Source organism: Lissotriton helveticus, chromosome 11, assembly GCF_964261635.1.
Source record: "Lissotriton helveticus chromosome 11, aLisHel1.1, whole genome shotgun sequence".
Classification (NCBI taxonomy): Eukaryota; Metazoa; Chordata; class Amphibia; order Caudata; family Salamandridae; genus Lissotriton; species Lissotriton helveticus.
This window is the reverse complement of record NC_136072.1, coordinates 632198784-632270872: the sequence shown is the minus strand read 5'-3', so window position 1 is coordinate 632270872 and position 72089 is coordinate 632198784.

Sequence of the window (72089 nt, the reverse complement as noted above, 5' to 3'; positions counted from 1 at the left end):
CAGCATTGGAGCTTGAGGTCCCTAGGTGTGGTACCATTGGTCAAGATAATTCTCATCTTCCCACCCCATTGCGGATGGATTCTTGGGATTTTACTCTGGCTCACTAGGTGACTGCGGGCACTGCTTAATAAATGCTGACACATTTCTCCTGACACAGTCATGACTTTTCTTTGCAGTCACCATTGTACCATTCTTGTTGTCAACTCGGAGAGGGCTTGTGTAGAGAAGGATTCTAAACTTTCCTCCCAGCTGCAGGTTACGTACTAGAACCCAATGTCCTATATGAATTTCAGAGTCTCTGATTCTCCGTGGTGCTCTGGCATTTAGATTGTTCTGGGCCCACCTGTGTTGGGTGACTGCCCTATCTACGGGTTCTGCGGATTGAGATTCGACATGAGGAATGTTATCCCTCACGGCCCACCCAAACAAGATGTCAGGGCTGGTGTGACAGGTCAGTGTGTGGGTTGATTTTTTGGCTGTTTCTGGGCCTGTTCTATGGCTGGATGGGCCTCTTCCTGTTGTAGATTTCCATGTTATTACCACAAACAGTGCCTGTAGGAAACTTAAATCCATGCAATGTTCCATACTTTGAAAAACATTTATACAGAGTGTCTTCAAGCTGAAAACTTCCACAATTCGCAAACACAGTCCACTATTCACGAATGGGGGCCCTTTTATATAGGAGTCTGGGCCAATTTTCTGTCCCAGTCCGATGCTAACACGTGATTGTGAAAATTTCAAGTCTAATATTTCATTGAAGTGCCATGGAGTATATTTGCAAATTTTTCATGTGGGTGCTCACGTGGCGCAACACGATGCAAATTGTAGCATCTATTAGCTTTACATTCATGAAGTCCTGCAAGTGCAGTGCAAAATAGTGTTGCCCAGCACCAACCACTACACCCCCCATAAATTATGGTTGGTGAGGAACATCTTTGGAAGGAATGCACCAATTGAGATGCAGACTTGAAAGATTATAGACTCACTCCTTGTTTGATTGCCTTTGGTACCCAAGAAGACCACAGTAGTGCTTATTATTCAATTGTATTATTATTATATTTCTTGTCTTAGATCTAAATATTAAGGAGCATATTTAAGAGAGCTTCTTCCTGCTTGCACCATACAACATTGTACATGCATGACGCAAAACTCTAAGTCAGATTTATGAAGTCACGCAAAGTCACTCAAAAATCAGGAGTAAGGCATCACAGTGCAAATCGCTGCGTTGCCTTACTCTGCATAAGGGAGGTGTTCCATGGGCATTGCGTAGGTGTTTCCATGCAACTCCCATGATGTTTTTACTTATTTCCAGATTTAGAAGGACTTGTAAACTTGGGAATGCGCCCAAAAGATATGCCTCCCCATAGAGGCATAACGAGGAGAAATATCTTTATTTATCCTAATTATTTCCTCTTTCTATGTGGGCTGCATTCTGAAAGACTAAAAAGCCTTGTAGTATTGTTTTTGTGCAGGAAGGTGCCCCTTTCTGTACAAAAACAATCCTGGCCATAACACAGGCACTTTAAAACCATGAGGCAAGGGTGCCTGCTTTGGCACTAGGATGCCAAAATGGCGCCTGCGCAAGAGGAAAGGACAGGGATGCACCATATTGGATAATTATGCTCACTCCTGCCCTTTCCCTGTGACGCTGCGCAGCAAGGGGACTCGCTGACCTGCCCTGCGCCAATAATGTCATAAATATGGCCCTTAAAGTTTATTTTCCAATGCTGACCATTTAATTTTTTTGCTTTCTTAAAGCAAATTCCCAGTTCCTGCTTTGAATTATTTTAATTCTAAAAGAGACTTTTAAAGCACCAACTTAGCATACAATGATATATGAGCTTGAAAGCAGTATTTCTTTGCAGTACCATATCAATTTATCAAAGTAATAGGTTAGGTGCAGTATTGCATGTTTTCATCCTTGCATACAGAGGATTTATTTGTTTTTCCTCATTTAGATTAATCATTTAAATGAGTTTCAGCATTTATAGATCAGCAATGTAATAATTAAAGAGAAATCCTATATTTGCAGAAAGTGTGGCTGTCTCGCTGTAAAACAGAGCCTGGAGACGTAATTATACTGGGCCCGAGATAAATTCTACCTGCTAAAGCAAGCCGTTTACTTTTTAAAGATTGGAGGTTTATATCCTCAACAAGAGCTACTCATCGTTTTGTATTTCTAGGGTTTCTATAAGAAATGAAAGCAAAACTTTGCAAACACCCTAAATCACGGAGAAATAAAGGTGTGAGCGTGTGTCTGTGTCACAAGCCATTAGGAAGCTGTGTTTTTCACACAAACGGCCACATGCATCATTGCACCCGTTTGCGATTCCTAAATTGCGAAAATTAAGGAATCGCAATTTAGAAATCGCAAACTGCAATGCATGAAAAATTCGAATTTTTTTTGCAATTCGGTATTTTTCCTTAATTGCGATTCACAATTTGCGAATCGCAATTAAGGAAAACCCTTCCCATTGATTCCTATGGGCCAAAAGGCCCATAGGAATGAATGGGAAGGCATTCACATTTTGCGAATTTCAAATTGCGATTCGCAAAATGTGAATGCAATTTCAAGGGTGCAGGGGGGGTCCAAAGAACCTCTCCCTGCACCCCTGAAATGTAACTTTAAATGCAATTTACACACACACATGCCCCAAGGGCATGTGTGTGTGTAAATTAAAACTTTCAAAAATGCAATTTGTGCATATTTGAAAGTTTTCGGTAAATTAGCATGAAGGTCAACTTCATGCTAATTTACCACTTCCAAATTGCGAATTTGCAATTAAAAAATGATCATGCATTGCATTTAAGAAATCTGAAATTGCGATTTCTTAAATGCAATCGCAATTTTAGAAATCGCAACATGGTTGCGATTCCTAAAATTGCGAAATGCATGATGCATTCCAAATTAGTCAATTGCATTCGCAAACGGCCGAAAATTGCGATTCGCACCGTTTGCGAATGCAATTGACTTTGATGCATGTGGGCAGAAATAACATGATTGTTGAAAGCAGCAGCTGATTAGGAGACACCTGCGGTTTAACTTCACTGTCGAAGAGGGGTGAATTTAGGCTAAGCTTTTCAACTTGGTTCAACTTCCTCCATGTGAATGTTTCATGCTCGCCGTCCCATAGATTCGGATGGTTTCCTGGCCACAGGATGTCCCACCAAAGAAGAACAGGGCTTGGAAAAGGTTTCATGTAACGAATTTGCAGTCAGGCTGCGGACAAGTCTTGGTTGTGGGAAGTGCTCTTGTGTCCTGGGGATCATGAACAGAGGCAACAGAAATGGGGCTTTGCCCAAAAATGTTAGGAGGAATGGGAGTAAGATTTAGGGGGGTTGCAGGTGTGGAAGCAAATGCCACCACAAATTATTCTATGCATTCAAATAACTGTGGAGAGAGGCAACTGTAATTCTTGTACAGTATTAATATAACAACGTGTTTAAGTTGATGTGAGTAGGCCTGGTCGAGCTTCGATTGCACTTTCAAATCCGTATGATATGCAGGGCGCATTATTATATTTTCTCTTTGTCTGTCTGTGCACCGTGGAGCTGCAACTGTGACCTTTAGTGTTTCATAAAAATGTACAAAAATCAGCTCTACGGTTCTTCATGCGCTGTAACTTTTTAAATAGTATTATTTTCTGATCATGTTGTTCCTGAGGAATGCTCCATCCAAAACAAACCACATATCCCTAGCTGCCTGTGTTCCACCTTTATTGTAAATATACCTTGTGGCAATACTTCTATTTTTGACTTTCTTCCTAAGATAGGGGATAACTTTTGTTCCCATTTTTCCATTTGATAACACACAAATGACGGCTTAGTGAGCGCCCCACTCCTTCTCAATTGAGCATAAACGGTCTCACCCAACATTCACTGGACTATGATAGTTTTTAACATAGGAGTCTGAACCATGGAGACTACATTTAGTTGCAACACGGGCGATCGTAACCTCATAACTACATTTCCCATGATCCATGGAGCTCTACATGATCCATGCACCACTTGCTTCACACGCGTCTTAAACCATGATGTCTACATTTAATTTTTACACAGATACCTGTGACCATAAAAACTACAGGTCCCATTATCCTTTGGACATTTGATCACGTACTCTATACCTATGTCACATCACCGCTGCTAACATGGTCCAGCTAAGCTCACCTCTGGGCATAAAAATCCTTCCTTGAGCCGCACTCATTGTACCACAAGACGTTTGCGAGCAGACCAGAGTAGGCACATGGATGGTAGGGACCCTTGATGACATGAGTAATCCTGGGACTTTGTTGTCCAGGTCAGCACTCAATGACCCTGTTGCTCTGACCAATGTTTGCCATTTTCACAGCATTGAAAACAATTACTTTAACTTATTTGTGTATATTGTTTTGTGTTGCATTTTCGGTACTTTCTTCCTCCTTGGTTCACTTACCATTGAAGTCTTTAGTGTTTGACAACACCAAACTCATTCCACCCCCAGAGGGGTCTGAAAATACCTACTGTCAGGGTAAGTCCTCAAGCCCACTGCATGTCACAATCAATGTAGGCAAGCCACACCTAACAGCTCACTTAATCTTCATATGATTGCAGGATTGTTTTCTGGAACACAACCATCATTATTTGAGTGTGTATGTGTTCTGGTATGGTCTCAAAATCGAGATACTAATTCATGAAATGTTGCATGTGCCAAACAGGAATGCAACATTTGTGTGATACCTGCACCAAAATACCTATTGCAGGAGCTATTTTTCTTGCGTATGAGAGGTGATAGACACATGGCGCTGTTTTGTTACGTGTTACGCGAACCCACATTGGCACTGAAAATGTTGCTTTTTGTTTATATATCCTACTTATTGGTACAACTGGGCAAACAAGTATTTACTCACTTTGCATGCCTAAAATATAGCGTGCATGCCACCATAATAATTTTCTGATAACAAAAAGCTCACCCGGGGAGTATTAGCAGAACAAACCCGGCCTGATGAATGCCCTGGACCTTCTAAGGCCACCAGGGAAGGGCTGAAACATGTTAGCACCATTAGGGTCATAGGACTATTGCATCCTTCTTGACCCTTCCATCATTTATGTTAATCATTTTTTACATCCACCCCACTAATAAAGGGATACCTTGGGAGTGGAGGAGAATTTTTTTTTACATGTAGCTGTCCCCAACACATCAATTTACAAAGAGCTCCTTGGAACAGGGTTGAGCCCACCCTGACCTTCAGGGTTTGGGGTGGCCCGATGCTGAAGACTAGAGTGGGTGAGGGTTGTATATAAAAAAGGACACATTTTCCTTTTTTCCACTTCTCACAGGGGTGGTGTCTAGCTGTGGAACACACCCTTTCTCTCAAAATGGCAGAAGGATACTCTTATGTTTGTCGCATTCCTGAAGAATGCACAGATTTCAACTGTATACAACTGAAGGCCATTTTCTTTTTATGAGTTTATGATTTGAAAGTGCTTTTGTTTTCTCACGTAGGGCATTGTACAGGATTTTCCAATGGATGTAAAGCAAAGGCCGCTTTACCATATGATGAGTTTTCTGTTTTATTGCTGGTTAATGATATGTATCTTTTATGTCAAAGAACAATATCTCTGTCTAAAAACACATAAAAACTCTCCATTTGGGAGTTGAGCCAAGATTTGTCCTTGCTTTCCCTTAGAGGCACACTTTATGTCAAGCCTTATATTGATCTGTACTTTAAATATTCTTACATGTTCTTCTCACCTGCCTTTATTTGAGCAGTCTTTATGACAGAATGCACTTTGACTATTTATTTGTTTTGTGCTAGACCATGAACAGTTTCTGACCATTGAATAAATTAGGCATCAGCTTGCATTGCCTATGCTGAGTTACATTTATTTGCACTCTGAGTAATTTTGATCAATTGATTGCCTAACCATACCGTTCTGCCTTCTTTGATAATTCTTACATTTTAGTAAACCTTCATGGTTTGTGCTTTGAACCTTGTCTCATCATGTAGATTTTCTTTGTGAATTCTCCTATGTGAAATCTATAGGATGCATAAAATTGTGTTTGGGTTTTCATCTTTAAAGATTCACACATAGCCCTGATTCATTAATTGGCACTTTTAATCCAAAAAAGCACCAACACAGGTTATATTCTTGAACATATTGAGGACCCAGATATTGAGAAGGTAATTGCTTATAGGTAGTATAGATGCACTATTCTTAACTTCACATCTATGTACTTCAAAAATGTGCCTCTCGTCATGGTACGTAGATGTGACATTATGTAAACTAAACCTATGCTTAGCTATATATACTTACTTTGTTGATAATTCCATTATCAATATTTTGTCCACAATATTCAGGTAGCACAATATTATGGAGTTGGTATTGAAGGTAATTCCCTTGAGGTGAAGGCCCACAAAGAAACAGGTGCCAAGCATTGCTAGCCCACTTGAGCCCCTTGCAGCAGAGGGAATTATTTCCAGCTGCTTCTATGCTGATTAAGCTACCTTTAACTTTGTTTTGTTTTTTTAATTTCAAGAGTTTCACAATTAACGAACCTTGAAAAGTTTTAAAGCGTCTGTTCAATGTCAATGAATTTCCCAAATTCTCACACCCTATTAAATGGCATTTAAACACTTTTAAGCCAATAGCTTCAGAGACTCTTTTAAGCCAATAGCTTCACTGAATGTATATTATTATAATATTATTATTAGGGAGTTTTATAAAGCGCCTGGTTTACGCCCATAGGCGTGTCCCCGCGCTGTGGTAAGTAGGGTAAACAGTCTAAACAGCCATCACAGTTACTTAGCGTCTGAAGAGATGAGTCTTAAGTTTCCGCCTAAACAAGGATTCTGAATGCTCCACACGTAGTTCTGACGGCAGGTCATTCCACCGCTTCGCGGCCAGATATCTGAATGATCTGCCCCCCATGCGTGCTTTCTTTATTTTGGGGATTTTCAGAAGTCCTATACAGGAGGAGCGCAGACTCCTTGTAGGCTCGTACCAAGTAACCAGACTCTGTAGCGGGGCAGGGGCTTTGCCTCTCAGAATGCGGTGACATGTGGCAAGAGCCTTGAATTCCACCCTGCTCCTGACCCGAAGCCAGTGCAAAGCCTGGAGCGCTGCCCTGGAGGAAGATCTTCTAGGAAGCCTCAAGACAAGGCGAGCGGCAGCATTTTGCAGCACCTGGAGGCGGTTGAGAGCCTTTCCCGTGGCCCCCAGATACAACAAGTTGCTGTAATCCAGGCGTGAGGTGACTAAAGCATGCACCAGCGTCCGGCGAGCTGTGATGGGCAGGAGATCCAAGACCTTCCTCAGAGTTTTTAAAACTCCGAAGCATGTCCCCACCACTCGGCTAACCTGGGAGCCAAAGGCGAGATCAACATCCAGCCATACCCCCAGGTTCCTTACCTCCTGGCAGGGAATAGATACCTCTCCCAGGCACGATGGCCACCACGCCGACGACCAAGCAGATGGGCTTCCCCCCACCACGAGCACCTCGGTCTTACTGCCATTAAGTTTCAGACAGTTGGCGGACATCCAGGCTGCTAGTTCTTGCATGCAGGCTCTGAACTTGTCCGCCACTAGACCAGGTGCACGTGAGAGGGATATTACCAGCTGCGTGTCGTCGGCATGGGACACAAGACGTAGTCCATAGCTTTCAACAATGGCCGCCAGCGGGGAGACATATAGATTGAACAGGGTCGGACTCAGGGACGAGCCCTGCGGCACGCCCTGGCCCAACCCAATCTCCCTAGAATAGCAATCTCCCTGGCGGACTTGGAAGCATCTGCCTGACAGGAAAGACTGGATCCATCTAAGCGCAGCTCCTGACACCCCTCCGTCATTCAGACACTGTAGCAAGGTGGAATGATCTACAGTGTCAAATGCTGCGCTTAGGTCCAAGAGGATCAGGGCCATAGTTTGGCCCTCATCCACTCCCTGCCGTATAGACTCTACTGCCATGAGCAATGCTGAATCCGTAGAATGCCGTGGACGGAAGCCAAATTGAGAGTCATGGAGTAGGGAAGCTTCCTCTACAAAGCCCATCAGCTGAAGGTTTACAATTTTTTCAGCAATCTTTGCCATGTATGGCAAGAGAGAAATGGGGCGAAGATTGTCTAACTTATCGTAGCTGATATTGGGCTTCTTTTGGAGAGGAAGAACTACCGCTCGTTTCCAGGCATCTGGGACAGTGTAGGTCTCAAACGAGATATCCAGGAGATGACGGATATATGGCTCTAAGACATGCAGACTGCCCATCAGGCGTCTGGGTGTAGTGGGGTCTCGAGGGGACCCTGATTTAATTGACCCACAAATCTGGATGAGTTTCTCAGTAGGTGGGGTTACGAGTGTTGTTAGCACCCGTTGTTCTTCCCTTACCTCGAGTACCTCTACAGTCTCGAGGTCTATGATGGCCCGGCTGGGGAAAGCTGAATAGATGGTTGCTACCTTATTGGCAAAAAACTCCGCTACTCGGTTGCAGTTGTCCACCGTGCAGAATTCTTCTGGGACTGCTGCAGGCTTCCCCACCGAAAGGGATTTGTATATTAAAAACAATTCCTTCGACGAGTTCTCAGCTTCCCCAATCCTGGTGTCGTAATACACCTTTTTAAACTTTCTGATTAGTCGGTGATAGTTGCGCCTACTTGAAACATAGGCCATTCTGGCCTGAGTGGCGAAATCTACTCTCCACCTCCTTTCTGCACGTTTACACGCGATCTTGGCCATGCGCACCTCTTCATTAAACCAAGATGCCGTTTTCAGTGCACGTCCCTCTGTTTTAATCTGGGCGAGCGGGGCAACTTGGTCCAGATCAACTAAAATGCGCTGGTCCAAGTTATTATTAACTTCTTCCACATCCTCTCCCCCTGGTCCGTCCCCCACCATGAGAGCCTCATTAAACCTGGGAAGGGAAAAGTCAGCCCATCTCCGACTCGGGCGATGCAGTGCTACCTTTTCCGATGCTCTAGCTCCCGGAATAGAGATCCAGAAGGGCACCAGATAGTGGTCCGACCAGGGGATAGGTACTGGGGTCAGGGCCATAGTTTGGCCCTCATCCACTCCCTGCCGTATAGACTCTACTGCCATGAGCAATGCTGACTCCGTAGAATGCCGTGGGCGGAAGCCAAATTGAGAGTCATGGAGTAGGGAAGCTTCCTCTACAAAGCCCATCAGCTGAAGGTTTACAATTTTTTCAGCAATCTTTGCCATGTATGGCAAGAGAGAAATGGGGCGAAGATTGTCTAACCTATCGTAGCTGATATTGGGCTTCTTTTGGAGAGGAAGAACTACCGCTCGTTTCCAGGCATCTGGGACAGTGTAGGTCTCAAACGAGATATCCAGGAGATGACGGATATATGGCTCTAAGACATGCAGACTGCCCATCAGGCATCTGGGTGTAGTGAGGCTCGAGGGGAGCCTGATTTAATTGACCCACAAATCTGGATGAGTTTCTCAGTAGGTGGGGTTACGGGTGTTGTTAGCACCCGTTGTTCTCCCCTTACCTCGAGTACCTCTACAGTCTCGAGGTTTATGATGGCCCGGCTGGGGAAAGCTGAATAGATGGTTGCTACCTTATTGGCTAAAAACACCGCTACTCGGTTGCAGTTGTCCACCGTGCAGAATTCTTCTGGGACTGCTGCAGGCTTCCCCACCGAAAGGGATTTGTATATTAAAAACAATTCCTTCGAGGAGTTCTCAGCTTCCCCAATCCTGGTGTCGTAATACACCTTTTTAGCCTTTCGGATTAGTCTGTGGTAGCTGCGCCTACTTGAAACATAGGCCATTCTGGCCGGAGTGGCGAAATCTACTCTCCACCTCCTTTCTGCACGTTTACACGCGATCTTGGCCATGCGCACCTCTTCATTAAACCAAGATGCCGTTTTCAGTGCACGTCCCTCTGTTTTAATCTGGGCGAGCGGGGCAACTTGGTCCAGGGCAGCTAAAATGCGCTGGTCCAAGTTATTATTAACTTCTTCCACATCCTCTCCCCCTGGTCCGTCCCCCACCAAGAGAGCCTCATTAAACCTGGCAAGGGAAAAGTCAGCCCATCTCCGACTCGGGCGATGCAGTGCTACCTTTTCCGATGCTCTAGCTCCCGGAATAGAGATCCAGAAGGGCCCCAGATAGTGGTCCGACCAGGGGATAGGTACGGGGGTCAAGGCCTCCACTTGTCCCCAGTTGGCAAAAATAGGGTCCAACAAGTGGCCCCGTTGATGGGTAGGAAATTCACCTATCAGCTCGAGCTGGAGCGCACTCAGCTCTTTACATAGGTCCCCTGCCACCTTGTCAACAGGATCGTCCAAGTGTAAGTTGAGGTCACCCAACACCAGGAACTTATCCGTGCGTAGGGCTGCCTCTGTAACACTTTCAACCAGGCTATCCACAAATCTGGCTGATGGGCCAGGAGGCCTGTATATCAAGAGGTCCTTCACAGTGTACCCCCCGTTAACTTGAATGGAGAACGCACCCGTCTCACTATCTGAGACCACAGTCTGCTCCAATGCGTAAGCCCTGCCTTGCAACAATGGCTATTCCTCCACCTCTGCCCTTCGGTCTATCTTGCCTTACAAGGGTATAGCCCTCCGGGATGGCTTCCAGGGCCTCTGGGGAGGAGTCACAGTCCAGCCATGTCTCCGTGAGAAAAACTAAATCCCATTGTTTTTCCCTAAGGAGATCGTAAATATCTAGTCTGTGCTTGCTTAGCGACCGGACATTCAACAAGCCACAGATCAGCTTGTAGTGCTCCCTTTTAGTCTTTTTAGACAGGTCAAACGTGAACTGGCAGTGGCTGCAACCAGAGTTCTTTTCCACGCTCATACTGTGCGGGCAAAAGTTGCTAGCACACCTATTGCGAAGGGACAGCAGATCAGCTCTGCTCCAGCGTATGTGTTCTATCGGAAGGACAGGGGTCATGGTAAGTATATATGTATATATGCTAAACTGTATTGTAAAACATTAAGGACTGATGAAACGCTACTGTAAAGCGCACTGATACCCTACGCTGGGTCAAGTTCGCACTATAGAAAACTCTAAATAAAATAAATAAATAAAAGAAACAACATTTTTCACGCTGGTCAGAGTACAGTAATTGAGATAAAAACTATATTGTCAATCAGAGTGGACTCAGGTATATTAAAGGACTACACACTGCACAAGTCCAATCTAATACGGCCAATCTTCTACCATGTTTCTTGGTAATTGCTTCATGAAATACTGCGAAGGAAAGAGTGGCGCACTTCCACCTGAAAACATGTTATGTTTTCTTATCAAACTTGAAAACAACACCCAGTACGTACAAAACATGAGATGTTGGGATAACAATGTATTCCCTACTGTTGGTGTGCATTCCAAATCCCCAAAAATGGTACTGTAAACGGCCCCATCTGTCACAAAGATGGAGTAATTTTACAATGAGTGAAACTACTCTGGTGCAATTAGCATTGGCCAAGCCAGTAGATCAGTACTTGGCAAGATCGAGATACAAGATCGAGATGTGGTTGCAAATTTGTATAGGCATAGGTTACAAAAAGAAATAGAAAAAAACTATGGTGCTACCAAAATGTGGCAGCTGTCTGAACTCAAGACTTGTGGTTCAGAAGGATTAGAGGTGATTGTGCTCCCTCCCCACAACAGATTCGTCCATGCTGGTATAATATGCAAGACCAGGATTCTGCTACCAAGGAGGAAAAGCAGAAGAGGAGAGAACTATAGGTAATGTTTTCGCTCTGTGATGGAACCCAGTAATCTTAGGGATGTCAATCGAACCTCCTAGAAAATTTGTGTTTCTACATAGTAATATAACCACAGATAACTTGATTGCAAAACAGTTATTTATTAATTACTCAAAAGGCGCACAAGAATTGTGGCTTACCACATTAGGTAACAGGTTATGCTATGGCAAGCTACTAGGATTCACCTGGAGACCCAAAAATAATGGTAAGCCTTGAGTCAGGTGCATCTTCGTGCCTTGCCAGGGAACTGAGCGGGCTGTTGGAGGTAGTGTAATGGCTCTGTCATCAAAGATGGTAACTGCAGCAACACAGAGAGGGAAGGGAAAAAATCCAAACACCAACCTAATGCGTCACACTTTATGGGGGAACTGTGGAATGAGAAAAAAAAGTGCAGTGCTGCCAAAAAGGGTGCAAACTAGATCAAAATGGTAGCAACTCAACAACCTCTTTTTTGAAAAATCGGCTACCATCTCTGAAGCCTCTTTTAACTGATAGTGCCTCTTTTGCTCCAGGGTTGAAAGTTCTATGGCCCAGAAGGATTAAGACATCCTCTGACAGAAAGGGGCTTCCTAACCTCTACTGCTCTATTTCCCAAAGTTTCCAAGCTTATGTCTTCCCAAATGATATATCTTGATATCTTTGATTGGTGAATGTTTCTTTACCAAGTGCTGCTCTCCTTACTTTCCTGAAAAGGAGTGGCTGTTTGATACCCCCGAGTCTTATTGGTTTCCCGGAAGTGGATATAGACTTGCATTTACAATTATAAATTAAAAATAATTGCATACAATTTTCATAAAACAGGGCAGGAGCTTCCTAGCAGACAAGCGTACTTAGAAATGGCATACAAACGTTGTTCAGTTTTAATGCAAAAGACAGAAAATATTATTCTTATTGGAAAGAGAAAATGTACTATTGGCATTCAATGACTTTATCCTGAAGACGTAGCTTAAACACGGAAGGGTGACTAAAAAATAAAAAAGGATAAAGAATGGAAAAAAAGTACATTATTTGCCCATCAGTCCTGGCACTGAAGTGAACTTCTTTATAAGCAGATGTGCTCTGGTGTTAAGGATAATGCTGTCAGTCACAGAGTGAGAAAGCCAAGGGAAGACGTTTTCTGACACTTTGCCTAATGCTGTATTCTGCAGTGGGTGTAAGCAAAATATGACTAACAGTTGAAAGGACTAGAGGAGTAAGATGTCTTACCTAGGGCCCCTCTATATCTGTATTTATGTATATATTTTCTAATTTGTGACTTTTTTAAATTACATGACGCTGGCAAGAGCAGCTAAAGCTGTCTCTGCGTCAGACCTAATAATCACTGCAAAGAGGATGGAATAGCAAATGTTACTCCGCCACTGAGACAGAGGTAAGGCTCCACCACATTTTCGGATGTAAAGTCTGCTGTGTAACCTCTAAAAACGCCTATATGTGTAAATATTAAAAACGATAACAGTGAGTTATCCAAACATTGGGCATATAATGAGTTCACTTACAGTAAACTTGTAAGTTTACTAGTCAGGGAAAATTACTTTGAGTCCTTTTCAACAAGAACTACTTGTAGTAAATGAGCTTTACTTTCTCATGCAACTGAGGACTCTCTTTCTTCTTCACACCTATTTATCCCTATTAACAACAGAAGTAGTTTCAATATATACATAATCCGCAAGCCAACATCATCCGATACCAAGGCATCTCCATCATCTCATACGGTGATGATACCTGACTCATCCTCTCCCTGACAGACAATACAACCATGTACAGAACCAAATTCACCAACTGCATGACCATGTGTAACGGGGGAGCGGGAGGAGGGCTGGACCAGGGGGAATGGTGGTGTCCGCGCCCCGCTGACCCTGCAACCCCTTCTCCATTACAGACTGACCCGTGGAGAAACAAGCACTACGATAGTGATGCACATGACGACAGCAGCGGCCCCTTTAACTGGGCCTACGCTTCCGAAGAGGAGGCAGCACCCCCTGATGACGTCAACCCGGCCGGAATGGCCATATGCCAGGAAGTGATGTACGGAGGGTGTGTTTACACCCCGGGAGAGCGGAAGGAGGAAGACGAGACGGTGGAGAGTGGAGAAAAAGACGGAGACGAAGAGGAGAAGAACCCGAAGGAACATCGAGGAGGCGTCGTGAAGTCGGTGAAAGAAGGAGAGCCAGGAGGCCAACGACCCCGTGATCCGCCGGGCCACACTCCCGAGGGAGGAGTGTGGCAGTCACAGGTACGGCGGCGTTGGGCAGCCTGGGTGGGGAGCCGGAGTGCTCACGTGTAAATAGGTGTACAAAGCCCTTGTTTGTTTCCTCCCCGTTGTTTGACCGTCCCCTCCTCCATTCCCCTTTCCAACCCTGTACCTCACCTCCTACCCCAACCTCCACTCACCGTGCACTGAGTTAAATAGCACTGAGTTCAAAAGCACTGTACACAAGGGTATTTCCTCACTACCCCGGCCCCCTAAGGTGCAAGACTGGGATAGAACCTGAACTAACGACATCCCTTTTCTGGTCTCTTCCATGTGGGTGAGCTGGCCTGGGTTCCTCGACACGCCCCCAAGACCGAACAGAAACCAGTAGAAGACAAGATAACCGCCACGGATCCCGGCGCACCGTCCCGTGACCGCCTGACACAGAGAAGAAGAAAGACTTTTGTATATAAAAGCACATGAAAAATAAAACCTTCATTACCATCTATACCTGGTGCCTCGGTCGTCCCTTCTCCCACGCCTACACCATGGTAGCAGACTGGATGCTTGAAACTCAATTCTGACAAGACAGAAGTTCTGATCTTCGGAAACAGGGCCTCTAAATGGGACTCCATCTTGTGGTCGTCAGATCTAGGACCACCCACCAACAATGCAAAAAACCTGGCGATCATCCTAGACGATAAACTCGCCATGACAACACAAGTCAATGCAGTGAGCACCTCCTGCTTCTACATCCCACAAATGCTACTGATCCAGCGCCCCTAAGGAAAACTGTCTCACCAACGCTACCTAACTCCAAAATACTCACCATTAATCATATAACACTCATAAGGCCCATATACCAACGAGAGAATTTTTGGGCAACTGAATCATGTGACCTAATTAAAAGGACTATTCACAAACTATTTACAATTTTATATACAACTGCAGTTTATCATTTCTTACCATGGTTTAAATCATATATCATTTTAATTAAGTCACTTAGGTAAATGGATCAGCTGATGGTAACTAGACCATGAATAAACAAGATCAGTTTGTCGTTTCAAAATCTATTTTTATTAACTTTATTATTCAGGAAAGAGCATTTTCATTAAAAAATCTTTATTTTATTAGCAAAATGTAAGCAGCGTTTATTAAGGGGAAAGCATAATAGACCGACACTTGAAAGGCAAATCAGTTAGCATGAATTATAGAAAATAACAGTTTCCATTCCCTAAATTCTATTTCCCTGTCTAAATCTCACTTCAACTAAAAAGAAAGTCATTTAAGCCTATTATCCTTACGTGCGCCAAAGAGTCCAACAGCACGTCACGCCCTTCAGGAATCGGAAAGCGAGAAGCGCCCTCCTGCCCATGGGGGCCAAGTTTTATACCTTTCTGTCTAGCTAATCTCACTAAATTGTACAATTTTCTTTGCCATCCAGTGTCCTCATTGGCTGACTGATGTCAGTCCATTATGTGTCATCACAGCTCCATGCCCAAATCGAGCCTTTTCTTTGACTCTATTGTCCACTGTTTTACATGATTTTTGGCTTCCTCGAAAATGAAACATTTCACGAGTTACAGTTCGTGACTTCCTTAGCTTGGCAAACTTTGCCGCTTCCTGTCCTTGAATCTGTCTTTCCAAGAGCACGTTTGGCACAGTACATTTGAATTTGCAAAACTTGTCAACGTGGTAAAAGTTTCCACTTCCATGCAGGGCTCTTTCTAGACAAGACTTGAAAACGTCATCTTTTCAATGTACCCTTTAGGCCTCACTCGAAAACTATTATTTAAACAAACACAAGACATCAATTAATTAGAGAATTGAGACCCATTCTGTTACCCACCCCTTTGCTAATAATTAACCCATTAATTTATGTTACCTAGCTGTGCACACAAAGCTGCATTTCATATCTACCTTCTTCTTATAGGCCGCAGGATTCTCCACGAACTTATGCCACATAAAGACGTAAAGACTTAACATAAGCACACAAATAAGCACGTGCCATTAGTTAAACAGCCGCATTTAATACTGACAAAGACAATAGACAAAGTTAGTTTATTATTTTATACGCACTTGCTTTTGCAACAAAGAGCACATGATTTAGTCCCTCGTGTTTCTGATGTAAATGCATTTTAAAACTAAGTTGGTTAATAATTCATCACAAACCAGTTAATACGGTTACTGTTTTATGGAAGTTTAACTTTGCGAGTCAGAACAAAATATCATTCTGAACCTCGCTCCATCACTACAAAAGATCTTCAGGTGACTTCCACAGAACACCAGATGGACTATAACCCAGGAACTCATCAAAAGCAAGCTCGACTATGGCAACTACTCTACATTTGAATCTCCAAACAGCTCCTACAAAGACTACATACCATCCAGAATGCTATTGCAAAACTAATAATAGACCTCCCACTCTGCACCCACATTGCAATGCACCTCAAGGAGCTCAACTGGCTCCACATGCACAAATGCAGCCAATTTGAGCTGCTCACTTTTACGTACACAGCCCTACACAGCAATAGACCAGCATACCTTAACAGTCCCATGCAGTTTCACTCTCACTCGCACACAACTCCCCACATTCACTTAAACAAAGCAGGAGGTCGCTTGTTCTCCTTCATTAGACCCAAAACATGGAACAATCTCCCTCAGCACATCAGGGCCTCCTTCTCACTTCTTAAGGTCTGCAGAAAGCTGAATACCTGGCACTTAAAATACCTAGGGGCCTGATTACAATGGCGGATGGACTTCTGTCCATCGCCATCATCCTGAGGATAGGGACAACAGGCTGTTGGTGGCGGGCCTTTGCCCTCGTAATCAGGCCCTATGTAGGGATCCTATGCCCACTCACCTGCTCAAGCACCTGGATATCGTCAAAGGTGATTAGTGAGCTCTACAAATCTGCATAACATAACAGATTTGAAGCCAATAAGTGCCCATTTAGCAGTGCACCTATTAGCCTCTGATATTACAGCTGAGCTCATTTCAGAATCCTGTCACTCCCTCTCAAAGCAATTGTTTTGCCAGAACACCAGCCAAACATATTCCTTTATACTCTGTTCCTCTTTGTACCCCTGCCCGGCCTCGCCCCACAAAGCACCGTCCACCCTAACCACAATGTTCCACGTTTCCTCCACCTTTCTTCCCCCTGTTCCACTCTCTTTTCAACTCATCCATTGATTATATATTCAATCAGCTCTTCTTCTCTGTCAAATTTAGGTCTGCTGTGCAATCCATTATCAACCATATGAAATGGCCACAAACTCTTTAGATTCCTGTTTTTACTTGACGATGACCCTACAAAGCAGAGATGTAACCATGAATCAAGTGTAATTGCTTAATACAAATATCAATTTGCCAAAATAGTTTAAAATCTATAGTTACCAAATACAAAAAGGCAATATCACATTGAGCAAACAAGAAAGATGTTACCCTTAAAGAAATTCTTCACCATCCCAAGTGGAAACAAATTTGACCTAAGAATCAAACATCCACAAATTTGTTCATAATGAAGGAGGGGCATATAAGCATGTTCCAAGAAAAGCTTTAATTGTGGGGAATCACCATTGAAAACAAGGGCACATTCATTACGAATTAAGGGAGCACAACCATAGTAATTTATATATCCGGCCTGTTCTTATATCAAGACATACTTGTGAATGCCATAAAATTACACTACAATTCTTACATGAAGGGGACTGATGAGAATGTATTTCATTAGAGTGCAGATAACCAGTTGTAAAAGAAGGTTCATGGAAAGAGTAACAATCTGTGACTACATCAAGATTGTCTACATTTATGAAGACTGGACAAGAACATCATCAATAAGTTGCAAAATCCTCTTATATATCAAGCAAACCCCAGAAAAATGGGACACTCAGTCAAAAAGTCGAGATTCTGTACATCACATTACAAATTCATCAGGTTATAATGCACTTGTAATGCAGCAGATGGGATATCAGCAATGTTTGTGATGGAGCAGCTTGTCTGCAAACTCTAAATAAGCCCATACATTATTTTGTACACCATATTATTACTTCAACCCATATCTCAAGAGATTCACATGAGAATCATATGCGACCCTATTAGTTAAGCACAACCATCTGGGAGCAGTTCACTAAGGCATTTTGCCATCATCCCCAAACATTGCAGCAGATACAACTAGCAGAAATGGGCATCACAGTTTCCCCCTAAAGTGGGAACAATCATTTGTCCATCATCAAATTGACACACAAATTCCATTCAACTAGTCCTAGCTATTGCGTACAATTGGTATGTAATACACAACTGTGCTTCACTGCATATTCCAAACTCATTGTAGGCACCTGACATGGAGCAGCATCATGGGTGTCAATAGGATCTTAACACAAAGCAATGTCCTAGATACAATGCCTGTTTAATTTTAAGAGAAGTCCACACATAGCTACATGGTATACAGTTGCTCTACTCACAACTCCAACTCTTAATGAATCCCCATTTTGCTACATAAGTGACAGCTGCTGCCCCTTAAAGACCTGGTTGTTGACACCCTACCTCTACTACACCACAGAGGAAGTGCAGCAGGCTGGTATTGAACCTTGACCTGTGTGTGGGGTTTCCACTTGGTGTTTTTCTAACCAATCTTATTAGATAGCTTGACCATGTTCACATCTGCCTGGGTCAAATAACTAGAATATCCTATTTTGAGCAGCACTTTCATGCTACCATTGCCAGCCCCAGTGTTGCTGACCCTTACATCGCATGCCGTTTTCCACAATTCATGCTATGGATAGAGCCTTTGAAATACATCTCAAATGGTCCCTGGGCACAATCCTTAATGGCCCCTGCCCCATCAAATACCTTGAACCTTTTTCTGGGTTCTAGGCTTTGTGTTGGATCTGGCATCTGTTTGGTGTGGTTTCCCCTGACTTTTTGCCTTCTGAACTCCTGTTTTGACTGTGCAGAATTTGTTTTTGCTGGATTTAGGACTCTGGGCATTCGTACTGCTGACAAGTGCTAAAGTGCATGTGCTCTGTGTCTAAAATGTAATGGCATTTGGTTTCTCCATGATTGGAATATTTGACAAGTCCCTAGAACAGTGCACTACATTTGTTCAGGGCCTGTAAATAAAATGCTACTAGTGGGTTTGCAGCACCGAGCCATCCACATGATTGGCCCTTCTAACCTGTCTCAGGCCTGCCACTGCAGAGTTAATGTGTGCAGTTTTAAACTGCCATTTCGACCTGGCAAGTTACCTACTTGCCAGGTCCAAACCTTTTATTCATTTTTATTTATTTATTTGAGTTTTATATAGCGCTGGCTAGACCCGGAGATATCAGAGCGCTTTACATGAGGGTCTACAAAGTTAAAAAATTACATAAGTTACAAATTACGTCAGTTACTAGAATAACATTTTAAAAACGTGGAAGATGAAATATGTGGAGCTTAGGAGGGAAAGGGTGTAGGGTAAAGGAATATGAGGGAAATAGGATGGAGAGACTAAGGAGAGTCTGCCCAAAGTCTGACTGGGTAGGTGACGGCCGAGGGGGAAGTCCACAGCCCATCTCCTCTATAGCTATCAGGTAGCTTCACCGGTCATCGGTCAAATAGCTAGGTCTCAACAGGAAAACATTCAGAGAGCATAGTGTAAAGGATAAATGGAGCATAGTGTGGGAAAGTGGGTAGGGTAAAGGGGTAGGAGGGAGATTGCGACGGAGAGACAAAGGAAAGTCTGCCCAAAGTCCGGCTGGGTAGGTGACAGCCGAGGGGGGAATCCCCAGCCCATCTCCTCTTTAGCTATCAGGTAGCTCCACCGGGCATCGGTCAAAATGCTAGGTCTCCACAGTCAGAGGTAAGTTTGTAGTTTAAGTGTCCTGATGGGTAGGCTGTATGGGGGATAGATAGGGAGTAGCCATTCTGTAGCTCCTAGTCATTCTTTTTGTTCAGTTTTTTTGTTTTGGGCATGTACTATCTCCTCTTGTGTCTCAGCAGATTACAGGATAGTCCATGTTTGTGCTGCATAGGCCTTTGCCGTTTACCATTGCTCTGTGGGCCACCAGGCGGGTGATGTTACCTTCGTTTTTATGAAGCGTCTCAACCAGGCGCCATTTTAAAGTCAGGCGCCTGGCTTCAACAGCTCATTGCTGCCTCTCAGTCCCACAACGATGAATATATACCAGGCCCAGGCTTAATTATGTCCCTGGTGAAATCAAACTATTAATTTCCACTGAGGGCCTATGGCAATCTGCCGCCCGTCTTGTGGTTGCTGCATGGGTTCGCCAGCTAGGAAAGCCCGTGCCAGCCCCAGGACATCGGGCAGAATGGAACAGTCCTCCCCTCCCATGGCTCCCCCCTGTTTACACTTAATAGCGCTGATATTCTTTCGGTTGACAGTTCATTCGCAACCCCCATTCTGGGGATTCATCCAGTGGCAAAGTCTGATCGGCGCAGCGTCCCAACCGGGCTTCACAAGATGGCGGCAGCAGCTTCTTCAGCTGTTGGAGTCCCCACGTCCCGATCAGCTCACCATCCTCAAGCACGACCTGCACCGCAGACAGGGCAACCACGACCCTACAGCTTGCCATAGCCTCCGCCGGATTTCCGTTGATGATGGAGCATACTTGTGCTTTTATTACATATAAGAAGAAAGAAGAGGAGGACCCGGTTACTGATTTAACTTCTGCTATCTTTTTTATTTAGAGCAGAGTGACACACTAAGGTAGTTAATCCTTAGATATGTGTGTTTATTTTGAATGGATGAAAAAAAGGAAAAATGCATCAATTTACATATTCATGACAGTCCGAAGATTTACTCACTGTCCTGCACATGGGCACATATATTTACAAATATTTACAAGTGAATACATATATACATTACTATACGAAACAGAACGAAATATTTTTTGACATTTGTGACAATCCAAAACAACAATATTCGACAAATAAGTGACTATTTCATGAAAGTACCCTGTCCACTATTTCTTTGTCAGGCCACTGACATGCAATTATTTTTCTATATTTTGGCCTGATAGCGCAAAGGCGAGTGTTACATTAAGCATTCAATTGTATTTCATTGTGTGAAGAGCAAAGCCTTATGCGCAAAAAAAGGGGCATTCGGATTTAAGACGAATGAGGACGCCTGTGGGCCAGAACGCCTGTGAGCCGACGCGTTTCCGAGCCTGTCTGTCTACTTGTTCAGGCTCTTCTTCAGGGCTTCGGGGCTGGGTACCTATGTAAATATAAGTGAGGGGCATATTAGACTTGGGACCCTTACTTATGTTGTCACTAACGTAATTAAACTGACATTATTTTTACCTTGTAGCTCAATTTGACACTTTGATTTCTCATGTGTTCAATCTCTTGGAGGACTCCTTGTATTCTGCAATGAAAGCAGTGATATAATGTCTGTACTCAAAATGGAGTTTTGAAGTACTGTTTATTCCAAAATTTCAGAGCATCACTCACGTGATTTCAGGCAAGGCGTTTTCAACTAAGTGATGGATTTCAGTGTTTGAGGTTGACTGCCGCCGAGGCTGAAATGTCAACAAACGTGCGTTTTAGGGAATACTCGATCTTTTCAGTGGAAAGCAGATTTTTTAACATTAAACCACAGATGATTGATCATATCTGCACTTACTTTTTTGTATTCAATTGAGCGCGGAGTGCCTGGCTTGTTGGGATTGGGACACCACCTCCTGTCTTTTTTGGGGATTTTGGCGCTGTAAAGTGTAAATCACATTACCATTTAAAAGGACGTCCTTTTAAATGGTAATGTGATTTACACTTTACAGCGCCAAAATCCCCAAAAAGACAGGAGGTGGTGTCCCAATCCCAACAAGCCAGGCACTCCGCGCTCAATTGAATACAAAAAAGTAAGTGCAGATATGATCAATCACCTGTGGTTTAATGTTAAAAAATCTGCTTTCCACTGAAAAGATCGAGTATTCCCTAAAACGCACGTTTGTTGACATTTCAGCCTCGGCGGCAGTCAACCTCAAACACTGAAATCCATCACTTAGTTGAAAACGCCTTGCCTGAAATCACGTGAGTGATGCTCTGAAATTTTGGAATAAACAGTACTTCAAAACTCCATTTTGAGTACAGACATTATATCACTGCTTTCATTGCAGAATACAAGGAGTCCTCCAAGAGATTGAACACATGAGAAATCAAAGTGTCAAATTGAGCTACAAGGTAAAAATAATGTCAGTTTAATTACGTTAGTGACAACATAAGTAAGGGTCCCAAGTCTAATATGCCCCTCACTTATATTTACATAGGTACCCAGCCCCGAAGCCCTGAAGAAGAGCCTGAACAAGTAGACAGACAGGCTCGGAAACGCGTCGGCTCACAGGCGTTCTGGCCCACAGGCGTCCTCATTCGTCTTAAATCCGAATGCCCCTTTTTTTGCGCATAAGGCTTTGCTCTTCACACAATGAAATACAATTGAATGCTTAATGTAACACTCGCCTTTGCGCTATCAGGCCAAAATATAGGAAAATAATTGCATGTCAGTGGCCTGACAAAGAAATAGTGGACAGGGTACTTTCATGAAATAGTCACTTATTTGTCGAATATTGTTGTTTTGGATTGTCACAAATGTCAAAAAATATTTCGTTCTGTTTCGTATAGTAATGTATATATGTATTCACTTGTAAATATTTGTAAATATATGTGCCCATGTGCAGGACAGTGAGTAAATCTTCGGACTGTCATGAATATGTAAATTGATGCATTTTTCCTTTTTTTCATCCATTCAAAATAAACACACATATCTAAGGATTAACTACCTTAGTGTGTCACTCTGCTCTAAATAAAAAAGATAGCAGAAGTTAAATCAGTAACCGGGTCCTCCTCTTCTTTCTTCTTGAATATTGTCCTACCCGGTCACATTGTTGGACAAAACCCCACTTGTAAAAGAGTTTATTACATATAAGGCACCCCTAACATAGACCCTAGGTAGCTAAATGGGCAGGGTACAGCGTATTTAAAAAATAGGACATGCACTTTGGAGTTTTACATGTCCTGGTAGTGAAAAACTGCTACATTTGGTTTTCACTACAGCAAGGCCTATCTCTCCCATAGGTTATCATTGGAGCTGCCTTGCAACATCTTACAAGTGTAATTTCTGATTGGGAAAAACTAGTAAGAGTACGTTTGGTGTCTCTGGACTCACAATTAAAAAACATATATTTTAGTAACGTTTGTTTTGAAATTTCTAGGTCTGAAAATGTCACTTTTAGGAAGATAGAAAAACCAAAGGCGATGATGGACGGAGCGTTGACAATACAAACACTCACCCCAGTCAACTGATCTGGGTATAATCCATCACAGTTCTCTAGCTCACTCCACCACCCCAATTCAGACATGGCCATATGCAAATCAGTCTGACCCTGTGCCTCATGGGAACAGTCCAGCCCGAACTGCCAAGCCATGTCTTCCTTGGACCAGAATCAAGCTTCCCAGGACTGGTTTCTGGCATTACAGCCGTCTTCAGCCGGGCTTGCTTGAATCTAGTGGCAAAGTGAGCAAGGGACTCACGTCTGAGCATACTCTGCTAACTTAGGGCGAACAAAGAAAAACCAAAGGGGATGATGGACGGAGTGTTGACAATACAAACACTCACCCCCAGTCAACTGATCTGAGTTTAATCCTTCACCGGTCTTTAGCTCACTCCGCCACCCCAGTTCAGACATGGCCATATGCAAATCAGTCTGACCCTGTGCCTCATGGTAACAGTCCAGCCCGAACTGCCAAGCCATGTCTTCCCTGGACCGGAATCAAGCTTCCCAGGGCCGGTTTCTGGCATTACAGCCGTCTTCAGCCGGGCTTGCTTGAATCCAGTGGCAAAGTGAGCAAGGGACTCACGTCTAAGCATACCCTGCCAACTTAGGGCGAACAAAGAAAAACCAAAGGGGATGATGGACGGAGCGTTGACAATACAAACACTCACCCCAGTCAACTGATCTGGGTTTAATCCATCACCGTTCTTTAGCTCACTCCGTCACCCCAGTTCAGACATGGCCATATGCAAATCAGTCTGACCCTGTGCCTCATGGGAACAGACCAGCCTGAACTGCCAAGCCATGTCTTCCCTGGACCTGAATCAAGCTTCCCAGGACCAGTTTCTGGCATCACAGCCGTCTTCAGCAGGGCTTGCTTGAATCCAGTGGCAAAGTGAGCAAGGGACTCACGTCTGAGCATACCCTGCCAACTTAGGGCGAACAAAGAAAAACCAAAGGGGATGATGGACAGAGCTTTGACAATTCAAACACTCACCCCCAGTCAACTGATCTGGGTTTAATCCATCACCGTTTTTTAGCTCACTCCGTCACCCCAGTTCAGACATGGCCATATGCAAATCAGTCTGACGCTGTGCATCATGGGAACAGTCCAGCCCGAACTGCCAAGCCATGTGTTCCCTGGACCAGAATCAAGCTTCCCAGGACCGGTTTCTGGCATTACAGCCGTCTTCAGCCGGGGTTGCTTGAATCCAGTGGCAAAGTGAGCAAGGGACTCACGTCTGAGCATACCCTGCTAACTTAGGGCGAACAAAGAATGGGACCCACATCTGAGCATACCCATCCCACTGTAATGCCAGAAATCGGTCCTAGGATGCTTGATTCCGGTCCAGGAAAGACATGGCTTGGAAGTTCGGGCTGGACTGTTCCCATGAGGCACAGGGTCAAGGCTGATTTGCATATGGCGGTCAAGCGTGACCAAATAGCCCCAAATGGAGCTATTCTTTTCTAAGCACTGCATTTTGATTTCATCTTGCAAAAATCATATCTTGCCGTGTGTATGTTTCATTTTGGTCATTTCTGTCTTGGTTTTCTCAGATAAATATTGGCTATTTTTCAAAACTTGTGTGGAGTACTTTTGTGGTGTTTTCACTGTTACTGTGTGTTTATGCACAAATACTTTACACATTGCCTCTTTTGTATATCCTTACTGCTCTGTGCCAAGCTACCAGAGGGTGAGCACAGGTACATTTTTAGTGTGTGATACACTCACCTTGACTAGGATTGTGGTTCCTGATTGCGGGATTGTGGTGAGGGTTTGCAAGGCTTTGCATCAAGTTGCGTCACTTCTAATGAAGATGAGCGTCAAGGCTTTTCAAGGCTTTGCATCACTTGGCTCCTGGAGGGGCATCACTTGGGGGGTAGATCCAGCAGTGGTCCGTGCAGTGGGGCGGAGAGGGGGGGGCTGGCCAGGAGGGGATGTTGACAGACGACGGAATAGAATTTATTTATTTATTGAATTTGCCCTAGCCTGGTATATGTTGACGCCCCCACCCTGCCCCACCGCCCAACTGCGCTTACATGCTTGGACCACCACTGGTTACAATTCACAGCAGGCAGAGTCCAGGTGCATAGTTCAAGAGAGTTTGAGCCTTTTCTTTCGATAAGGGCTACAACATACCCTGTTACAGGCATTGTGTCCACTGCATATATTCATTGATCTGTTATCGTTTGTGTATGTTACTTATCCTTTTTGTTCTTACAATGCAATTACTATCATCTATAAACTGTATCGATCAGTTATTGGTTGTGTATGTTATACGTGATACTTTCGTTACTCCTGTTCAATACATGTTACAACCCCTATTGTATTGTGTTAGGAATCCCAAGCATTTGCAACAGTGTATGTATTGAATGCTCAAGTACACATACCGCAGATTGAAGCAGGGGCCGGGGAGCGGAAGCCAGACCCCGTAGGGGCCCGTGTTCAACGCCTTCCGGGGGCGGGACCCTCCCCAGCAAGCCCGTGAAAATGGGGGCACACCAGATTGGTCACCCCGCAAGCCAACCACTAGCCATCCAATCAGGGGAGGAGGTGGCAAGCGGCCGGGGGTTCAAAAAGGGGTGGCGAACCCGGACTAGGCACATGAACCCCCCCACAAAGAATCGGAAGGTTACCTTTTGCCGGGATCACCTATGACCCCGGAAAGAGCCTGTAGCGACGATGAGCCTGTGGAGCAGCGGAGGTCGGCAGCGCCTAAGGATGACTCCAGGGCATCGGCCCAGCAGTAATCGGTGGATTGCGGAACGGGCACAGAGGCAACCACGGGGTTTGGACTGGAGCCAGCGGGAACCGGTCCTCACACTGCGATGCGGTGACGGCAAGTGCGACCCAGCACCGGAGGCTGAGCCAGGAGAAGTGGGGATTGTGGCAGCCCAAGGTGGCAGGGGGTTGAGAGCATAGAGATCCCCCACCGCAATCTGGGTCTGTGAAGAGGCGTGGGCAATCAAGAAGCCCGAGAGGAGCCGGCACCAAATGGAACCAGGGGAGCAGCAGTCCAGCCTACCTCTTCCACAGGCACCCAAGGGAGGCAGGGCATCTCGCAGCAAGGCGGGAGCGAGCCGGCCGCGCCACTTAGTGGGGCATTATTGAATTAAAGGGCAAGGAGCCTTTTTCTTCAACTGAGGATGGCGGGGAAAGAGGATTCCCCTAGTGTGGCACACCTGGCTGTAGTATCAGAGGCTCGGGTGAGGAGGCCAATTAAGGAATAACCCCGGGTGGAGAGCTCCGCTTCGCCCACAGAGTGTGAGGAGATTTGCCTTCTCCGCGTTTCGCAGAGAAGGCAAATCTCCGCACACTCTGCAGCGGAGCAGAGTTGGCCAGCCCCGCTTCCACCTCCCTATTAAGAAGTAAGATAATAGTAATAAAAAAATTAAGTTAAAACCACTTACCTCTTAACCACGGTGTCCCTGAGCTGCCCTCCTCCTCCTCCTCACCGTACTGGTACTGATTAAGAAAACTGAAGCAAGCCCAGGGTGGAAAAAACAAGAGACAACTGCCTAAAAGCTTTCAGCACTCTCGCATGTGGGTTCATAGAAAAGTTCCCCTAGAGTGCAGCAGTGCTCATATTATATAGGACGAAAGTGCATGAAGGATACCAGAAGTACAAGAACGAGTCTGGTTGAGGTATGACGATTAAAGGGGAAAAATGCAGGCATGGCCAATAATGGAGTGGGACTGCCAGTATATGGAGGACTTCACAACCCACATGGTGGGGGGCAGGGAAGGCCTAGACTTACAGGAACCCACTTTCCATCCCTCAGGGTTCAAAGGGAAATTTGTAGGGCAGGAACAAAGTTTCAGGAGCAAGGGCTAGTCGGGCGGTAAAGGGGGGAGCACAGGGAAAACCCGAGTGGCCTCTTGTTGGAAGTATGACAAGGGTGAATGCAAATGGGGGAATGCATGCAGGTTTAAAACAGATGTGGGTCTTGTGGGATAACCACCCTGCCATCCAGTCCAGACAAATGCAAGGGGCAAATACCAACAGAAAGAAGGGTAATCCAAAGAAGTAACGACCAAGGTGGGGCAACCCGAGAGGGAGGGGAGGTGCTGGTCAGGGGACAAGCAATGCCCACTCCAATAAACATGAGTCGACTGATAACATTATTAAATAACTACCCAAAAAAGGCAGACAAACAACAATTGGCAGAAGGGTTCATGGAGGGTTTTCCCATCCCTTACAAAGGACTTTGGTCCAGCGGGATAACCGCAACCTAAAATCAGTTCAAGACAACCCTGAGGTAGCTAGACAAAAGGTGGAAAAAGAGGTCCAGCAGGGCAGAGTGGCCGGCCCATTCCTGTCCCCTCTACTACCGAACAGGATAGTTTCACCATTAGACGTGGTACCTAAGAAGGAAGCAGGCAAATTCAGGCTAATACACCACCTGTCGCACCCACAAAGGGATTCAATAAATGATTGGTTGGAACAAGGCAGCTGCTCGGTAGCCTACGCCTCTCTTGACGACACGATACACCGAATCAGACAAGCAGGGGAGGGGGACTATTGCCCAAAATATATAGAGTCAGCATTTTGTTTGCTGTCAGTGCATCCAAACAGTTACCACCTACTTGGTTTCCAGCTACACAGGGAGTATTATTATGACAAATGCCTACCCATGGGATGTTCCATATCCTGCACTTACTTTGAATCCTTTAGCCGTTTTCTGGAATAGGAACTGGAGACGCACCACACTGCAGGGGGACAGGTCACAGGTCCACTACTTAGATGACTACCTGTTCATTGGGAGGATGGAACAGGGGAATGTGCTGACTTCCTCCTCCTATTTGTGGACATAGCAAAGGACATTGGAGTTCCGCAAGCACAGGAGAAAACAGAGGGCCCAACCACCAGACTGTCCTTCCTGGTGAGAGAACTAGACTCTGTGGCCAGGACATGCAGACTACCTCAGGAGAAGGTCACTGAGCTATGTCAAATCATACAGCAGCTATTGCAACAGAAAAAGGCGACACTAGACGAGATACAGCAGTTGCTAGGCAAACTGAACTTCACGACCAGAGTAATACAGGCAAAGCACCTCTTTGCTAGGCACCTGGCCTGGTTGACTAAGGGTCAGTGACAGACACACCACAGGGCCCGCCTTACACAAGGTGTGAAGGAGGACCTGGGACAGTGGGAACATTTCCTCACCAACTTTAACAGCACTCTAATATGGTGGGAACCATGGGTCCGGGCTGACCAATTGGAACTCTACACCGACGCTGCGGGTGTCTACGGTTTTGAGGCCATCCTAGGGTCAGCATAGGCAGCAGCAGCCTGGCCAGCCAGGTGGTTCCAGAATGGGACCACTGGCAACTTCACCTTGTTGGAACTATTCTCTACTGTAGTGGCATTAACCATATAGGGCCCCGAGCTGGCCAACAGACAGATAATCCTGTGGTCAGACAACCATGTGGTGGTAAAAGCAATCAACCCAGGTACAGCAAGATCAGTGGTCAGATTATTTCATAAATTAGTAGAGAGACAGCTGACAGCAAACATAGTGGTTAGGGCAAGGCACATTGCAGGGCTGGACAACTCAATGGCTGATTCCATTTCTCGTTTCCAGTGGGACAGGTTCAGGGAGCTTGCACCAGAGGTGGACCAAGTCATGACACCAGTGCCAGAGGGACTATGGGAGTTGGTGGACTCGGGATGAGAACATTATTGGACAGCGCGCTGGCCCCTAAGACCAAGAGCTGCTATCGTAAGTGCTAGGCAATATTTGCCACCATAACTGGCAGCAAAGTAATACAAATGGTAGGGCTAGACAAGGTGACCACATTTATAGAGTGGGCATTTCAGGAAGGGAAAACCAAATCCTGAGCTCAGGCACACCTGAACGCAGTGGCTTACTATTGCAAACTAGCAACAGGGAAGGACCCCACGGGGTCCTTTTACTGCAGGATGGCCATGAAAGATTGGGGTAGACTGCAGCCCAGAACAGGGGACAGCAGAAGGCCCACTGATTTTGCTGTCCTAAAAAAGGCAATCCGCGCAGCAGAGGAGGTGTGCATCGGGGAGCAGGAGATGAAAGTATTCAAGGCGGCATTTGCGCTTGCATTCTTCAGGGCATACAGGGTCCGTGACATAGTGGCCCAGGGTGGGGGCACCCCGGGAACCGCATGCTTACACAAAGCAGACGTGGTAATGGGAACAGTGCACATGGTAACCCACCGTGCCTATCCAAAACGGACCAAGCGGCAAAGGGAAGTACACTAGGATCGAATGTATCAGAGACAAAACCTGCTACCCAGTGTGTCTAGTACGAGATTATATGCTGAAGGATGGGCCTGCACAATGGTTCATGCCTCAGCTGTTTCCAGTTCATAAACTTGTAAAGGCGGGCTTCACGCCAATGGAGTTCGGTTTCCATTACTTCCGCATAGGGGCAGTAACCACAGCGGTGGGCCTAGGTTTTGGCTCTGAGCGAATCAAGGCAGTGGGGCGTTGGGCATCGAGCACCTTCAAACAGTACATACTCCCTCGATCTAATAAGCTCTGCTTCATACCCACCTCCCCATCCAGATCCGCCGGAAGGTCAAAAGAAAGTATTGATCGTAGGGCGCTCCTACCTAACCTGGGCACAGCAGTGGGCGGTGGCACATCGCAGTTCAAGGGGATCTGGCTCCGGAACATGGAGGTGACCTGGCTGGGCCAATCTGGGTGAAATGGGACCAGCTATTCCCCAAAGTACAAACGGCGCTGCAGCGGGCCATGGGCCAGATGCGTTAGTGGTGCATCTCGGGGCAATGACCTAGCCGCAATAGGGAGGAGATACCTCCTGGGGAAAATTATGGTAGATCTTGAATCTCTTGCCAGGTTAATCCACCCGGCCTAGGTAATTTGGTCAGAAATAATAGTGCGCAGGGCATGGAGGGGGGGCAGAGACCAGGGAGCAGTCGAGAAATCCAGACACAGATTGAACATCACCATGGCAAAAATATGCAGGGCCAATAGCTGGGGTTTTGTGAGACATGGCTACATTAACTTGAGGTCCCCTGGGCACCACCTGGAAGACGGGGTACACCTGATGGGTGTGGGGATGGACATGTTCATACTTAACGTGGTGGGAGTCCTAGAAAAGCTGGGTTTCTTGTGAGCAGGGCAAAGAGAAAAGGGTGAGGAGCCTCTGATATTGGAACAGTAGGCAGCATGGCAGTAGAAACCCAAGAAAACTACCCAAAAGAAAAGAGTTACGTTATGTAGATGAGCTGCTCATGCAGTGTCCTTGGGATACCTCATGGCAGGGGCTCTGAGTGAGCGAATGACAGCACACAGACACAGACAGAGTAGATGAGATGCTTGAACAGGGTCCTTGGGAAGCCACACCGCAGGGGCACTGAGGAGCAGGAGAATGGCCAGCAAGGGTCCACAACAAGCGGAACAGCACTTGCGACAAAGGCAGGTCCTAACGGATGCCCACAAATTCGGTAGCAAGGGAAGCCTGGAAACATAAACACAGAGACCTTGCTTAACCCCTTGAGTGCTCATTACAGAACCACGCCGTCGTGAGTCACAGGCAGTGTGTGCTCATGACCGCGTGAATCCGTCATGCCGCTGCCACTCCGCCCACGCGGCACTAATTCCCCGCCTGTGCAGGCAAATTAATGAGCAGGCGTGGTCATGACGGAACCACGCCATCATGAGCACACACGGCCCGTGACACATGATGGCGTGGAGCCGTCATGAGCACCGAAGGGCTGCGCTCACCCCCTAGCCCCCCCGCACCAAGGCGGAATTCACGCAGCGGCGAAGGGGTTAAAGGGTAACCTTGAACAGTGCTGTCAGAAAAGGGGCAATAACAAATATTAGAGGACAATGAGATGTAGGAATTGTGTTTAATACACTGCTGCCTTTCTATGCACCATTAGTACAGAAAAGAATGGCCCCAGTAGACACTATTAAACAACAAAGATGCTTGCACAATTATTTACAATTTACAAAAAAGAAATACATACACTAAATTACTGAGAGATGTTGTTTAATCACACCCTCATTTCAGCAAATATATGAAAAACCACTTTCAGTATTGAGTAAACATTGTGCCCGGAAAGGAGCACAATGGTTGTGAGTGGAGGAAAGTACGTGATTTGGTGAAGGATAAAGTGATGGGAATAGTTCAAGAGATAGGTGCTGTCACACAATTCACAGTTGACGTCCAAAATACTTATTATTTAGCCACATACGATGTTAAACAGTTTTTGGCCATGCCCATACAATGAAACACAGTAAGAATAATCTGTTGTTCATGGGCTGGTTTGGACAAGAATGTCGACATTTCGACCCCTGTACATCGTAGGTTGATTTCCACCTTACTATGGGGTCTTCCTCAGGACTCAAACGTGTGAGGGGAGTGTAGTGGGGCACCAGGGGGAGCCCTGCACAGAGGGCTGAGACACAGGACGGTCGGGCACGTCAGCTGGGGGGGAGAGAGAGCACTCTACTAGAACAGCGTAGAGGAACAGATAAGTCCCCTCAAGGTTGGCCGTATTATTTTAATGCCTGGCCAATAAGTTAAAATCTGCTCTATTTCGAGAAATCCTTTCCAATGCTTGATTCCGGTCCGGGAAAGACTTGGCTTGGCAGTTCAGGCTGGACTGTTCCCATGAGGCACGGGTCAAGGCTGATTTGCATATGGCCATGTCTGACCTGGGGTGGTGTGGAGTGCAAAAAAACGATGGATTTAGGCCCACATCTCTGTACTGGGTTGAATGTATGACAATGTTCTGCATTCTGTCCATCACCTGTTGTTTTTGCCTGCATAAGGTAAATAAGCCACAACTCTTGCTTAGTTGTATATTTTATTGAAAATGCTTCAGTTCCCGAAAGGTTGAGACTGTGCAAGTACTATAACCAGTCTCTTTGATGATGCATCACAGGCAGTGAAGGGTGGCACTGCTGCAGAGTAAGGATCTTTTTTTTCACCATGATAGTGAGGGCAAAAAGGGATACCTGATTGAGACCCGTGTCTGCACCTCCTTTTTAGAATTGCCGGTGTTTATCACGAGCAAGAACCGGTCCACTTAAGGGCCTGCTCCTTGCTGTCATTGTGCATAGCAAGCAATAATTCTGCATTTGGTTTCTTGTCCACGATATACCATGGGATAATTGGGCCCACAGTAACTTGCCTGATCAAATTTCATTAGGCAGGTGGTTTTACAATGTCATGCAAACGCATAGTGGTTTGCAACAGGCGGTATTAGTTCATCACGCACCAAAGTCAACAAAAATCAGAAAATTATGAAAAGTAAAATACATCAAAACAAGAAATCATCTGACATCGGAGATTCGAAACTTATTAAAAAGTATCCACAAAATGGGTTTTGACAAGATCTAGTTGTCAAATACCTTGTGATTAGAACATTTATTTCTGGTTTGTATGCTAACGCTTTAACACTAAAACATCTATTTGAAAAGCTCCCAATGGCTTCGAAAAATGTAATCTCAAATTATTTCGAATTCATCCTGAGAAACATGGAGCATCTGACATTTGGAAACGCTTCAGCATCATCACCAAACACCTCGCATTTACCAAACAATTAGCAGGAATTCTATGTATAGCTGTGAAGCTTTACATCTTTTGGGGTAGGTGAAGGCGAGAGGCACAGTGTTGAAATTTAGAACATTTCTTGTCTAGTGTGCGGGGATGTCTTTATGGCATAATATGCCTTCACCTTGTAGCTTAGTCAACACATGTTATTAAACGAAATGTAATACAGGCCACCCACCCACCGTCCAGTAAGTAACGTCACAAAAGTACCACTGTCCATCACTATGTGAGTCATAGAAACGCCCATTAGAAAAATACAACTCAAACACTAGATCACTCATCAAACAGATTAAAATCCCCAAAACGCTTGTATCCATCGTAGTGAGAAGTGTGGAAAAACATGCACACCAAAAACACATTGCAAGTTTCCTGCCAGCAACAACAAGACCATGGTCACTTTTTGAATGCTGCTCTACCGAAGGCTGAGTCAAAATACTAAACGGAGAAAGATATTACAGACTGACTAACTTTTTGTATGCTTTTGTAACCGAGAGATAAAACTATACTTTGTGAGAAATGTTGGCATTCTCATCGTTTTCACGATAATCACACCATTGGCATCTATTTCACGATTTATTGAACTGGATAATGCATGGTGTTAAACTGCCGATTTGCAAGTGGCCCAAGTAGGATACATCAGAGGTTTCTTGGCCGGTTTGTCTCTATCTCAAACGTTTTCACCTTCCACACTTGTCCATAAATAGACTGTTTGTTTACAACCAAGTCTTCTTCTTGTCCACTTTAAGGGGCGGATTAGGATTGCGGTGAATCCGCATCCTCCGGGCCGGCGGAAGCCACCGCCGGCCTGGAGGATGCGGATTCACCGCTGCGGTGCCTACAAAGACCCCCTGCCAGATTAGGATGGCTGGGGGGTCATCGGCGGACGGGAAGACCGTCCACCGCTTTTCCGCCGTGGTCGCCTTCCGACCGTGGCGGAAAAGCTCTAATATGGTGGCGGTGTCTATCAGACACCGCCAGTCATATTAGGATGGGGCAGAAAACATGCTTTTCCGCTGTGGTTTTTCTGCCATGGAAAAGCATGTGGTCTTTGGTGTTTGGGGGCCCGTTGCGGGCCCCCAGGGTGTCGGGGGGTGGGGGGTGCACATGGGGGGTACCTATGGTACCCCCCAGCATTTACATGCACAAAGCGGCAGGCACCGCGAGGTGCCTGCCGCTTTGTGCATGTAAATGTGAAGCATGCATTTTTAACCTTGCGGCGGGTGCTGCTTCAAGCAGCACCCGCCGCAAGGTTAAAGATACGGGATGTGACCGCCAGGGTGGCGGTCACATCCTAATTGCACCGGAGGGACCGCCGCTGCTACTGCGGACGGTCCCTCCACCTCGGGGGTGGCGGACGGACGCAGGTCCGCTCGTCATCCTAATAGGCCCCTCAGTTAGGACAAAATTTGAATCATTCCAGTGAAATTCGTGAAGTTTGTGGATTTCATGGTAGGCTAAATTTAAATTATATGAACTCTGAAAAACGAATTCTAAAATTTCTCATTGTACGGTTTTGTGAAATTTTGAGCCATGGGAATTTGCTTCACACAGAAGTTGTTTATCTTGAGTGACATTTTCTGCTCAACCATTGCCTGCTAAGATCTCACATGACGTTTTTAGGTCGAGCCTACAGCACTTGCGCTGTCAGGATAATCTGTTGTAAGTGCTTTGTGGGCTTTAACTCCTATCACTTTAGGTTTGTCTAGTCAGTTGTCTTGTAAAAATCCATGCTTGCTAGTGAGTAATTTGGCTTCTTGGTTCCTCCTTTGTCCAAGTTGTTCACTCTCCTGGAGTACTGCCACAGGACTTGGAGGCTTCTGCTTTTTTGTAGGTTTCTTTTTAATCATGGACTTTTTTAGGAATTTGAATGAGCTTTTCCCTGGCTCAAAGTGGTGCCTGATTCATGAACACTGCTTTATCTTTCACAGATGCTCTCTCTCGGTGAGTTTTTCCCTGGCTAGGTGCAGCACCCACTTCATGCCCCACTAGGAAGGCTGGACAGTAGTCTGGGGTTACGCTGCCATCCTCGCTGCACCAGTGTCCTTCGTGGCAACCTTCATTGCATGCCCCCCTCGGAGCCCTTCCCTATCTGTTCCTCTGAAAGCCATCCACTGTCTCCTGCTGCCCTGCCTTTGTCTTCCAGAGTTCTTCACTGCCTCCTACACTGAGACCCCACTACTGCCTACTCACCTCGAGCCTTCTGCTGCTCCTTATAACCCAGTGTTTCCTCCTTCACCCTCAGGTCCCCTTAAGAGCATTCATCTGGTTTGCTTTTTCAGATCCCTCCTCTGGGAGCCCTCCACTGTCTATTTCCCTCAGGCCTCCATGACTGCACCTCTCTGAGGGTTCCACTTCTCACCATCGAACCAGACACGAACCAGTGCAGGTCTGGGCTGTTGCTTAACCTGCATGGGAACTTCCTGCTCCACACAGGTCTATATTTCACCTCTTTCTCCCAAGTGACACAGTCTGTCCTCACAGCTTGTTTCCTTTCTAATCCCCTCCACCACTCTTGAACCTGGAGCCACTCTCCCCTGCTCTTCTTGTCCCATGTTGCCTTGCCCCCCCCATGCTACCCCTCTGGTGGCTTTGGGGCGGGCACCAATGGCTCTAGTTTCTGGGATGATCATGGCTGAAAGAGGACACCTCTCTGAGCTTTAATTGTGATGAAGTTTGAGTCAGTTAGGCACACCCTGAGCCTTGTGTGTAAACACCCAGCCAGTCCTAGGAATGTGGGCAGACACACACCCTTCGCAATCTCCACAAGGCCCTGGCTCTCCGGAGGTGGACATTACCTGAACTCTCTGGCTAGTACTGGAAAGTTCCTTTGAAGGGATGCCTCGTGAAGCACGGCATGATGGTATCCACGCCTATACATGCCCATGCCCCAGCAGTTCTTACCTCTGTCTGACCTCACCATTCTGCCCACATTATGCAGACCTTTGCCTGTCCTTATCGATTCCCTGTCCTGTGCTGTCCTCACTATTGAGTGTCCTCACCTTGTCAAAATGTTGAACAATCTTCCAGGGCTAATATTTAAGTTAAAACCACATTTTTCACTTACGTTCTCTTCTACATCACTCAGGCAATCTCTGTGCACCACCCCACCCCATTGACAAAGCCAATAGGTCTTCCATCGATGAGACCTATTAGCATTGACAATGGTTTTTTATACAAGGTATGCCCTCGTGTAAAATGTTCACCCAACCTACTGGTAAACCAAATCTTTCATAATATTGTATATGTTTCCAGAAATCTCACAAAAATGTATTTAACACATCCATAGCACACTTCTACAATAAGGAAAGTGTTGCCATAAGCATTTTAATATTCCCCCATAGTTACAAATATAAACGATCCCCAAACGATTGAAGTAGTCTCCATTAGTAAATAGCAATTAAATGCCCCTCCTCCTCAATAGAGTAATAATCAACTATCAACCCCCCAATTCCATCCGTCACTTTTAAAATACTCTTAATACATGATGTAAATATTTTGTATTGCAAATAAACCATTCCTATCGTTCTTCAACACAAGTGACTCAATTTCCTTCAGCCATTGCATATTGGTCTTACACACTCAGCAAGAGATGCTCCCAACAAAGCAAAACTTCCTACAGCGCCTCTTCTTCCAGCACCACTTAGACCTCATAGCTGTGGACTTTGAAATGGACAGTCATTCAAACACACTGCCTCCTGGAGAAAATTCAAACACTCAAAATACAGTGACAAGTAAAAATAGAGAAATAAAGAATTCTAGTACAGTCTACTACCTCTCCACTCTTCCACCAATCTGACTCATGAGTAGAACCTTAAACATAACGTATTAGCCACTGAGAATTGCCAAAATCTCAATAGCTAGTCACATTTAAATAAAGTAGTGCTCATCCAAAAAACCACTGACCTGAAAACATTTCTTTTAATCTAAATGAAACTTTGAGCACATCACACAGTTAGCCAACCACAACATTATACATTTCCAGCAAAAATACTCAATTCTGCACATGTAAAGCAAACGGCCTCTACTTCAAGTATCTGCATTACTCAACTTACTCTACTCAGTAAAAATGTATGATCTATCAAAACCACTAGAAGGAAAAATATATCGAGTCACTATTTGAATAAAATATTTTGGATTCATCCACTCCTTATCATCTTATGCGATGGAGGAATGTCTGACAAAATATTGACGGACAGAAAATCGACCTACAAAAATATCGACACAGAAATATCGAAGTAAAAAATATCGAAGTCCTATCTACATAAAGGTCAGTACAAAAATGTCGGGGGAAAATATTGATGTTAAAAATATCGTTTTTTAAAATGTTTTAATAATGTAAAAGAAAATAATACATATAATTAATAACCTATAGATATAAATATTAAAACATATTTAAAAATAATAACATACATATAATGTTAAAATTAATTAAACATATACATATGTTGATTTTCATGTAAAGCGCTCTGATACCTCCGGGTCTAGCCAGCGCTATATAAAACTCTTTAAATAAATAATAAATAAATAAGAGTGTGTAACAGTAGGGAAAGCGCTGGATAGCGTAGGGGTAAAAATTACTATTCCTACTCCAGACAGTGCAACAGTAGGGAAAGCGCTGGATAGAGTAGGGGTTAAAATTACTATTCTAACTCCAGTGAGTGTAACAGTGTGGAAAATGTAAGATAGCGTGGGAGTTAAATTAACATACTTATCAATTATTTTTTTTAAATAACATTTTAATTAATTTACAAAAAAATTAATAAATGCCACTTAATTAAAATTATTATTTACTTAAGTAACATTAAATTACATCCCACACTATTCCCCCTTTAACACACAACACAATACACATACAAAAAACACAATTAATGTAACTAACAATTAATCAATTAATAACAATAATACATTAATTATAATTAATATAATTATAAGTTAACTCATTATTAAACAATTACCAATTAATTAACAATAAATGTAATAATCAACAGCAATAAATAAAAACAATCTCATTAATTTAATTACTTCCCACCCCATTTCCTATAAACCCACAGCCCACTACACATACAAAAATATAATTTATTTCTCAATTACTCACTTAATAAAAATTAATAGACAATTATTAATTAACAATAACAATAAATAAAAAGTAATAATACATTGATTATAAGTAATATAATTAACTGATTAATACAAATGAATTACCAATTAATAATTAACAATTAATTAATAATCAATACCAATAAATAAAAACATATTAATTAATTATGATTAGGTTACTTCTCACCCTATTCCCCTATAAACCAACAACCCGCTCTGATACTAAAACGCAAAATTTACTTTAATAAAATTACTAATTTCTAAACATTTATTTTAAAATTTCATGAAAATACATAAAAAATGTTTTAACATACATATAAAATACATACTAAAATACATAACAATAAAAAAATTCTCGATATTATTGCCAACAATATTTTTGCTTACGATATTACTTTGATATTACTTACTTCAAAATTAAAAAAAAACCAATATTACTTACGTTGGGGTCGAGATTCTAGTCAACGATATTCTTGATTTCGATATTCTGTCCCTACGATATTAAAAACTCAATATTAATGTAGGTCGATGTTTAAAAATCAGTATTTTGTCTGACCACCAAATGACAGGCTATGTCTTCCGATAAATAGCTGCTTATTCTTTTAACATGCTGATCTTTACTTTTCTTTCAGTGACTGCAAAGTGAGAAGAGATTTTAAAGTGAACCATGTGACAAACTTGCTGGGACACAGGGAGCATTAAAGGAAAGGCTTTAGTATGTACATTTTTTTGTAATAAGCAACAAATTTCAAATACCTGTAAATAAACTGGACGCATATTTCAAAATATATCAGCGGTTAAGAAAGCGAAAATGAGGCATATTTCTTTCTAATTCTGAAGTTTGATGGAAACAAACCCTTGCAAGTATTCTCAAGCAAAACTCCAGGTGAACTTAATAGAATTTTTTGCTGATGTTTTATTACTTCACAAAGCCATATTAAAAGAGAATGTGCTCACTATACGTGATCATACACAATCATCCCACTCTCGTATAATGTTCACACATAAAATTAGAAATATGGATATGGTCAGAGGTAATGACTTTGCATTTGGAGAACTAGTTTCAAATACCAGCATTGGTCTGGGCAAATTACTCAATCTCCCATGCTTAAAATAAAATGAATCTGATCTTATGTAAAGTAATCTGGTGCTCATATAATGCCCTCCAATGCCGTTGGGCAGATATATATTACCTACTGCCAGTCGCCGTTCGTTAGCTATAGTTTGGACTTAGTTTCCCTAAGAAAAGTGTTTTTTGACTTGGCTTTATCTTTAGCGTCGTTTTACGAATGTTCGTGAAGTTCTCCGAATGTTCATGAAGTTTTCCGAAACAAGTGCCCCTGTGATTCTTGCTGCGCATGGACAGTTTCAGGGTGATCCATCAAGCTGGGGCCGAGGAAAGATGATGGAGGGGTAAAAAAACATGCATTTCCCATTGTAATTTCTATAGGAAATTTAGACACAGCTGCAGCCTGAACTGCTGAACAGAATTACACCAAATTTGGCGGAAAGTTAGCCATTGGTCAAAAAAGCTTCCTTTTTGCAAGTTGGCATAAATCTGTTAAGTAATTTTGGAAATATTAAGGAAAATCCCAATTTGTATATAAAGGGACGTGGTTCCTCCAAGGATCCAATGGTACCCATGCTCAAATCTGATTGTCTGCCAACACTTCAAAGCAGGAAGTGTTGGCAGCCATCTTGGGGCTCGGATTGAGCTGAGTACCAAAATAAAGCATAACAAAAAAGAGAAGGGGGCAGGAATACCCTGGCCCCCTGGGCCTCTGGGGTGGGGGGCTTCCAGACAGACCCTGACATGGCAAAGAAAGTTTTTTTTTAAATTCAGCGGGAGTCACGCCGAAACCGAAGCTGCTGCCGAAAAGAAGAAAAAAGTGAAGCATGGGCTAGGCGCTTCTCTTTTAAGTCCCCAGGTGGGACAGGTCCCAGGAACACGCGTCCATTCATATTTTAAATAAATGGGGGGATCTCATGGCCACCCCATGCCCTGGGGACCGCCACCTCCCAGGGGCAGTCCCAGCAATAACCAAGGAAGGGTTCCCAAAGACCCCCCTCTTGGAGTGAAAGATGGCCCTGGGGATCAACCCCCGTCCAGCTCCTGCTATGTCCTGGGTTGGCCACCCTGGGACATAGATGTTTGCTGTGGCTTGGTGAAAGCCCACCAAGTCATTTTAAGGCTCTGCTTCCAGCAAGCGAGAGCTGACAAAATGCTAATACAATCAAGCGAGCAGGTAACAGACACATTTCTTTCAGACACAGGGAGGTGCATGTTTGGCAGCTCCCTATGTCTGAAAGCAATACTGGCTCTCGCAGGGACGGGGAGTCTGCAGGGGCTGTGGGAGGCTTCAGCCTCCCCGACTGTCCCAATAAGAGAGAAACTTGGCCAGGCCCCTGGGAATGGGGTCGCAGGGGCTGAAATTGTTCCAGGGAGAGGGCCCATGCGGCCCCCTTAAGGGGGTTCTTTCTTGTCATCTGCTGCTGGGAGGAGAGATCATGTTCTAAACTTTTAAAAACGAGAAGTATCTAAATTGCTAAGAAGCCTTGCCCGTTTGGCCTACCCTATATGGATTACTGGTATTGTTAGACCTGACATCATTGGCATGAGTCTCTCCTCCATTTTTTCTGTTTGCCTCCTCTGTTTACGATGTTTTTGCTGGTATATTGCTTTGGGCACTGTGCCACTGCTGATCAGTGCCACAGTGCAAGTGCTCCCTATGTGAAATTGCTGTATTGATTGAATTCCATGTTTGGCTTATTTGGTTTACTGTCAGTCCCTAGTAGCGTGCACCAGGAGTGCCAGGGCTTGTAAATACAAATGCTGCTAGTGGGCTTGCAGCACGTGTTGTGCCACCCACAAGAGCGGCCTAGTAAAAGTATGTCTAAAGGTCTGCCATTGCTAGATCTACGTGCAGTCTGGGACTGTCACGCAGACTGCGCAAGTACACCTACTTGCCAGTCTCTAAACCTTCCCTTAACTTCATGTTAGTCACCCCTATGGTAGGCCCAAGGGCAGGGTGCATTGTAAGCATAAGGTAGGACAAGCCTGACAAGGTTGGCATGTCCTAATAGTGAATTACAGCCATATTCGTTTTTCACTATTGTAAGGTTACCTGCTCTCCATCAGTTAGAATGGGCTGCCAGGATTATTAATGCTATAATCCTAGCGGGCTCGGGGAGCATGGTGCAATGTCGAGTTTGGTATCCCTGAACTCAGGGTTAATAACGCATCTGTTTGGGTGGATGGTTATTGGACTCTGTGTTTGAAAATAGCACTTTTAGAAAGTAGCTATTTTCTTGTCTAACTGTCTACCGGTCTCTGCTGGTTCTGGTGTGCGTGTGACAGGAGCTGGGTGGCTCCAAAGGTCTGAATGAGTCAGTGTGGGATGAGTGGGGCATTTGCATTGAGAGTAGGGGAAGAGTAGCTCCTGATAGCCTGCCCTGCCTGATACAATGCTGGCTCCGCCCCCCTGCCAGGCGACTGATGACTCTGTGCCTGCCTGGGACTTTCCTGGCCCACCTCCTGCCGGGCAACTGATGGCCCTGCCCCTGCCAGTGACAATGCTGGCTCCGCTCCTGCTGGGCGGCTGAAGACTCTGCCCTGCACAGTGAATAGGCCAGGTGCCTCGGCCTGGCAACACCCACAACAAACCCAAGATGGGGGGAAATTCCCCTGCATGGACAAAGGGATCAAAGCCAAAAAGGGGTATAAGAGAAGGACCCCTGAACCAAGAATTTAGATCACTTCTGACAAGGAAACCTGAACCAAGGACAAGAAGCCTGCTGATCCAAGGACTGCCTACCCCTTCTGCCAGAGTGCTGTTTGTTGGGGGAATCCTGTAGTTGCTTCTTTATTTTTGCCAAGGAACCAGGAGAGAGGAACTGAGTGTGTACTCTCAAAACTTGCTAAAGAAAATCTCCAAGGGTTGGAAGAGTGCCAGCCTCCTGTTGAAGTCACAGGGCCAAAGGACTTCATCTATTTGCTAAAAGTGCTTGTTGCTGGAACCTGAAATCCAGCACCCCTGAAGAATCCAGCAATCTCGACGCCGACGGACGCCGCCGAATCCAGCTCGACATCTAGAGTAACGGCTCCAGTGTCCCGCACCTTCGGCGCCGGCCGCCGGGCCCGATCGATGCCAGTAGCGACGCCAGTGAGTAGTGAGTTCGGCTCCAGCTCCAAGTGACCCTGTGTCGACGCCGCTGCTGATCGCATCGACCTCGAGCCCTCTCGACGCCGTGAGCGCTGCTCACTCTTGCAACATCATCATCGACATCGACGACTACGCCGTATCCTGCTTCGCCTCGTGAGCGCTGCTCCTGCCTGACTTCAGTCGATGCCGCTGCAGATCGCCCCGACTCCGAGGCCCGATCGACGCCGAAGACGCGACGCTGGACATCTCGACGCCGCTGATCATCGAGTGCTTCACTTTTCCAAGGTACTGTGTTGTAGGGGTCTGTGCGACTCCGGGCTCGACGTAGCGCTCCTCGCGGTCGACGCCGAACCTTTGGATTAACTTTGCCTCGACGTCGTGTGACTCCCGTGTGGGTTACATTGTTGCCAAGAACTGTGTTTTAAAGAAGAAGAGTTGCTTTTGATACTAAAGACTTTGTGCTAAGAAGAAACTACGCTTGAACTATTATTTTTCCTTCCAAGAGTATTTATTAAGATTGTGGTATATTTTTGTCGTTATTTGGTCTTGTGCTAAGCCTTATATAAAAATCCTTATTTTTATAATCCTACTGTGTCGTGTCCATTTGTAGTGTAATCACTTTATTACTGTATGTGGTCATAAATGCTTAACGCACTGCCTCTGAGATAAGCCTGTCTGCTTTGCCAAGCTACCAAGGGGGTGAGCAGGAGTTATCTAAGTGTGTGCTCCCCTTGCCCTGACTAGAAAAGGTGTGTCCCTATTTGTCAGAAGTGTATACCTCTGCCAACTAGAGACAGCCGCTTCTAACATTGGTGGCAGCAGTGGGATTTGAACTTTGCATTTATGACCCATGTGCAGCGATTAGTGTGCGCTACATAGTGAAAGCAGACCATAGCGCATTCACAATCTACTTGGTTGGATATTCTATTTTTGTTCTCCGCTTTCCTGGAACTTGATTTTTGAAACTTCCAGTTTTGACCATGAGTGATGCTGGAAGCACTACCCCTGTTGTTGTGGAGGAATTTGATAGGAGTAAGATAAACGACTATCCGTTAAAGAAGCTGAAATCCTTTTGCAAGCAGTTGAAAGTTCCTACCCCAGGCATCTCAAGGAAAGAAGATTATCTCAAAGCATTGGTGGCCTGGTTAGAGGCCAGAGATCCCTCTGATCCGGCGGTGGTACCGACAGAGGAAGGGGAAGGGGAGGAGAGGGTGCCAGTGAATAGGCCCCCATCCCCTCCTGGCAGCAGTGTTTCCTCCAAAGGTCTTTCTCCTGAAGAAAGAGAAGAAAGGGCGAAGGAGCGAGCATACAACATGGAAATGGCAAAACTTAAGATAGATGGGCAGTTGGAGATAGAGAATGCAAGGGGTAGGAGAGAAGCTGATCTGGAGATCAAAAGGTTGGAGTTTGAAAGAGAGAAATTAGCTTTGGAGCGTGATACCAGGTTGAGGGAGTTGGAGCTCAAAGCTAAAGAGTTAGAATTGAATCCCTCTGGTGGCAGCATCCCATCTGTGCCTGCAGAAAGTAGGTTTTATTTTCCTAAAGATGTGATCAAAGATTTTCAGAAGAATGAAGATATTGGTCAATGGTTTAAAGCATATGAGTTAGCATTGTTGGCCCACCGGGTCCCTAAGAAGGATTGGGGAGCGGGGTTGTGGGGTCGCTTTGTGAATGAGGGAAGAGATACCCTGTTAGACATGCCTGTTGAGGATAGGATGTCTTATACTCATATGAAAGATGCTTTAATGTTTAGGTATGGCCTAACCCCAGAAAAGTAAAGACAAACCTTTAGAGAATGTAAGAAGTTGCCTGGTACTACGTGGGTTGAATATGTGTCATTTTTTTGCAGAGCCATGGATGGTTGGGTAAAGGGCAGCAAAGTGGAAAGTTATGATGCTCTTTATGATTTGTTTGCTTGGGAGCACTTGTCTAATAACTGTTTTCCAGAGCTGCGCCAGCACCTTATTGATAGCAAGATATCTAACCCTAGAAAACTTGCTGAGGAGGCGGACCGCTGGGTCAGTACCAGGGTCCACAAGGGTCCAGTGGGAGACTCAGCCAAAGGTGGGCAGGGTCCCCAGCAGAAGAGTGGGGAGGACAAGGGTAAACAGAGGGAGTTCCAGAAAGGGCCCCAAAGTAATCCCCAAGGGAACCAAGGGAAGGGTTCCCAGCCTCCCCCAGTGAAGAAATCAGAGGCCCCGACAGGTAAACCTGTTCATAGGGGCCCAATTACCTGCTTCGCTTGTAAGCAGGTGGGACACCGTTTTTATGATCCCCAGTGTCCCTTGAAGACCTCTAGTGCACCACCACGTGCCGCCCCCTTCAGTTGGCGAGTGTAGCCCTGGGAGGGGAGGAGATGGTTGCCCATGGTGGGGAGGGTCCCGCAGAGATGTCCCTGGTCTCTCTAGGAGACATGGAAATGGTCCCTCCACCCCCGCTGCCTAGTAACACTAAGAAATATAGGCAGTGGGTGACCTTTAATGGCCATAGAGTGGAAGCTCTCAGAGACACCGGAGTGAGTGTGACAGCTGTCAAGTGTCACTTGGTGTCCAGAGAGCAGGTTGTTCCCCACGCATTCTACCCTGTGATAGCTGCTGACAACTCCCAGAGAGAGTGTGAGGTAGCTCAAGTTTGCTTTGAATGGGGGGAGTTTCAGGTACTCTTCAAGTTGCTGTAAGGCCCGCCATGCCTGTTGATTGTCTCCTGGGCAATGATTTGGAAGACTCCCCTTGGGCTAAGGTGGAGAGGGAGACACATTTGAAAATGTTGGGTGTGCCAGAGTGGATGTGTGCAACCACTCGATCGATGACAGCAAGTAAGGGTGTTGATGGGGTTCTGGAGCCTGAAAAGATGGCCCAGGACCCAGCTGTAAAGAGAAGAGGCAGGGGGCACGGGAAACCGTCCCCCGTAGTTCCCGTGGTCCAGGAGGAGGCAGACCTTGAGAGGGATGCCCTGGAACCCACAGGTGAACAAGTTGCTGAACTGGGAGACCTGCCCGAGCTGACCCACTGGCAGCAGGATGGTGGTCCCTCCAGGGAAGAATTTTGTGCAGAACAGAAAGTGTGCCCTTCTCTTGTGGGTATGAGACAGCAGGCCTCAGCCCAGACAACAGGTGATCAGTCTGGGTCACATTTGTTTACTGGGAGAACAACCTCCTGTATAGCAAGCCTAAGGTCAGCCCGTGTGCTGGTGGTACCCCAGCGCTTCAGAGCCTTCCTACTGGGTTTGGCTCATGACGTTCCTTTAGCTGGACATCTGGGGCAGGACAATACCTATGACAGGCTTGTCACCCATTTTTATTGGCCTCAGATGAGAAGGGATACAGATATCCATTGCAAGACCTGTCAAACTTGCCAGGCAAGTGGGAAAAGCGGGCGGAAGCAGAAGGCTCCCCTCCAACCTTTTCCCGTGGTCAGTACCCCCTTTGACCGGGTGGGGATTGACATTGTTGGGCCCCTGGACCTCAAGACAGCCATGGGCAACAGGTTCATCCTGGTCTTGGTGGACCATGCCACACGGTACCCGGAAGCCATCCCTCTCAGAACAGTGACGACCCCCGTGGTGGGACGGGCACTGATGGGTGTTTTCTCCCGAATGGGGTTCCCCAGAGAGGTGGTGTCAGACCGGGGCACCACCTTCATTTCCAACTATATGAAGTCCCTGTGGAAGGAGTGTGGGGTAACCTACAAGTTCACCACTCCTTACCACCCTCAAGGTAATGGGTTGGTTGAGAGATTCAACCGTACCCTTAAAGGCATGATTATGGGTCTTGAAGAACCAATGAGGCGTAAATGGGACGTCCTCTTGCCATGCCTGCTGTTTGCTTACCGTGAGGTGCCACAGAAGTCTCTAGGGTTCAGCCCCTTTGAGCTTTTATATGGACACCCGGTAAGAGGACCTTTGAGTCTGGTCAAAGAAGGCTGGGAGCAATCTCCCAGGAAACCTCCCCAGGATGTATACAGTTACATGCTGGCCTTTAGGAACCAGACCAGGCGCTTCAGAGATCTTGCTCAGGCAAATCTGGAGGCCAGCCAGGAGGAGATGAAGCGGTGGTGCGACCAGAAGGCCACTCTGGTAGAGCTTCAGCCTGGTCAGAAAGTTTGGGTCATGTCCCCTGTGGAACCTTGTGCGCTCAAGGACAGATGGACTGGACCATTTAAGGTTGTGGAGAAAAAGAGCGATGTCACCTACATGGTGGTCTTGGAGTCTCCCAGGAACCCCTTGCGGGTCCTGCATGTCAACCGTTTAAAGCCCCACTTAGAAAGGTCCGAAGTGGGCATGCTCCTAGCTACAGATGCTGGATTGGAGGAGGAGAGTGAGCCTCTTCCTGACCTCCTGTATGCAAAAGAGCAAGATGGGTCAGTGGATGGTGTGGTCCTCTCTGACACACTGACCCCTGAACAGCAGCAGGATTGTCGCCAACTGTTAGGACAATTCCCTGATCTGTTTTCCTTGATTCCTGGTGTCACTCAGTGGTGTGTCCATGATGTGGACACTGGGGACAGCACTCCTGTGAAGCACAAGGCTTACAGAGTGACTGACAAGGTCAGAGCATACATCAAGGAGGAGGTCTCCAAAATGTTTGCCCTAGGGGTGGTTGAGTCCTCTAGCAGTCCTTGGGCCAGCCCAGTGGTCTTGGTCCCAAAGGCTGCAGCGCCTGGTGCTTCACCGGAACTTCGGTTCTGTGTGGATTACCGAGGACTCAATTCAGTCACCAAGACTGACGCGCACCCCATCCCCAGAGCTGATGAGCTCATAGATCGGTTGGGGGCTGCCCGGTACCTTAGTACGTTTCATCTAACGTCTGGGTACTGGCAGATCGCCTTGACTGATGGGGCAAAAGAGAGGTCAGCATTCTCCACACCAGATGGGCACTACCAGTTCCGGGTTATGCCCTTTGGGATGAAGAATGCCCCTGCCACCTTCCAGAGGTTGGTCAACCAGGTCTTGGCTGGACTGGAGGATTTCAGTGCCGCCTACCTGGACGACATCGCAGTGTTCAGCGCCAGCTGGGAGGAACACTTGCGCCACCTCCGGGAAGTGTTGTTGGCCCTGCGCAGAGCAGGCCTCACAATCAAAGCCAGTAAGTGCCAGATTGGGCAGGGTTCAGTGGTGTACTTGGGGCACCAAGTAGGGAGCGGCAAGGTGGCCCCCCTGCAACCCAAGATTGATACCATCCTGGCATGGGCACCGCCCAAAACCCAGACTCAGGTGAGAGCCTTCTTGGGTCTCACGGGTTACTACAGGAGGTTCGTCAAGGAATATGGTAACATTGTGCACCCCTTGACTTCGCTGACTTCCAGGAAGCAGCCACGACTTGTGATCTGGACTGACGCCTGTCAGACGGCCTTTGACACCTTGAAAACTGCAATGTGCACAGCACCCATAGAGGTGGAGTGCGATAGAGAGAGAAGCATTTGCTGTGGTCTGGGCGCTGAAGAAGCTAAGACCCTACCTGTTTGGGACTCACTTCCGGGTTCAGACAGACCACAGGCCCCTCAGATGGTTGATGCAGATGAGGGGTGAGAATCCAAAGCTGTTGAGGTGGTCTATTTCCCTACAGGGGATGGACTTCACGGTGGAACACCGCCCTGGCACAGATCACGCCAATGCTGATGGTCTGTCCAGATTTTTCCGCCTTAGTGATGAGGACTCCCTAGGGTAAGGGTAGTTCTCCCCACATTTCAGCTGGAGGGGACACGTGTTAGACCTGACATCATTGGCATGAGTCTCTCCTCCATTTTTTCTGTTTGCCTCCTCTGTTTACGATGTTTTTGCTGGTATATTGCTTTGGGCACTGTGCCACTGCTGATCAGTGCCACAGTGCAAGTGCTCCCTATGTGAAATTGCTGTATTGATTGAATTCCATGTTTGGCTTATTTGGTTTACTGTCAGTCCCTAGTAGCGTGCACCAGGAGTGCCAGGGCTTGTAAATACAAATGCTGCTAGTGGGCTTGCAGCACGTGTTGTGCCACCCACAAGAGCGGCCTAGTAAAAGTATGTCTAAAGGTCTGCCATTGCTAGACCTACGTGCAGTCTGGGACTGTCACGCAGACTGCGCAAGTACACCTACTTGCCAGTGTCTAAACCTTCCCTTAACTTCATGTTAGTCACCCCTATGGTAGGCCCAAGGGCAGGGTGCATTGTAAGCATAAGGTAGGACAAGCCTGACAAGGTTGGCATGTCCTAATAGTGAATTACAGCCATATTCGTTTTTCACTATTGTAAGGTTACCTGCTCTCCATCAGTTAGAATGGGCTGCCAGGATTATTAATGCTATAATCCTAGTGGGCTCGGGGAGCATGGTGCAATGTCGAGTTTGGTATCCCTGAACTCAGGGTTTAATAACGCATCCGTTTGGGTGGATGGTTTTTGGACTCTGTGTTTGAAAATAGCACTTTTAGAAAGTAGCTATTTTCTTGTCTAACTGTCTACCGGTTTCTGCTGGTTCTGGTGTGCGTGTGACAGGAGCTGGGTGGCTCCAAATGTCTGAATGAGTCAGTGTGGGATGAGTGGGGCATTTGCATTGAGAGTAGGGGAAGAGTAGCTCCTGATAGCCTGCCCTGCCTGATACAATGCTGGCTCCGCCCGCCTGCCAGGCGACTGATGACTCTGTGCCTGCCTGGGACTTTCCTGGCCAACCTCCTGCCGGGCAACTGATGGCCCTGCCCCTGCCAGTGACAATGCTGGCTCCGCTCCTGCTGGGCGGCTGAAGACTCTGCCCTGCACAGTGAATAGGCCAGGTGCCTCGGCCTGGCAACACCCACAACAAACCCAAGATGGGGGGAAATTCCCCTGCATGGACAAAGGGATCAAAGCCAAAAAGGGGTATAAGAGAAGGACCCCTGAACCAAGAATTTAGATCACTTCTGACAAGGAAACCTGAACCAAGGACAAGAAGCCTGCTGATCCAAGGACTGCCTACCCCTTCTGCCAGAGTGCTGTTTGTTGGGGGAATCCTGTAGTTGCTTCTTTATTTTTGCCAAGGAACCAGGAGAGAGGAACTGAGTGTGTACTCTCAAAACTTGCTAAAGAAAATCTCCAAGGGTTGGAAGAGTGCCAGCCTCCTGTTGAAGTCACAGGGCCAAAGGACTTCATCTATTTGCTAAAAGTGCTTGTTGCTGGAACCTGAAATCCAGCACCCCTGAAGAATCCAGCAATCTCAACACCAACGGACGCCGCCGAATCCAGCTCGACATCGTGAGTAACGGCTCCAGTGTCCCGCACCTTCGACGCCGGCCGCCGGGCCCGATCGACGCCAGTAGCGACGCCAGTGAGTAGCGAGTTCGGCTTCAGCTCCAAGTGACCCTGTGTCGACGCCGCTGCTGATCGCATCGACCTCGAGCCCTCTCGACGCTGTGAGCGCTGCTCACTCTTGCAACATCATCATCGACATCGTCGCCAACGCCGTATCCTGTTTCGCCTCGTGAGCGCTGCTCCTGCCTGACTTCGGTCGACGCCGCTGCAGATCGCCCTGACTCCGAGGCCCGATCGACGCCGAAGACGCGACGCCGGACATCTCGACGCCGCTGATCATCGAGGGCTTCACTTTTCCAAGGTACTGTGTTGTGGGGGTCTGTGCGACTCTGGGCTCGACGTAGCGCTCCTCGTGGTCGACGCCGAACCTTTGGATTAACTTTGCCTCGAGGTCGTGTGACTCCCGTGTGGGTTACATTGTTGCCAAGAACTGTGTTTTAAAGAAGAAGAGTTGCTTTTGATACTAAAGACTTTGTGCTAAGAAGAAACTACGCTTGAACTATTATTTTTCCTTCCAAGAGTATTTATTAAGATTGTGGTATATTTTTGTCGTTATTTGGTCTTGTGCTAAGCCTTATATAAAAATCCTTATTTTTATAATCCTACTGTGTCGTGTCCATTTGTAGTGTATTCACTTTATTACTGTATGTGGTCATCAATGCTTAACGCACTGCCTCTGAGATAAGCCTGTCTGCTTTGCCAAGCTACCAAGGGGTGAGCAGGGGTTATCTAAGTGTGTGATCCCCTTGCCCTGACTAGAAAAGGTGTGTCCCTATTTGTCAGAAGTGTATACCTCTGCCAACTAGAGACAGCCGCTTCTAACAGGTATGTATTGTCTTCCATCCCTTTTCCCAGGATGATGGACACTTACTAATTAGCTAGTAGAAAGTACTCCACTTGGGTAGAGATGTTGCACAAAATGGTGGCCTCTTCTTGGAAAATTAAACAGGGCAGGATTCATTCTGTCATGATGCTCATTTACCTCCACAAATTACAGTTAGGAAATAAATTATAAAAAAACGTAGAAATCCACAAAAAAAAAAAACGATACAGGGACGTTACTGTTAGGAATTAGAATTTGAAAGACCTAAGCAAATCATTGACATCATCCACAAAACCACTGACACACCCACTTACACCCAACACAATATCTCATACACCCACTGCCATACAACCACTGACATACGCATTCACGGATCCATACAAACGCTCCTACATATACTCAAAATATATATATATATATATATTTATATTTATTTATTTATTTTTATATATATATAGATAAATTCACTGAAAAAACCGTAGGTTTTACACACGTTATAGTTAGGAAGTAGCATTTTACAAAACCTTTGACATTCACTGAAAAAAACGTAGGTTGGACACATGTTATAGTTACCTGGACATTTCACTCATTTAAAACCATTGAAATTCCCCCGTTCTAGTTAGTTCAGCTAATTATAACTCGCGCGCCCGCAATGCACTGCTGATGATGTCACATATTACATTACTCATGACATGGTCAGTGACATCACTCATGACATCACTGATGACATCTCAAATGACATCACTGATGACATCACTGATGAAATCATCCAGTGAATGGGTGTTTTTCTGAAAATTAAATATGTTGTATATATGTATATCTGAAGGTTGATGGAAGAAGAAATGGGTATATAAGTGTATAAATGGCTGCTTTTTTGGTGAAAAATAGATTGCATAACTGACTGATTAAGTGTATCTTAATGAATACATGGGTTAGTGAGTAATGTTTAAATATATACATAGCTGTATCAGTCTCTCACTATCTGTATAAGTGGCTGCTTGTGTTGGTGAGTAGCTAAATGAGTGATTCATAAGTGTCTATATAGGTTATTGTTTGTTTGATTATCAGTAGGAGTGTCTGAGTGTTTGAGTGTCTGTATGCTTCGTTGGGAGGTCTTACTTAGTGCATAGATGCATGAATGAGTGACTTACTGCTTGTATGTGTTGAAGGCAGCATAAGTGCAGGACTGTATGGGTGGATGAGTGTGTGTGGTGAGTAGCTATATAGGTAATTTTTTTTTCTGTATGGGTGGATGAGTGTATATATGGGTGTGTTAGTGAATGAATGACTGTTTTAATAGTGTATTTGTGAGTAAGTACATATGTTTTAAACTAGTACATATGAGTTGTGTGATTAACTCTATGGATGAGTGTCGGTGTGTAACAGGATGATCAGGATGTATCAGTGTATGAGTAAATATGATGAGTGAGTACATGTATGAGTGACTGTATATGTCTGTTGATGAATGAGTGGCTGTGTGTATAGGTCTTGGAATTACTAAATAGGTGTGTTGTAAGTGGCATTGGTATGTCTATTGTATTGAAAATGTTATTTTCTATTTTTGAATGTGTGTAATAAAAGTTACATTAGGGTGAGAGAAGTGTTGCCACTCTTCCACAAGGATGATGTCATCAGTGATGTCATCAGTGATGTCATTTGAGATGTCATCAGTGATGTCATAAGTGATGTCACTGACCATGTCATGAGTGATGTAATATGTGACATCATCAGCAGTGCATTGCGGGAGCGCGAGTTAATGTTAGCTGAACTAACTATAACGGGGGAATTTCAATGGTTTTATATGAGTGAAACGTCCAGGTAACTATAACATGTGTCCAACCTACGTTTTTTTCAGTGAATTTGAAAGGTTTTGTAAATGCTACTTCCTAACTATAACGTGTGTAAAACCTACTTTTTTTCAGTGAATTTCAAAGGTTTTTTAAATGCTAATTCCTAACTATAACGTTTGTAAAACCTACGTTTTTTTCCGTGAATTTCAAAGGTTTTTTAAATGCTAATTCCTAACTATAACGTGGCTGTAACCTATGGTTTTTTCAGTGAATTTCAATGGTTTTGTAAATGAAAATTTTTTCATGTAATAATTGTTATATTTTTTATACTGATTTACTATATTATTATAAATTTTTTATTTTTAGATATATTATTTTTTAAATTACATTACATATTTGTAATATATATTAATAAAAAATGTTTGTACACCTCTCTGCAACGCAGCCCCCTGACGCGTTTGCAGAGGGGGAACTAATTCCCCTTGCATACTGGGGGTCCCTGGGGGCCAACTAGCCTACCAGGAACCTCCAGTATTCCTCAGGGGGCTGCATTGCAGAGAGGTGTAATGAGTCCACACCCTTTTTTACACCTTTCTGCAGCGCAGCCCATGGGCGCGTTTGCCGAGGGGGAACTATTTCCCCTTGCATACTGGGGGTCCCTGGGAGGCAACTAGCCCACCAGGAGCCTCCAGTATGCGCCAGGGGGCTGTGTTGCTTTTCCCCTGAGGGCGGCGGTCCCCGGGGCACTGTGGGGGGGGATTGGGCACCCCCCACACTTCTTTATCACTATGCCCCCACAATTTGGTCCCCCTGGGGGGTAATTTTTAAATAAACATACCGGTTTCTTTTTTTAAAACATTTTTGGCCTCGTGGGTCCTTGTGGGACCCCATGAGCAGACTTTTTTGTGTTCTACACGTTTGTTTTTCTGCTTTCTTGTGCCTCGGTCTACCGAGCACAACATGGCTGCCAACACTTCCTGGTTTGAAGTGTTGAAAGCCAATGAGCATGCAGCTTGTGCTCGAGAAGTTTTAGAACTCAAAAAGGGGGCAGGGTAGAAGCACGCTGACCCCCTAGGCCTGCTCATGAGTTCCCACAAGGACCCCCAAGGCAAAAAAAGTTTTTGGGGAAAATCATGGGGTGCGAGCAACGTGCGCACACCCCGCGATTTTTCGAATTTCTGTTTTTTTTCACCTTGGGGGTCCCTGTGGGACCCCCTGAGCAGGCCTAGGGGGTCAGGGTGCTTCTACCCTGCCCCCTTTTTAAGTTCTACACTTTTTTTTTCTGCTTTCTTGTGCCTCAGTCTACTGAGGCACAAGATGGCTGCCATCCATTTCTGTTTTTGAGTGTTGACAGACAGTGGCAGCCAATCAGCATGAAGCTCGTGCACGGCAAGGTGCGCGCACGGCGCGCGCTTATAGATATATAATTGATTTCAACTTTAATTTTCTCAGGCACTACTGGAGGGATTTACACTATTTATCCAAAAGCGTGATCTGCGTACCAGACTCTACCATTTTGCCAAGTTTGGTGTAATTCCGTTCAACGGTTCGGGCTGTAGCCGTGTCTAAAGGTCCTATGGAAATTAACATGGGGAAAACACGTTTTTGGACCCCCCCATTTTTCTCGGCCCCCGCTTCACAAATCTACCCGAGACTTTCAGGGAAGGAGCGGAGTGGAGCTGGCCAAAATTTCGGAAAATTACACACAAATTCCTCAACTGGCGCCAGAGTTATTCCCAATAGAATGTTGCGGATTTCCTATGGAAACTAGGTCCTAACTATAACTACCTACTGGCGACCGCCAGTAGGTAATATATATATATATATATATATATATATATATATATATATATATATATATATATATACATATTTTGTTTCTGCTCCTTCCGCTTTTCCTGCGCAGAGGATCATTGAAAGATGGCGGAGCGCGCCGGACATCATTTCTTCAACAAACTCCAATTAACGTTCACTGAGAGGTTTGTGCAATTGCCAAAGTTGGTTTATTTCGAGGTTACGCATTTTGCTTGACAAAGCAAGCTTGGTCACACACACACACACACACACACACACACACACACACACACACACACACACACATATATATATATATATATATATATGTGTGTGCAGAGTGGTGCTCATTATTCAAAAACATTGGAGGATACTGAAAAGTGGAAAACTAAACTGGGACAAATTCCTTTTTCTATACAAATGTTCTAAAAGCCTTAAAGACAGCGTGGTGTCTCCACGCCCTCCCATGACACACACTACAAACACAGTGTTAAATGCCTGGGGGCTTCCAAACATGACCAGCCATTTTCCCTGTGGTGACTACAGTGTGTGCCATCTATCAAAACCAGCTAAAACTCTTCATTTATAAACAAACAAACAAAGACATGGCAAATCAGACGACATACTAACTGTAACTCCAGTAAGGTTCTCGACCTGATTACTTGCCCCTGCAATCTCAGATATGTGGGAATGATAAGCCGCAAAATAAAAGTACAAATATGCAAACATAGGAGCAACATCTGTTTCAAGAAAAACACCATCAATATGACAAATCACTTCTTGGAAAAATGTCACACCACCAACAACATGAGATGGGTGGTAATAGAACAGCTAGTCACAAGTCTAAGCAACCTTCAACATCACCTACATGACAAAGAACAGTGTTGGGTTTATCGCCGCAACACACATAGAGAAGGCCTCAACAATGACATTCCGTGGAACCTGCTAAACAGACCACCTTGTCACTCTGTAAACACACTCCACAAGGCTAACCAACCTGCTCTGGTATCCCTCCAAAATACACCTTCTACTTAGTTACATAAATGGCACTCTTACATATGATAAGCTTAAAACACTGACTTTCTTGTTAACCATCCTCGAGTAATAACAACATTAAGCAACAGAATTGACCCTACATTACCTTGTACTATGCTTAATATTATTGGCCCCTTGTAACGGACGAGAAGTAATACACTGGCTACTAGTAGAGTAAGAATTTCACGTTATTACCTCATTACAGTTTCTTGCCTAACAAGATATGTCTCCAAATACTTTAGTCACAATATGTAGGTAATGCTACTCTGGTACTAGGCAAAACAAATCACCGATTATCTTGTTAACCGTTTTTTCCCCATAACTTACATTTATATCACTCCACTAACTAAGGTATTTCACTACCACGCGTTAGTTTTTATTATGTCAAAATCTTATTAGATTCTCCCAATGCCTTAGGCCAATGCCACCTCATGCAGTTACATCTCCCAGGGGTCTAAGCAACACCCTAGTAGTCCACGCTGACGCATGACCCATCCAAATGGTGCGGTCACGTTATGCGACCACATCATGTGACGCAACCACACCCACATTTTAGCGACAAAGTCCTTCATAATCCACACACACACACAGAGCGGTGTCGGTGGGATCCCTAGATACCAGAAGTAGGTGTAAGTGTGGGAGGTTCTCCTTGACGAAGTAAGCTTCAGATCACACAGTAGCCAGCAAGGAACATCCAGCGGCACGTAACGGCATACTAGACCGCTCATCTTACTTATGTTTTGTAGTGTGTGACTACAGGAGCCCCCCGCCTCAGGGATCCGTTTGATCATACCTTGGTAATGAACAATGTAAGATACAATTTTTCTTCTATTTTGTGCACTTTCGGGCATTCTGCCCAGGTTTTTGACCCCCTGTGACACCAGGACCAGTTGTCTTACCTAATTAGAGTAACGCCAACAAGAGCTTAGCGCGCTACCACCGGATGAGGCCTACAAAATATACAAATTAGTATCACTTTTGTAGTCTGCCTCATTAATGATTAATACTTCTTTGTGCACATACTGGCTATCGATATGATGGCATAGATAGCTCTACCAGTTCACAGCTTACCACCAATGCGCATACTTGTGACTACGCAAGTTGTTCATATGCAAATTGTCTTGCATGCCATCACCAGACAATGCACACAATTGGGTCTATCATGATGTCCGTGGTATGCCTGTGATTACATGATGGTATATCGAGACACCTTATATCACTCTTCCGATCACGTACGAACATAGGAGTGCTTCTGAGAACACAGGATACACGAATGACTGGTCCACCAAGCAATTGATATGGGATGCCTTTGTATGTGGAATGTTTGTCCATTATGTGTTGTATGCACCTTCCTACCTTACATATTGTTACCAGCTTATGAGTCCGTAAGTATGGTTCTCACATCACACACACAGCACAACTTAGCAAGCATGTGTGCTGATAATCATCCACTCACTCACGTGGCACCAAAATAATCTTTCATGCCACATACACTCTCACGGTCCTGAAGAAAGCCTTGTTTAAACTATTAAGAGGCTGAAACATGTCAACCTATTTTTAAACAGAGATATTGAAGATCATTGTTACCTTCACAATAGCTCATTTTGTTTTTAATGTGTCCTAAAGCCCCATACATAAATTACTAGTCGTCTTGGCACTTTAGAGACATTTTTAACTTCACCACTTCTTCAAAAGACACTTTTTTCACACGCCCACCGTCATCCAAAAAAAACACTTCACTGTAAACAGGTGTTGCAGCACAGCTAGGTTCAATTCGGGAACCTAGCTGGGAACCCTATGATGAAGCACAACACCAACTTGGATGGTGGGTGAGGGTTCTTTTAAGAAACCTGAATGGTTTCCTGCACATTGTATCGGCCTCCCAGACTCCCATTAAGATGTTTGCGTATGTTGGGGCAAATGACATCCACATAGTGGTGCCTTGATTTTTGCGATTATTGCCATTAAATATAAAGATGTTGTCCTTAAGGTAGAAATTTGATGTTTCAGAGTCTACTAGAAAGCTTGCTGATCTGGCTCATAAAAACTATTTACAGGCACTGATGCCATTTTTATGCTGAATCGATATGTAGAGGGAAACCACATCAACTGTGGCCAATAGGTAGTCTTGTTGCCAAGGGATTTCATGGATTTTGTTAAGGAAGTCCATTGAGTCTCTAATATATGACGGGAGCTGATGAGACATATTCCGTATGAAATAGGTCAATGAATCTTGATCTGTTTTCTAATAGAGACCTAATGGAACTTTTGGGCGACCTGGAGGTTCCAATAAATTCTTATGTATTTTTGGAAGAAGATACAATGTTGGGGTGACAGGATGATCTATTTTCAAATATTTATATGTCATAGTCAATCAATTGTGTCTCTAACCACTGTTGTAACTTTCCATAATACTAAAAAGTAACTGCTTCTGTGGGATTTTGTTTGAGCTGGATATAATGTTGTTTATTCTTTAGTTATTTTTCAGCTTCAGCCATATATTTAAAGCGATCTTAGTTGACAATATTCCTTGCTTTGTCTGAGGCTTTAATTTCCAGCTGTTTGTCTTCTCATCATTTTTAAATGCCTCTAAATTACCCCTGCGAAAGATTCTGTGTTTTTCTCTTTCCTTTTTTTGACCTAACAAACAATTAATCTCTTTAATCATACGTTCCTGAAAAATATTGATTTTTTTGCCCGCAGGCAGTTGGGGCTAAAATGATGATTTTGATTTGACACCACAGCTTTCTCCTTTCCATGTCACAATTCCTGCACTTTTACAGATTTCCACGTCTTATGTTTCTGATGGCGAGGACCCATTCTGTTCATTTTCTCTTTCATTTTCCAAGTCCAATAATGTTGACAGAGTTTGTAAATCTTTCCCAATAATTTCACATGTTCTACAAACAGGATTTTGAGTTTGGTTGCAAGTTAGTGGATTCATCAAAACATCTTTTTTTTAATTTCGCCTTTCACGCAAATTTGTACAAATCATTCTTCACATTTGGTAAGTCCAGGTCTGTATCAGGGCAGAAGGATACTCCTTTATTTAGTCCTTTTATTTGGTAGTTTGATTAAACTTTTTTGACCAGAGGTTGACCCGAGGATTTTCCTTTCTTAAGGGATTTCCTGTTGTATTTTTTCTTTGCGCTTCTGGTATTTGGTTATCCGTTGTCCCCTGCTTATTATTATTATTTTTGCCCCTGCCTCTCCCACTCTCCCGGGGGTGGCCGTCCTTCTTTTGCCTCTGACTTTTTGCTGTGTACCTATTTGGATTAGCCGCATTTCCCCAGAAAAATCCAGATTAGTGGCAGTTGCATTTTCGTCCACTGAATTTACATCAGAGCTGTCTATGGTCTCTGAATTCTCTGCAGCATCTACCACTCTTTCCATTGTAGCTCTGCTCATTAACGCATTGAATCTTCACACGAAGGTGTATATACTTCCGCTCGCGGAATCAATGCGGTCAAGGTTGAATTTACTTACTTTGCGTTTTCCCATATCTGCTTAGTATTTGTTTACTCTTTTCTCTATGCCCTCTAGGGCATCTTCAATTTTTAGATTTATAATGTTTATCCAATTCCTGTTCCAGTTCCTTTAGTTGTGCTGTTATGTTCTCCAGTCTTCTCTCAGCATGAATATTTAGGTGTGCATCCATTTAAAGGGGCATTTATTAGTGCCATTTTGCCTTGATTTTATCAAATCATCATCCAGATTGTTTAAAGTTGTCATGGTTAAAATCCGTAATCCTATCTATATCCTTTTATGCTCGATGTATGTCTGTGAAGTGGTATCTCCCGTCATTTGCTTATTTCTGTAATATGTTTGTATTCTATTTTTTTTGATAATTGCAAATGGTGTTCTCTCTTGGTCAGCATTCCAAGCTTCACTTTTATTGATTGCCATCGTCTGCTCATCATTCAGAAGTTCACTCGGTCGCTGTGTTCTCAGCATTCTTCTGTCTGACATAATGTATAACTATTCTGAGACGCTTATCTCTAATTCGATTAACGGTCATTAAAAACTTTCTTTTACGTTTGTTGAGGGATTTGTGACTGCCGACCCAATTTTCGTGATTCCCCAGAATCAGGCTTCTGGGAAAAAAGGCCCCAATCCAATATAGTTTTTTAAGTTCAAAAGAAGTTTATTAAACGTAATATATAAGGTAGCAAACATAATACAGCAAAAAGGAATGTATGTGAAAATGGGGAGGTAAGGGGAAACATAGGAAGAAAAGCAAGATAAACTTTATAATGAGAGAAACAGTAACAAACTTATCATGGGCATGAATGAGTAAAAATGAAAAACAAGATGATTAAACAATAAAGCAAATACAAAATAGAATATGCAAGTAATAATGTTGAAGAAGAAAGGAAATGACAAGGGCATCAGGGGGGTTTGGAAACTTCCTGCTGAGCAGGTTGTGTACGAAATGAACAAATCTTACACTTATCTAAAAACATCGTAACAGGAAGCCAGATATCTGTACGTTTGGCTGCCAACTGGGCAGGGAAAACAAAAGCAGTATCAAGTCTGTGATTATGACACACATTATACCACCATGATTTAAAAGAAATGGCAGAAGAAGTTTTCCAATTGATAGTAATCTGTTGAAACGCAACAGCTAATAATAAATCAACAATACGGACTTGAAGATCAGTCCCGTCCCAACAAGGGGAAAGACTACCTAAAAAGAGATGGGTGGGAGACAAGGGAATTCGGGTATGAAAAATGACATTAACTTCAGCCCTTACCTGTAACCAGAAATTATGGACATGCTTGCATAAAAATAACATATGAAACAAAGTAGCATTAGGTGAGGAGCAAGACCAAAAAACATCCGGAGTGGTAGGGAATCGTTTGTTAAGGGTAAAAGGAGTATGGAGCAGTCGATTGTAAATGAAAAATACAGATTGCTTTAATAATGCCGCTCTTGATGTTTTGTGGATCTTTGTTCAGATCTTGTCCCAGAAGGAGACTGACCATGACGTGGAGAGGTCGTGTTCCCACTGTTCCTCCACCTTAGACTTAGGTCTAGTAAGGGAAGGAGCATGAAGGTGCTTATAGAGAATAGAAGCTTTAGGAGTAGCTCGTAGGGTAGAGTGAAGTCGGAGAGTAAGGTCAAGAGAAGTAGGAGGGGATGGTGTCTGCACGAGTGTTGTGTAGACTTCCATTACCGCTGCTTTAAGTAGGAGGTATTTGGGAGCAAAGGAGGAGGGCAAATCAAAGGTAGAACATAGGGTGTGAAAAGGCAAAAAGGTGGAATGTGAAAAAAGTTGCGAAATCCAGAGCAGTCCCTTGGACCTCCAAGATCTCCAATAAAAGGGTTTACGATGGATTAAAAGGTATTTGTTATGCCAAATAGTGGATGAGAGAAAATCAGCAATAGACGCAGGAGGGGGAGGATTAGAGGATAAAAGAAGTTTGACAGTGAATTTGTGAATGGGATTGGGAATTGAGGAGGGTTTGCGCGAAAAAGAGAGGTACTCAGCAAAGGAGAAAGGGGAGAGAAAGAGGCGCTCAACCTTAGTCCACAAAGGACACGGGGAAATAGGGTCCTGCAACCAAAAAGAAGCCTGATGCAATAGAAAGGCCTTCTGGTATGCTGGGAAGTCCGGAAAATTAACTCCGCCTTCAGAGGCAGGGCGAATGAGCCTGGCCATGGACATTCTAGGTTCTTTATTATGCCATAGGAAGGAGGATAAGATCGATTTGATTTTCTTAAAAAATTTAGCTGGGATAGGGACAGGAATATTAGAAATTGTGTGTAAAATAATGGGGGATAGCATCATCTTATTGTGTCCAACCGACCCCACCAAGACAAGTAGAGAGGGTGACACCTAGCTGTGAGATCAGTGATTTTCTGAGTGCATTTAGTCATGCAAAGGGAGACGGTGTCTCATATATAAGGGGTGATGTGCAATCCTAAATATTTAATATGGAAGGGACTCCAAGCAAAATTGGAGGCAGTGAAATCAGGCTTAAAGGTAACCTTTGTCAGGGGTAAAATCTTGCACTTATCATTATTAAGCCGATAACCAGAGATTGAGGAATAATTCTGCACCTCCTCTAAGAAAGCAGGGATGGAGGTAGTGGGGTTAGAAATGAAAAGTAAAATATCATCGGCGTAAGCAGCAAGTTTAATGGAAGACTCTGCAGTTTGAAAGCCATGAATATTAGGGTTCTGGCGGAGCTTGGATAGGAAATGTTCTAAAGCGAGATTGAAAAGGAAAGGCGATAGGGGGCATCCCTGGCGAACCCCTCTACCAAGGTCAAAATAGGGGGAAAGTTGACCATTTGCATAAACTGCGGCCCGTGGATGAGAGTACAACAATGAGACTTGGGAAAGAAATTTAGGGCCAAAGCCAAACCATCCTAGAGTGTGAAAGAGATAAGGCCACTCAACCCTATCAAACGCCTTCTCGGCATCCAGGGCTATTGCTGCAAGAGAATGTTGGAGATGGGATGATTTCGACAAAATATTAAATAGAAGTCTGGTGTTGTCGGTAATATAACGACCTTTGACAAAACCAGATTGCTCTTCACCTAAGAGATCAGGGAGGAGATGGTCTAGCCTGATTGCTAATGACTTAGCGAAAAGCTTATAGTCAATATTGACAAGGGAAATGGGCCTGTAATTCTTGCAATATTGCACATCTTTTCCGGGCTTGGGTATTAATCAAATGTGAGCGTCGGAAAAGGTCCCTGAGGAGGCACCCAATTAAAAAAAAGTATTAAGAAGGGAATGCAATTTGGGAATCAAGATCTTGGAGAAATGAAGATAGAACTCAACGGTGAAACCGTCTGGTCCAGGGGCTTTATTAAGTTTGAGACGCTGGAGCGCAGCGAGCAATTCTTTCTGTGAAATATCAGTTTCCAAAGAGGAGAGATCAAGAGGGAAATGCGCAGGTTTTTGGATTGTCGAGAAGAATTGTGTAAGAGAGGGTTGGGTGTCAGAGGTGTAAAGAGTCTCATAAAAGCGAGAAAAAGTGGCAAGGATATCGGCGTCTCTGTGCTGTAAATGGGCATTGGTATCAAAAACAGATTCAATATTCATCTTATTATTCTTGACCTTTAAATAATTAGCAAGGATTTTACCAGCTTTATTTCTACCTCCATAAAACTTGGCACTTGACTTTAGCAAATATAAGGAAGCATCCTCAGTAGACTTTTCATTAAATTTAATTTTAGCGGCAACCAGGGCTGTCAGACTATCTTGGGAATGAGAAGTGTAATAGGCGTGTTCCAATCGCTTAATGTCGTGGAGGAGGTTTTTGGTGAATTTGCGAGCAGCCTTACGTTTCTTTGCGACATATCCAATAATGAAGTCGCGTGCAGCTGCTTTGAAAGCATCCCAAACAATATGTTTAGAAATGGGCGGAACATCATTTAGCAAGAAAAATTCAAAAAAAGGCAATGAAGGAAGTGGAGAACTTGGGATCCAAAAGGAGAGCATTGTTAAAACGCCATCTCTTGGGTCCATCAATCTTAGGGAACACATCAAGGCTAACTACAACCGGGGCATGGTCCGAGAGTAAAATCGGACCAATTTCAGCAACAGTAAGTGTTTGAGCGAGATTATGGGAAACAAAAATATAATCAATTTGCGATTGAGATCTATGAAGCGGAGAGTAAAAGGTAAACTCCCGCAAGGTCGGATTACAAATGCGCCAAGAATCAACAAGCTTATGTTGAGAAATGGCTTGGGAAAAAGTTTGTGTGGTTAGTAGGGACAAAAATGACCTCAGAATTTCTGTCTATAAACGGATCCAGGGGTTGGTTACAGTCCCCAGCAAGGATACATTTATTATCCATAAATTGGGTGACACGTCAAGAAAATTCAGCCCAAAAAAGGGGTTCACCATTGGTGGGACCATAGACATTAGGAAGAGAGATTGGAACACCTCTAAGTGATAGTCTGACATGTGCCCATCTACCATTAGTATCGGACTCTTGAGAAATGACTGTGAAAGGGAGTGATCTGCGACATAGGATTGCAACCCCATTGCGTTTACCATCACCTTGCGAATAAAAGACCTCACCCACCCAGCCTCTACAAAGCTTAGCAGACTCAGCATCAGAAAGATGAGTTTCCTGGAGAAACGCAATATCAACATTCAATTTGGCAAGGTGCTATAAAATGTGTTGACGCTTAATAGGGGAATTTATACCCTTGACATTCCACGAAATTATTTTCAAGGACATAGCATGTACAATAGTTCAATTATTACAAAGTAAATAGAGCAAAAATATCGACCAATGAATAAGAAGAAATAAAAGGATGAAAAGCATGAAAAGCATGGGAAGAAAAGTAGAAAACAAGAAAAAAAGAAAAAACGAACGAGAATGAGATAATGTGCCGAAAGATAAAATAAAGGAGAAAACAGAGATTAATATAGGAAAGTCAGAAAGAAGAGTGAGAGGAGGTAAGGATAGATATAAATACAACTGGAGATAAAAAATTTATGAGTTCTGCACAACCAAGTAAATTTAAGCATACACGGAATAAGAAAAAACAAAAAAAGAGAAAAATATAAGAGAGAAGGTAAATAAAAAATAGAGGTAAGGAAAGAAGAAAGAAAGAGGAGAGCTGTAGGAATGAGAGAGAATGCAGGTTGAGAGAAAAGGGAAGTAACAAATGAAAGAAATTGCAAAGAGATAAAATGGAGAAGTAAGAAGTCATGATAAGGATTACAACCTGAAAAAAACAAGTTATCATTACAATGTAAAAAAGGACACTGGAACAAGGGGAGAGAGGCAAAAAATAAAGAACAAGAGAGAAGCAAGAAACAAAGAGGAAACAAACCTACAAAGAGGGAAGATGAGAAGGAAACGAGGGGGGGAGGGACCACGTGGATAAGGCAACGCAACCAAGCGCAGCTGGGCAGGGTTCCAGGGAGACATCACCAGACAAGGAAGGATTCCTATGGAGACCAAGAGGAAGAAACAGGAACATGTTACAAACGTTATTGCAACAAAGACTATAAAGCGAACAATAAACAATGTAACACAGAGGAAGTAACATTCAAACAAATGAAACATTATAAACTAGAAAGTATGACCAAAAACAAGGACACAGAAAAAGACAAGCCAACTCCATCTCAGCCAGGACAAGAGGAGGAAGAGCCAGAGGCGTCTATGGCGGAAGTCTTATGCGCATTAATGAAGCTCTGTAGTTGTAGTGGATCTTCATAGGTGGTCGTTCTGTTGTTGTAAGTAACTTTAAACAGGCAGGGGTGATACAAGCCATAGTGGGCGCCCATGGAACGAAGAACATCTCTCATGCCCAAAAAAGCCTTCCTACAGTTCGCAGTTGCCTTGGCATAGTCCTGGGCGAAGAACAAAGAGGAACCGGACCATGCTAATTTGGGAATAGCTTTAGTAGCTGCTAGAACTTTCAAAAGGTCGGTATACTCCAGAAAACAGAGAATGACGCTGGATGTTAAGAACTGTACCTTCTGGCAAATGAAGCAATTTGGGGAGAAAAGATTTGAACAAGGTAAGCTGATTCGACCCTTCAAGATTTTCCGCCAAGCCGTAAATGCGAAGATTGTTCCGCCTGCTTCTGTTTTCCAATTCCTCTACCTGCTTCTGTAAGGTGCCCACCTGCGAGGAAAGGTGAGATACTGTGGTGCGAGTTTCCTGAAAAGATGTAACTGACTGTTCAACTGAGGAAACTCTGGTTTCAATTTGTGACCAGTTATCCGTAAGAATTTGAAGTTTGGCGTTGGTTTCTTCCATAAAAGGACGCAGTGTCCTGATTTCCTCTAGGAAAGGACGAAAAGATCTTATCTCTTCCAGCAAAAGTTCCATAGAGACAGGTGTGGATTGCTTAGGTGGTGAAGGGGGGTCCTTTTTTAATCGTTTAACTGTAGTTTTCCCCAAAGCTGGCTGAGAAGATTCCATGGCTGCCTCCGAGCCAGACGAGGCAAGAGAATCCTCCATTTAGAAAAGGCAGAAAATAGCTTGGAGTTCTTCACAAAGGCCACTTTCGTTGTCGTTTTAGAAGATAAGCGCGACATAGACTTAAGACGTCCCATAAAGAGCAGCTGGAAAGAAACAACTGCGCAGCGCACTCAGACAATGTAGGAAAACAGAAATTACACCAAGGAATTCAAGCACAACGAAGGTCGCCTCAGAAGAGAGAAGAGATTCCTGATGACGATGGAAGAAGTCAATTGACATAATGTAAGAGATATTAACTAGAGGCCATATAAAAGGAAGCCAGAAGCATTGGAGGCAACATGCACGACCCTCTAGAAGTAGAGCATACCGGCTAATGGAGATTAAAACCAACAACTGGCCGAGTAAGATTCAGTTGAAAGCAGGAATGTAGCCGCAGACATGATAAGAGGAGTTTGAGGAACCTCGACTGTTGGAAACTGAAGGACCTCCAGGCCAGGAGCAAAAAAGTGAAGGAGTTGCAATTGCGCAGAAGAGGGCAACTCAGGTCCAAGGACATCGCCTAGAGAACAGCCCAAATAGAAGTGCAATAGCAACAGGCCATGGGTCATAAGGCAGATAATAACTATTGATAAATGCAATGTCCATCCATTTGAAAAACTATTTAAATAACCAAGGTGGAAAGACTCATGTAGTGCTTAAAACAGCTATTGAACTGACGTGTCGCACAAACACGATGCCAAAATAGTGCCAGGAACATGCTGTACTAGTAAGAAGAAGCATAACATGAGGTAATGTGGACAATACGCCAAAGCCTAAGAAGTGCGAAGGCACAGTCGCAGTTTGGTGTGGAGAACCCGGTACAACAGGATTCACAAAATGGCGGCTATGATAGAAATTGAGGCATTCAAACTCGATATAAAATGCGCCATGTGAAGGCAAGTAAAGGGGCTTCAGTAGCACCCCAGCAGCATGAACAGGCCGATATCGGCATCCACCGTTAGAGGAAAGTCAATTGAAGAGCGTGTACTTTCCGGCTGTGGGAGCGCAGCACATCGGCTCTTCTAAAATGGCGGCCGCACCTTGCGGAGAAAAGTCCTCCAACTTACTTCAGTGAAATTTGTCGCCTCCAATGAAGATAGGAACGCCTCAGGGTTCGCATATCACTCCCGAAGGGTTCCGACGTGCAGGCATCGTCTTCACAGGAGAAACCAGGAACTGTAAGAATGAAGTTCCCCGGAGCCGCGGCAGAGCCTCACTTGGGCACCGCCATCAACCCTGGGCACCAAGCCACGCCCCCCCAATCCAATATAGTTGAAGTTTTATGCGTTACGAAAATAAATTGTTTTCGCTGTTCCTCACTGGCATTAATATGGCGGTTACAAATTCGGTTATGAGCACAGTGGTGTGTCTCAGGATTAGGAATGCGGGATGGCTACTCGCCCCATGCCACCTCTGAGATGTGGAGACAAAAGGCTACACGTTTGAGTAAATTTACATTTGTAAATGGTGAATAGCAAAACGTAGTAAAATGACTTTAACGTCTATGGGAAAATGCACATCAGTAACTTACTCCCGAGTGTAAGTTACCTTTGTTGATAGCCCTGATTGTTATTTAATACTCACTATAAAGATTAATTATCCCCTCAGAACTCTTGACCCATATTCTTCTGTCTGGGTCAAATCATCTGTTCCAATAATGTCATCCCCTATGTGAGATAACAAACCACCCTGTTTTTATTATGGCCCACTAAAAACGTTTAGTATCCCAAAAATCAGTTCTGGACTCCGTTCTCAGCGTTTCCTATATTGTATGAAAAGACACCAAACGTTTCATCTTTGCTTCTGGAATGGAGGTTGCTTAAAAAACTCCAAGGATCCCAGCATAAACCCTTCAAAAAATAAGCAAGGCCCTTATGGAGCCATTCTACATGTAGGAATGTATCAGTAAGTAAATGTTTTTATTTTGTTGTGCCGGATATTGTTTGCACCCTATTTCTATCAATTTTATTGCAGGAAAAATAACGGATAGAGTATTTTCTTATTACAGTGCTCAAATACATCCACCTGAGCACATCCTGTTTTGCAGAAAATACCATGTGTCACATTAACAAGAACAATTCTGCCCGCAGCGCTATTGCTATCCCAAATACTGGCCGTAGGACATAACGCCACGTTTAAGTGTAGCATGCCCTACTGTCCTTAAAGTGAACCTTCAAGGTCATCCACGAGTGTGGCAACAGAGAGAAACCCTTCCTTAGGGAGCCAGGTGAGGGCTGCTTGTAAGTGCCTACCGGAACCTGCCGGTGTCTGTCTAGTTTCATCCATGGTTTGATTTTGACAGGAAGTTACGTATTGCTCTGAAGCTTGCCCTTGACTACAAGTGTACCCAGATTTTCACGCTGCCCTATCCCCAAGAGCACCCTGACAGACAAGCTAAATATTTCCTAATAGCACGCCTCTGAATGGCATTTGATCTGTGCTCTTGTTTCAGGAACATTGAGCATATACGTCAGGTAAAGATTCCCCATGGAGCTACGGCTCCATGAAAATGAAGGACCAACCATTCCCATTGTGTTTATTGCAAACAGAAATAGAAGACCACCCGAGTTTCGATCCCAGACAATGTTCCTAGCAGGTGAAAGAATACTTCCTGCAAAACTAGACAGCTTTTGTCAATGTGGCCACTGCAGTCTATGCAGAAATAAACTACCATGACAAAGGTCATACTATTCACGTCATAATAACCCTACAAAACAATGCAGCACCTTCATTTACTCTGCCACTCAGCGGGCCAGGAAGTGGGAAAAAAAATACACGTCAACCAAAGATGCAAATCAAGAATCGAAGCAAAGCCCACCCAGTTCATTACAATTGGAAGCTGAACACGGAGCCTGATGTAAAACACCTGGAGACAGTTGATCGAGGATGGTTGGCGGGAATGTGGGAAGATAAACATGACAAAGAAAAGTTACATTAATCGTTATTAGAAAAAAAGAGTAAATGAAGCTTCATGCCGAAAGTATCCTCCAATGTGAATGCTTGGATGTCTTTCTGAATTTTCCCATTAAGTCCCTCATTACAAGCTGGCGGAAACGGTTGCCAAATTATAGGGCCAAATCTATAATTTCGGATAGTATGGCTACAAAAATGTTCAACCAATATAGGTTTTTCTTAGTGACTTACTGTGTGTTTTTCCACAATTAAGGGGGAAAAAATGTTGACGTATTCCGACTGCTCTGAGCAGGTGGAAAGTGTCAGCATAAGGGCAGGCAGGGATGAGGCGGAGGGGTGGGGGCGGAGATGCGGGGTAGTCTTGGGCCTATCTGGAGAAGCAACAGTGTCTGCTGCCCTGAACTGCTGTACGGGAGGGCAGTGCAATACTGCTGCCCGCAGCCCCTGTAGCACAAGAAGTACCCACTGTCCCCTGTATGGAATTATCAAGACTGGAGCTTGCAGACCAGATACCTATGGGCCCAGAAACTTTTGGAATTGCAACTTGAAATATTTTACCTGGAGTTATTACCCTGGGTGAAAAATCCGAACTCGTAATTAGGGCCCAAGTAGCTTGGAATGTTTGGCATTGAACTTATGATTTTAGGGCCATGATGCAGGTCCCAATGGAGGAATAATATGATAAATAAGAGCCATGCATGACCTGTAAAGCATTAACGAACCCCTTATGTAATGGTCCTTTATAAAGCGCTCTGTAACTCCGGTGAGGGCCCTGGCACTATGCATTAAAGGTGAACAATACTTGAGGAGCCTCCCTATTAGTTTTGATTAAAAAGCCAAGTTTTCAATTCTTCCAGAACTGGGAAGTGGCTGAGAGGATCCATAACACCAGAGGGAGTTTGTTCTACGTTGTAAGTCCTAAGAACGAAGGGGCAGATTATGAAGGCCTTGCGCCGCCGGTGCGTCACTTTATTTGAAGCAACGGCGGCGCAAACAATGCGCCCTATTTACAACGTGACGCATCTAGGAGATGCGTCACGTTGTAAAGCCCTGCGCCATAAGGAGGCGTTCCTGCGCGGGGGGGGGGCGTTCCTGCGCAGGAACTCCTCCTAAAAGTGGCTGAGTGAAATCTATGAGATTTCACTCAGTTACTTTCAGGACAATGCTGCGTCAAAACCCTGCGCCTGCTTGAAGCAGGCGTAGGTCTTGACGCAGCATTGTGGAGATGGGGCACCCCCGAGCCTTGCTGGAGCTGCGTCGCGCTTGCGACGCAGCTCCAGCAATGCGCCACCTTTACGACACAGATGCGCCACGCATCTGTGCCGTTTTTGCCCCATGGTGCGCCACATTGTAAATGCGGCGCACCATGGGTGGCGAAGCAGCGGCGCAGGATGACTGGCGCATCCCTGGGGATGCGCCAGTCATCATAAATCTGCCCCGAAGAGCCCTGCCTCCTGTCCTGAACAGCTAAATACTTGGGGGCAGATTTATGAAGACTGGCGCATCCCCAGGGATGCGCCAGTCATCCTGCGCGCTGCTCCGCCACCCATGGTGCGCCGCATTTACAATGCGGTGCACCATGGGGCAAAAACGGCACAGATGCGTGACGCATCTGTGCCGTAAAGGTGGCGCATTGCTGGAGCTGCGTCGCAAGCGCGACGCAGCTCCAGCAAGGCTCGGGGGTGCCCCATCTCCACAATGCTGCGTCAAGACCTATGCCTGCTTCAAGCAGGGGCAGGGTTTTGACGCAGCATTGTCCTGAAAGTGACTGAGTGAAATCTCATAGATTTCACTCAGCCACTTTTAGGAGGCGTTCCTGCGCAGGAACGCCCCCCCCCCTGCGCAGGAACGCCTCCTTATGGCGCAGGGCTTTACAACGTGACGCATCTCCTAGATGCGTCACGTTGTAAATAGGGCGCATTGTTTGCACCGCCGTTGCGTCAAATAAAGTGACGCACCGGCGGCGCAAGGCCTTCATAAATCTGCCCCTTGGAATTTAAGCCAGAAAAAGGTTGGCAGAGTGCAGGCGTCTGAGTGGAACATGAAAGCTGATCCCTGCTCTAAGATAGACAGCACCAGACTGATGGAAGTCCTATGAACTAACAGCAGGGTCCTAAAAAGGACCCTCTTCCTTCTAGGAAGCCAGTGTAGTTCCAATAATAAGGGGAATTGTGTGTTCTTAAAGGTAGACCGAGAAGAGTCCAGGCTGCTGCATTTTGGACCACCTACAATTTCCTAATCAGGAAGTCAGACCAAGCCAAATGCAGTGCAATACCGTAGTTAAGCCTATATGTTATTAAGGCCTAAACTACCTGTTTCCTTGCTGAAAGAGAGAGAAATTAAAAGGACTTTCTTAAGACATGCAGTAGACCAAAACAAGTCTCAACCACAACATTGACCTGAATCAAAAAGGATAGCTTGCCATCGAACTTAATGCCTAAATTCTTCACCACGCTCGCCTGGCATAGTGGAGGAGGAGCATCCACCAGCCAAAAGGACTGTCAGGGCTCTTGTTCCCTTACACCAAAAAATAGTTTTCTGCATTGCATTTAAGCTGATGGTGTGTCAGAAATTGAAAGACTGTTGTTAAGCAGATTCTGATTTTTTTCAGCCTGGAAAAATCTCATCCCTGCCCCACAAATATAGTAGCTAGGTGTCCTCAGCATAATAAATAATTGTTGCTCCCAGGGTCCCTGCCAAAAACGCAAGGGATTGTTAAAGTTCTATTCTATTTTGCCTCCTGAGCAATAAAAACATCTGAGGCGGCTTTTTCATTCTCTTCAAACTCTTTTGTTAGAAATTGTGTTTCTGGTTGGCAGAGGTATGCACCCTGTCCAAGCAGGAACCACAAGACTAGTCAAGTTAAGTAAGATGCTCACTAAAAAGAAACCTATGCTCACCCTCTGGTAGCTTGGCACAAAGCAGTCAGGATAAACTTGAAAGTCAATGTGTAAAGTATGTGTGCAACACATGTGCAGCACACAGTAACTCAATGAAAACACCACAAATAAACTTCATTCTGGGTTAGAAAAATAGGCAACATTTTTATAAATAAATCAAGACCTAAACAACAAAAGTCCAATAAGTCTGCAGTCCCCAGAGAATCTGAAACCATTTGCCAGACCCCTGTGTTTTTTTTTACGAGCTCCCGCCGCACTTACAAGTACTGGTATTGCTTACCATGCTCACAACGTCTCTACTCCAAGCCTCCTCTTTGGCTCATTTGCAATTGTTGACCTGATGTGTCCTTATCCCAACTTATTGACTCTGTTGACTTTTCTTCATTCATATCAGTCTACTCTTCCGTCCCTTGTTATCTCGTGCCTTGACACTGCCGGACTTGTGCCCCTGGTCATTATAGCACATTCCTAAAAACTCGTAACCTGGTCCTGAAGATGACCTGAATTCTGTACAGGTCGAAATGCCGTCGACCCTTCAGCTCAATTCTTGGCGCTACCTTCGTGGTTCTATGAAACTAATTGTACCCCTAAAACATTTACTTATGTATGGGAACCACCAAGAGTCCTTTATATATGTTTGTGTCTTTTTCTTGCACCGTATTATTGCTGTATATAATTTATCACTTGCGCCGTTCACTTTATTTCTCACGAGCACTAATGTGCACAAGTTTGTACAGGTTACATGTACATTTAATGTAACTGAGTACCGCCATTTTGTCCTCCCTTATTGATGTCATTTCTGCTCAATACACACCACTGTTGCGTTCACTGGTCATAAGTGTTTTTTGTCTCCCTGTTTCCCTCTGCTTTCAACTCTTATGTGCATACTTCCTTGAAAGTGAAATTGCCTTCTAAATAATACCAGTTGTGACAGTGTTGTTTGCTATACCTATTTTCTATCCAGGTCTCAACTGGGTTTATGGGCACCCTCCTGTTGGTTGTTTCTAAATACTTTTAGAAAGTTGGCATTTTCTTGTTTAACCATTCTGTGTGCCTCTGCCTGTTTATGGATTGACTGTCTGGTTTTGGAGTTACAGGGGCTGGTGATGTGCATTCACTGTAGACAGCCACTGGGGGTGTTGAGGTGTGCCTGGGCTTTGCTGGATTACTCAAGCTGAGCTGAATAGACCTTGGCTGCATTTAGAGTAGTGAGAGGAGTTTTCCTTGCACCTGAATAGGGCCTGTCTCCCTTGCACAAAACTGTCTCCACTTCCTGTGGTCATGCTGCACCAGTGAGAACAGAATTGGTTTGTTCTGGGCTCAAAGACCCTTGCACAAAGAGAACAAAGACAAAATGGAGTATAAGTAGTAGACCTTAAACCCCAGAACTTCAGAATACTGCTGGACCCAAGAAGAACCTCTGCCAGGAGAAGAGCTGGGAATTTGAAGGAGAAGTACTGCCCCTTTGCTCTGTGCTGTCTGAGGTTGGCCTGCAGTGGCTGCTTCTGCCAAGGAGAGAACACAGACTTTGCTGTGTGCTGTGTACCCTGCTTGAAGAAGATGTCCAAGGGCTTGAGGTAGAGCATGCCTCCTGTTATGAAATCTCAGGGACACAAAGACTTCAC